The sequence below is a fragment of the Papaver somniferum genome, unplaced genomic scaffold, assembly GCF_003573695.1.
Source record: "Papaver somniferum cultivar HN1 unplaced genomic scaffold, ASM357369v1 unplaced-scaffold_22, whole genome shotgun sequence".
NCBI classification, from domain to species: Eukaryota; Viridiplantae; Streptophyta; class Magnoliopsida; order Ranunculales; family Papaveraceae; genus Papaver; species Papaver somniferum.
The window spans coordinates 2,460,505-2,532,593 of record NW_020632152.1 but is presented as its reverse complement, the minus strand read 5'-3'; the positions used below and the strand labels follow the sequence as shown (position 1 = coordinate 2,532,593).

At 36.4% G+C, this 72,089-nt stretch overlaps 2 protein-coding genes and 3 non-coding genes across 5 annotated transcripts; 3 read left to right on the top strand and 2 right to left on the bottom strand.

Annotated features, from left to right (window-relative positions):
* Positions 1-18,617: 18,617 nt before the first annotated feature.
* Positions 18,618-18,694, bottom strand: TRNAI-AAU. The gene has a single exon. It is a non-coding gene; the product is annotated as a tRNA-Ile (tRNA).
* A 9,737-nt stretch (positions 18,695-28,431) lies between these two features.
* Positions 28,432-29,163, bottom strand: LOC113340589 (basic 7S globulin-like). The gene has a single exon (XM_026585714.1). It carries the CDS (start codon positions 29,161-29,163, stop codon positions 28,432-28,434), a length of 732 nt encoding a protein of 243 aa, XP_026441499.1.
* Positions 29,164-38,756: 9,593 nt separating this feature from the next.
* Positions 38,757-38,828, top strand: TRNAM-CAU. The gene has a single exon. It is a non-coding gene; the product is annotated as a tRNA-Met (tRNA).
* Positions 38,829-48,391: 9,563 nt separating this feature from the next.
* TRNAM-CAU lies at positions 48,392-48,463 on the top strand. Its single transcript has one exon. It is a non-coding gene; the product is annotated as a tRNA-Met (tRNA).
* Positions 48,464-54,395: 5,932 nt separating this feature from the next.
* Positions 54,396-61,801, top strand: LOC113340483. Its single transcript, XM_026585626.1, has 2 exons — positions 54,396-55,196; positions 60,928-61,801. Exons 1-2 carry the CDS (start codon positions 54,446-54,448, stop codon positions 61,356-61,358), a joined length of 1,182 nt encoding a protein of 393 aa, XP_026441411.1. The 5' UTR covers positions 54,396-54,445; the 3' UTR covers positions 61,359-61,801.
* The last annotated feature ends 10,288 nt before the right edge of the window (positions 61,802-72,089 follow it).

Here is a 72,089-nt window from a genome sequence, read left to right as displayed (position 1 = left end):
AAACCCAATTTCATGAAGTTCTTCATAATCATGAACCAGATGGAAAATAAGAACAAGCCCTAAATAAAAGGGGAAATAACAAATATGGGCAAGCATATACGAAGGAAGAAATCATTACTATTTGTAATAACGAACAGGGCAATCATACACACACTTATATATATGTTCTTCATCACAAACACGTATAACAACCGTTCATCAAAAGATAATCAAGACACAGTAAAACCACCTACCTATAAACAAAAAATTAAGCAGAAAACCTCGACGAACAACAGTAGCAGCAGCAGCAGAAAACTTTGAGGAGCAACAGTAGCAGCAGCAGAAAACCTCGACAAACAACAGCAGCAGCAGCAGCAGCAGAAAACTTTGAGGAGCAACAGTAGCAACAGCAGGAGTTAATAACAAGGATACAAAAACAGAGAACAAATAATAAAAAAAAAAATATTAGGAAAGAGAAGGAATGAAATTTATGATTAGAGAATTTTTCACATTCCTTCTCATATATATATGCAAAAAGAAATAAAAACCGCCCCACTACCCAAGAAGAAGTTATTGCAAATAGTGGGGAATGTGCCCTAAAATCTAGGAAAATAATAAAGAGAAGATGAAGAGAGTAATACGTTTTTCCACTGTCCAAGAAGAAGTTATTACAAATAGTGGGGAATGTGCCCTAAAATCTGGGAAAATAATAAAGAGAAGATGAAGAGAGTAACATGTTTTTTCTTCCCACTTCGACTAACCGCCCAGTAGGAGGAAAAGGGGCAAATTCTAGGTACACACTTCATCTTATGTCACCTGCCCACAAAGACACACGTGGAGGACATGCGGCTAAGGGAATCAAGATGTGATATCACGCGTGGACAGCCAAGAGTCACTTTATCCTATCCCTAGAAAGATCTAAGATCTACAGCTGGGGATAGTCAGACTGACGCAGACAAGACAGGGGCAGAGGACAGCTGTCTACCGCGGACAGACATCTCAACTACCTGCATTAAATACCCTCAAACAGCATACGTGAGTTAGCCTGTGTAGGAAGCGTAGATAACACTGCGTATGCAGACAGAACACGCAGATGGAGCCGAGAACACGAAGACTTCTACGTGAGTGGCACAAGACACAAGAGGATAAGGTTATAACAGGCTTCAGAAGTGGACCCCACGTAACCTCCCTATAAATACCCCTCTCTCCCAAGTAAAGAGGAGGCCAAAAAAAAGATTGAGAGGAAAATAGGAGAGAGACGGACAGATAGAGAAAGTGTAAGTGAAGTTCCCCCTGCTACGCAGGCTATGTTGATCTCAAAGTCATTCGACTACTTCTATAAACTTCATACATATAATGAAAAACCCAAACCCGCAGATAGAGATCTGAGGGATGAAACATATAAGTTAATCGCTTCATCTATATTCATGCATTTATACTTTATATGTTCGATTCAATACTTATTGTATATCATGTTCGTACATTTTATACTTCATCTACTGTTAATCTTATTATATGAGCTGAGAGCAATGATTGTAGTTGATGAGACAGGGAAGAGTATTAGAACTCTGAGTCAAGGATTCGACATAACCAATTTATTCCCCTCAGACGCAGCTTATTTACTGTATTGTCATGAGTCTGCGCGCATTATTTGTGAATACTCGGATGACAATGATCTTTGTGTTCACAATAATATAGCTTTATATGTTGTGAATGAGAATACTGTTATACCCTATTATATACAGGAAATTTATAAAATTATGATATCATAAAAGAAAAAAATAGATATATCATGATCTACATCTAAGGCGAAAATGACCTGACTCGTCGATGAAGACAAGTAAAAAACAGTCATAACTATTGTAAGATATTCTCTTATTCATTTGTCCCAGTACTTGGATTCTTTGAACTTGATAAAAATTAAACATTCATTCTTTCAGCTATTGGAAATTGAACCATATACAGAAAATTAAACTTATACAGATGTTGAATTAGACATTTAGACTTCTCGGTTTCCTCTATGAAATTCACCTAAGGTTTCAATATGGATTCATTCAAGTTCACGGTAGAGACCACACCACACACTGTTTAAATTATAAAAATCATGCTTTCAATTGATTAAGTATGTTGACAATATACACAAAGCTTTCAATTGTTTAAAACCATTTGTCATAATAATTCAAATACATTAACACTTTGTGTATTAACTAACCAAATCAGACTCCAAAATTCAAAACCCATGATCACAAATTAGACTAGGGTTTACCAAAAAGGCCAACAACATAAACAGAGATAATAAGAATTAAAGAAATAGAATTACTAAAGATGAGAAGAAACAAGAATAATAGTTAACCAATCAATTTTCTTAAAGGAATAATACCATACATACCTAATATGTGGATTTTATGAACCTTAGAACAGTTTGTCGGTTCCTGTTTCGGTGTTTCCTTTTCACTTTCCTTTGGTTCTAGTTTGAGAACGTGGCCTTTAGGGGAGACAAATTCGGATCTAATGTCATTATTAAAAGTAAAAAAAAAAAATGAAAAGAATGTGTGCTCTTCCGACTTGTGGCCTCAAGCGAGGCTTGCTTTGCTTATACTAGAGGGCCATCCCTGGCGAAATTGATTGTAAAAGTCAAAAATGATAAAATTTTCTGCCAACAATGAGGTCCGGAATGCGCGACCAAGCCCATGCTTTAATAATTCCATTTTCACTAAAAAATTATGTCATGCATGAGAGTAAGATATAGAAAATGAGTTAATGGTCTGCATATGCTCAATTCCTAAATATCTTATTGTTGTCCATAAATACATGCATTATCAAATTTCATGGCATGCACCATCTAGGACTGGTACTGGAATTATTGGGTTGATACCATTCAGCCGATCAAACGGTTAGGATTGATTTAAACCTTTTTATCCTATATGAAATGGTATCATCTCCTAGCAATTTGGTATCATATCCTATATCAATTGTGACCTAGAGGACGTGGATCGCGTGGTCACAACAAAATTGAGACATAATTTGGGACAACTAAATTATCCCTAAAAACAAAACACGGTTGTTGCACAATGCAAACATATTGTGTGCCTTGGACTGTACAATATGTATGGCCTACTCCAGATCTCGTCGGACCCTCCTTTTATGTTGGGAGCATACTTACTTGACCAATTCTGACATCTTTACCTTAAGTGATGCCCTTTTTGTACGAAGTTTAGGACATCGGATAATTACTCAAGAAGAAATGCCAGAATTGGTGATAATCAATATATTAAAATTTTGGAGTTGGATCTAAGGTAAAAAAATCTTTTGAATCAAATTGAAATTTAAGTACAAATATTAATATGGTATTTATGGATCCACCTAAGGTAAAAGGTAATATCTCTTTTGAATAGAATTGAAATTTAATTACAAATATTATACTAGTATTTAACTGAAACTTAATTGCAAATACTGGTATTAATTGCAAATATTGTAGTAACTTAATTTATTTATACACTTCATTATAGCATTGTTAGAGAATTGCTCGGTCGATCTCGCATGCGTTGCTATCTTAAGCATGTTTGTCAAATTTAGTTGTCAAAACTATATGCCTTGATTTCTAGACTACTTACAGCTAAGTCTCGGTTTAGGACATATTAGTGTAGTTGAGCTCCAGATTCCATGGAGAATCTTACGAAGACGAAGAACTACTCAAAGAACTAGTAGAACTTCATCTGACTAAAAGGTATGTGGAGACTTGAACTTATATATCACTCAAAAGTCTATCTACTTTATCTCCTACTCTTGAGACAAAGTCGTATAAGTATGATAGTTTTCATACATACATATTTGCTATTTCGAGCTGAGTTTACTCACCTATCTTTTTCTTGAAATACGTGTTGGTAAGCTTTTGCTTTAACCACTTTTCATATTTATCCGTCACGAAAGTCATGATGACGTTTCAATCTTGAAAATAGCTTTGATGACGATAGTTGTGAATAACGACTTTTATAACATTATAGAAGAATGTTTCAATGATTGAAATGTAGAGTTGAGATTATGTAACCAACTATGGATATAAGCATATATAATGTGTTCGCACATTAGTGTATAAATCCGTGTGTCGTAAACCAATTATGTGCACTTGTGCATGCGGCATTGGTAAAGGAGACATGTTGGATACGCGTACCCGTACGTGTACTTGCGGAAGTTTTCTAACCGAAAATTTCTGCTGGAGTTTGTAAGTTTGCAAACCGGAAAACCAGTCACCTTAGGTATGCGTACCCGTACGCGTACTGTCGGAAGTTTCGAACCGAAAATTTCTACTGAGTTTCCCAACTCAATTCCGGTAGCTAAGGTACAATTACTCGTACGCGTACTCAAGCTGGTTATTTCTCAAATGGGTAGTTCATGGACTTAAAATAATAAGTCAATAAGGAATACAATCTTTGCAAACCGTGTCAATATTGTTCATTAATTGATTCAAATGAATCAAACCGATTTTGTTTCAATTGTGTCTATGTATAAAGACCTAAGCAATTGAACAACTCTTCAACTAGTTCTTTTGAAGTCATTTGAACTAGTTGTGAAGAAGATGAATACGGTTGATATGAAAGTACACATATGGCTAACCATTGGTTAACTTTATGAACAAACCAAATGTACACGTTTGGGTACGGTTACTCAAACCTAAATGAAATACATTTCATTTGTGTATGACAAGCTAAGTTTTGATCTAACGGTTGAAATATATTAGCTTGGAGAAATCAGGTTTTTCATCTAACGGTGAATATTGAATGCTTTGTTCCTAAGCTAACATAGATTGCAAACCCTGATTTGAAAACTATATAAAGGAGGACTCTAGCAACTAGGAAAACTAATCCCCACACCTCTAGTGTAATACTAGTTGGTTTAGATAGAGTTGATTCTCCTTTAACCGTAGGTTTATTCTCGAGACCTTGTCAGTTAACGATTGAAAGACTTCATTGGTATTGTGAAGCCGGACGAAACTACTACTCTTGTAGTTTAGCGATCTGATCTTGCCATTTTCTATCGTACGAGTTCAATTGAATAATTTGCTTGAGATTTATCTCCGATGGGGCAAGATAAAAAGAAAACACAAACACCTTCGTCTCATTGTTTGTGATTCCGCAACATCTTGTTTCTCTACCATACGATTAAGATTGTTGTGAGGTGATTGATATTTCTAGGCTGTTCTTCGGGAATATAAGTCCGGATTATCAATTGATTCATGTTCACCTTGACTTATCAAAAGACGGAACATATCTCTTAGGTCTATCTGTGGGAGACAAATTTTCCTATCATGGACTTTTCTGTGTGATACATATTTGTTTATTCAAGTCTTCGACTTTAGGTCGTAGCAACTCTTGTTTGTGGGTGAGATTAGCTTAAGGAATCAACTGTGTAGCATCCTGCTGGGATCAGAGATGTAAGGAGCGCAACTGTGCCTTGAATCAATGTGATATTGATTTGGGTACAACTACAATCCAAATCGAAGTTAGTTTGTAGTAGGCTAGTGTCTGTAGCGGCTTAATACAGTGTGGTGTTCAATATGGACTAGGTCTCCGGGTTTTTCTGCATTTGTGGTTTCCTCGTTAACAAAATTCTGGTGTCTGTGTTATTGCTATTCCGCATTATATTTTGTTACATAATTGAAATATCACAGGTTGTGCGTTGTATCGATCAATAGTGAAATCCAACCTTTGGTTGTTGATTGGAAATTGATTGATCCTTGGATATTGGTCTTTGGTACCATCCAAGTTTATTATACTTGTATTTTATATAGACTCGCAGATTTCTATTTGCTTGAGTAATCAAATCAAGAGATTGAGATATTAACTCCTCGATATACTTTTTATTAAGATTGAGTCCGACTGTCTAGTTGATTCTCTTAAAAGTATATTGGAGTTAGTTCATACATATTGTTAATCTAACCATTGGGTGAGGTTGTTAGACCCCCGCATTTTCAATTGGTATCAGAGCAGGCAAACACGTTTAAGACCTCAAAAAGTCTGTGTTTGTAGCGATCTGACTCTATGGACAGAAGTACTATCTCTGATGAACGCGTCACCAGAAATAAAAAATCTTTTTCTAATAGGTCTATTAAAGAAAAAGATCCCTCAGTCTGTTCTATAGATGAACCTAGGGTTCAAATGAAACAGACTAACACTGACATGTGTTATCCTAATGAATCTGACTGTATTATTCAAGAGGAATCAGCCAGAGAGAGTAAATTGATTCTAAATCTCGTTAGAATTCAAGCTGATAGATTCAAACAGTTGAAAAAACATGTCAATGTTCTTCTTGGTGTAGTAAAAGACTATGGCTCCAATGAAAAGGCTTCTTTTAAAGAAAAACCTGAAGTTCGATCAACTCGTATTCTACTTGAGGCAAAACTTGAAAAGGAGGCTTTAAAATTGAACATCTCTTAAGAAAACTCTTTATTCATGGATGTTCAGAAAAGCCTACTGTACCAACTACTTCTATTCAAACTGAAAGAGCTCCAGTTTCAGATGTAATCTCAGATCCTCTTCCCACTCAAAATAACGTGCAGAGGGTTCACACATCAGCTGGAAGAGAGATATCTCCTAACGATATTGATAGGTCCACAATCTCTAATCACTCCCGTGATCAGAAAGTATGTCTCTTTTATGACTCAAAAGGACATATAGTGCAAAAGAGGAAACACAAGTTTAAAAACAAATCGTTAGTTCAACTTCAACACACCCTAGATTTTATTCTTAAAGGTGTAATTGACATTCGTACGTCAAAACCAATTGGGTTCAGTACACATCATGTATTTCTTACCAAGAAGGTCAGTGCGATGAGTTCATAAAATGCACAAAAGCATAATAGACCTCTTGACAACACTAGTACAAAAATATCCTTTAGTCACAGTATAATACCGTGTCCATATGTCTATGGTCACGGTAATTCATTTTTGGAAAACCGTGACTAAAGCCTGCGAGGCCAAAAGTCCAGCATTTGGTCACGGTTAGTTCCGTGGCTACATGTCAAACCCACCGTGACCAAAACTTCAATAGTCACGGATTTCTATTCTACACCGTGACAAGTTGGCTCTTTAGTCACGGATGCTGAAGTACACCGTGACCAAAGTTTGATCAGTATTCACGGATTCCTTATTACCCCGTGACCAATATGCAATATTCACTGTCCAAACTATCTAAGATACTTGCACGCATAGGCACATCTTTATGCCTTACCAAAAACAAAATGGCGAAATAGTCAAATAATCTTAATTAAAATTCTTAAAATGGCATTGAATCTGACAATATCAACATTGTTTACATTTTATCTTGATATATGGATTGTACTTGAGTTGATAACAAGGACATATCAATATAACTAGAAAGTATAAAAACATGTAATCACTTTCGCATGGAAGAGTAAGAAGCCTCCAACAAAGTTCTGGGACTTGTTCACTGAAGATTCCTGTGAACACTCGCACTGCAAGAGCTCCTCCACACTTTGACTCTAGGATGTCGCTAGGCTGCAAAACATAAAAGTAAAACAAATTTATTCGTAAAGCTACAACACAAGATCTAACCCAACGCACATTGTGTTAGTGCTAGAGACATCTGAACACCATAAATATAAAATAGGCAAGGAAATAACAGAAAGATATCCTGAATATAAATTGCAAATCAAACAATTTATACATAACGTGCAAGTCTTTAGTCACAAGTCACAAAGTAAGACTTAGAAAGTATTTCCGGAGCTTTATGTTCCTCCAGTATTCCAAGTGCCACGACCTCCCATCTACAAAATGAAGTCAGGTGATTAACCTTGTGATCTGGCGAAAAACATTTGAAGATCAACATAGAAAAAAGGAATTATCTTGCAAGAAAATAGAGACCAGATTGCCTGGAAACTGTAAAAGTCTACAACACAAATCAAAACTAAACAAAACAAAACTAAACTTATGAGCAGAATCTGTTCATATCGACAAAAACAAGAACAAACTTGCTTTAAAAACAAAACGCTTAATTTTTTATTTTTCACATCTTTGTCGTCATTAGGCAGTGCAATTTTGTGTTTCTGGTTCACTGTAACTTCTAAGGTTCAAGTAAGGATTTTCCTAGTTCATGGCACACTTCCAATTCGCCAGTTACATGTGCTTGCTACATCAGAGAGAGAGAGAGAGAGAGTATAGTTTTGTTACTGAAAACAAAAAGATATAGTATCACCGGGAAACTGCTTTATTAGTTTAACAAGCAGGATAATATCTTCATTTCTCGCTTCACAAGCAGGGTAACAACTCATTCTTTTGGCTCCAACTGGGAATCTGTCAACTGATATACTACGTCACAAAATACAAATTTGTAAGGCTCAACTATGGGATACTAGTCTAACGTAAGAGAACTTGACATGCTTATATTGTCAAGGTTCATGTTCGCTTGATTTAGTGACATAACCAGCTAGTCGAGGTGTAAAGAAAGTCTAAAAGTTGATCCAGAACTGCACGTTCAATACATGGGATACTCAAGTCATGTATGCAAACTCTAACTTATTTTTTTGGGTTACCAAGGATGTCTTCTTCACCAACTAATTATGGTGATTTTACTAAAGGATTCCTTGAAAAAGGTTTTGGTTTTAAAACAAATGGAAGGAAGAAAAGAACTATTGTAGAAGATGGTACACCTAATGCCTCATCATATATTTCCTACACACATCAAGATGTTGAGAATGAGGATATGGTTTCTGCCGAAGTGGTTCATGACTTTCTTTTGAACTTGCGCTTAATTTCCGTATCTTTGTGAGGAGTGTGGTTGTGGAATTTCTCGGGGTTATCTTGTATCTTTATAAACTCCTTGATGAATGCCTTTAGCTTCGGCTATATGATTGCATCTAAACAAGTTGATATATGTACTTTTTGTTAGAGCATTGCTCGATCAACCTCGCATACATTGCTATCTTAAGCATGTTTGTCAATGTTAGTGATCAAAAATATGATTATTGACTTCTAGCCTACATAGCTAAGTCTCGTACTAGGATAGAAAAGTGTAGTTGAGCTCAAGGACTTCATGGCGATTCATCATACAACGACGAAGATCTATACAAGGAACCGTGGAACTTCATGAACAAAAATATTTGTGGAGACTTGAACTTATCTATCATTCAAAAGTCTATCTATTCTATCTCCTACTTCTTATGAGACAAAAGTCATATGCTATATAGACTAGATCATACACAGTTGGCATTTCGAGCTGAGCATTCATTGCTTATCTTTTATCTCGAAATCGTGTGTTGGTAAATTGTTTCGCTTTGATCAAGTTTATCTTCACCTAGTGACGAAAGTCATGAAAAGTTTCAATCATTTTGAGAATTGTTGTGACGTGAATCGGTCTGTGAATAACGACTACATAGCGTCCTCTGAGAATGTCTCAATGATTGAAATGAGAGTTTAGATTACATAACCATGTATTCCTTGAACTAAAGTTTTCGAACTTTGTTGATCAAGAGAAATCGGGAGGATTGTGGAATTGGCCTTCCAAGTCCGCGAACCCAGTCCACAGACTCAGTCCGCGAACTGTCGGAAGTTCTTGATCGAGAATTTCTGCTGGATTTTCCAAAACTCGTTTGTGTGCTAAGTCCGCGAACTGGCGGAAGTTTTCTTTCCGAGAATTTCTGCTGAGTTTGGAAAACTCAACCGATTAACTTAAGTCCGCGAACTTGTTTGTGAACTTAACAGGTTATGATCTAAAGATGTGCTCTGAACATGAAACATTAAATTACTAAGGAATGCTTTATGCAAACCTTGGCTATAATGTTCATGATCCGATTCAATCGAATCGAATCATCTTTGTTTCAATTATGTCTTGTGTAGTTACATAAGATCTCATAGCAATTGAAAAACTCTTTAACTAGTTCATTTGAGTCAATTGAACTAGTTATGGTGAAGAAGAACAAGGTTAATATGAAATGCTCATATGGTTAACATGTTGGGTTACTATGTTGAACCAACATACACGTACACGTTTGGCAAGGTTTTCACGAACCCAGTAAAACGTTTACCCAAGTGTGTGTGTGACAAGCTAAGTTTTCGATCTAATGTTTGAGAATATTAGCTTGAATCTAAATCAGGTTTTCATCTAACGGTGAATAAGGATTGCTTTGTAACTAAGGAAAAACCCTGATTTGAAGAATATATAAAGGAGACATCTAGCATTGGGCAAAACTAATCACCACACGTCTGTGTGATACTAGTGCGCTCGCTAGAGTCGATTCTTCTTTAACCTCTGGTTTTCTTCTCTAAAACCAGGTTAACGACTTAAAGACTTCATTGGGATAGTGAAGCCAGACCGATACTACTTTTATCATAGTTGTGTGATCTGATCTTGCATATTTTATCGTACGATTACAATCGATTGATTGGATTGAGATCGTGAGAGTTCTATGATAGGCAAGATAAAGAAGTCACAAACATCTTCGTCTCATTATTTGTGATTCCTCGACAAACCGCCTGTGTAGTCAGGAAGGATTGTAGAGAGGTGGTTTATTAATCTAGGTTGTTCTTCAGGAATATAAGACCGGATTATCAATTGGTTCCTGTTCACCTTGATTATATATCTTAAGACGTAAAAAAACCTAGGGTTTATCCGCGGCAGAAAGATTTATCCTTTGATAGACTTTTCTGTGTGAGACAGATCTGTTTATTATCAAGTCTGTGATTTTGGGTTGCAGCAACTCTTGGTTGTGGGTGAGATCAGCTAAGGGAATCAAGTGTGCAGTATTCTACTGGGATGAGAGGCATAGGAGTACAACTGTACCTTGGATCGGTGGGAGACTGATTGGGGTTCAACTATAGTCTAGTCCGAAGTTAGCTTGGAGTAGGCTAGTGTCTGTAGAGGCTTAATACAGTGTGTATCCAATCTGTACTAGGTACCGAGGTTTTTCTACATTTGAGGTTTCCTCGTTAGCAAAATTTCTGGTGTCTGTGTTATTTCTTTTCCGCATTATATTTTATATAATTGAAATAATAAAGGGAGTGCGTTCGTGATCATCAATTGGAAATCCAACCTTTGGTTGTTGATTGATATTGATTGATCCTTGGACATTGGTGTTTGGTACCGTCCAAGTATTCCTTGTGTTTGATTAGGAATCGCTGATTTCTATTAGCTTGAGTAATATCAAAAACAAGAGAGAGATATTACCTCCTTGAGATACTTTTATTTAGATTGAGTCTGACTGTCTAGTTGATTCTCTAGCAAAGTATTTCGGAGTTATTCCATACAGATTGCTAAGTGAAATATTGGGTGGTGTTGTTAGACCCCCGCTTTTTCACTTTTATTTGGTCTTGAAGCATCTCCGTGGAAATTTCATTACGATCCCACTAATTTTTGTACATTTGCCAATTTTATTGACAAAAAGGGAGAGAATTAATGTGTAGTTCATACCACAAATACATATGGTTTTCGGATCATTATGTAAGGGGGAGTAGTTTTCATGTTGAGATGAAAGTATTGACTAAGGGGGAGTGATACATATCACGATAGTATTGTTGTCGAAGTTGTGATATAATAACTTTGATACTGTGTAATAATACTATGACACTGTATAACAATGATCGACGGCTTTTGTTTTCTCATTATTATGGCTACGAAACTTCAAAAACTATGATGTTGAATTGAACATCTATGGAATCATGAAAGTACATGGAAAAGACGAAGTTTTCAAGTAATGTTGAAGCACCATGGAGATCAAGCATGTGGACGAGAAGCTTCAAAGTTTTATTTATTTTGTAATCCATATGTATTGATAGTTTTTCCGCTAAAATTGACAAAGGGGGAAATTGTTAGAGAATTGCTAGGTCGACCTCACATACATTGCTCGGTCGACCTCGCATGCATTGCTATCTCAAGCATGTTTTTCAAATTTAGTTTTCAAAACTATATGTCTTTATTTCTATAATACTTATAGCTAAGTCTCGGTTTAGGACAGATTAGTGTCGTTGAGCTCCAGACTCCATGGAGAATCTTACGAAGACGGAGAACTACTCAAGGAACCAGTGGAACTTCATCCGAATAAAAGGTATGTGGAGACTTGAACTTATTTATCACTCAAAAGTCTATCTATTCTATCTTCTACTCTTGAGAAAAAGTCGTATAAGTATGATAGTTTTCATACATACACATTTTCTATTTCGAGCCGAGTTTACTCGCCTATCTTATTCTCGAAATATGTGTTGGTAAGCTTTCACTTTAACCACTTTTCATCTTTAACCGTGACGAAAGTCATGATGACGTTTCAATCTTGAAAATAGCTTTGATGACGATAATTGTGAATACGACTGTTATAACATTATAGAAGAATGTTTCAATGATTGAAATGTAGAGTTGAGATTATGTAACCAACTATGGATATAAGCATATATAGTGTATTCGCACATTACTGTATAAATCCATGTGTTGGAAACCAATTGTGTGCACTTGTGCATGCGTCATTATTAAAGGAGACAGGTTAGGTACGCATACCCGTACGTGTACTCGCGGAAGTTTTCTAACCGAAAATTTCTGCTGGAGTTTGTAAGTTTGCAAACCGTAAAACGAGTCACCTTAGGTATGCGTACCCGTGCGCATAATGTCAGAAGTTTTCGAACCGAAATTTTTTTCTGAGTTTCCCAACTCAATTCCGGTAGGTAAGGTACACGACTCTTACGCGTACTCAAGGTGGTTATTTCTAAATCAGTAGTTCATGGAATTAAAACAATAAATCAATAAGGAATGCAATCTTTGCAAAACGTGGCTATATTGTTCATAAATTGATTCAAATGAATCAAACCGATTTTTTTCAATTGTGTCTATGTATAAAGACCTAAGAAATTGAAAAACTCTTCAACTAGTTCTTTTGAAGTCATTTGAACTAGTTGTGAAGAAGATGAATACGGTTGATATGAAAGTACACATATGGCTAAACATTGGTTAACTTTATGAAACTTAAATGTACACGTTTAGGTACGGTTACTCAAACCTAAATGAAATACATTTCATTCGTGTATGACAAGCTAAGTTTCGATCTAACGGTTGAAAGATATTAGCTTGGAGAAATCAGGTTTTTCATCTAACGGTGAATATTGAATGCTTTGTTACTAAGCAAACATAGATTGCAAACCCTGATTTGAAAACTATATAAAAGAGGACTCTAGCAACTGGGAAAACTAATCCCCACACCTCTTGTGTGATACTAGTTGGTTTATCTAGAGTCGATTCTCCTTTAACCGTAGGTTTATTCTCGAGACCCTGTTGGTTAACGACTGAAAGACTTCATTGGGATTGTGAAGCCAGACAAAAGTACCTCTCTTGTAGTTTAGCGATCTTATCTTGCCATTTTCTATCGTACGAGTTCAATTGAATAATTGTCTTGAGATTTATCTCCGATATGGCAAGATAAAAAGAAATCAAAAACATCTTCGTCTCATCGTTTGTGATTCCGCAACATCTTGTTTCGCTACCGTACGATTAATATTTTTTGAGGTGATGGATATTTCTAGGTTGTTCTTCGGGAATATTAGTACGTATTATCAATCGGTTCTTGGGAAGAAAACTCTTAGGTCTATCTGTGGGAGACAAATTTACCTATCATGGACTTTTCTGTGTGATACAGATTTGTTTATTCAAGTCTTCGACTTTGGGTTGTAGCAACTCTTGGTTGTGGGTGAGATCAACTAAGGGAATCAAGTGCGTAGTATCCTGCTGGGATCAGAGACGTAAGGTGCTCAATTGTACCTTGAATCAGTGTGATATTGATTAGGGTTCAACTACAGTTCAGACCAAAGTTAGTTTGTAGTAGGCTAGTGTCAGTAGCGTCTTAATACAGTGTGGTGTTCAATCTGGACTAGGTCCCGGGGTTTTTCTGTATTTGCGGTTTCCTTGTTAACAAAATTACGGTGTCCGTGTTATTTCTATTCCACATTATATTTTGTTATATAATTGAAATATAACAGGTTATGCGTTGTATCGATCAATAGTGAAATCCAACCTTTGGTTCTTGATTGGAAATTGGTTGATCCTTGGATATTGGTCTTTGGTACCATCCAAGTTTATTATCCTTGTATTTGATATAAACTCGCAGATTTCTATTTTCTTGAGTAATCAAATCAAGAGATTGAGATATTAACTCCTCGATATACTTTTTATTAAGATTGAGTCTGACTGTCTAGTTGATTCTCTTAAAAGTATATTGGAGTTAGTCCGTACAGATTGCTAATCAAAATATTGGGTGAGGTTGTTAGACCCCCAGAATGTTTTCTTTTCTTTTTTTGTATGTGCATAAAAATACATTGTTCAGTATGCGGTAATCGATGTGAATGTAAATTTTCTTGGAGTACAAGCAAAAATAAATATTTGGAAATCAGTTACGGAAACACCAACTAAAATGAGTATTTCCCAAATCTGGGTTTTATCCGGTGAAAACGAAGTGATAAATACCATTGAAGCCGGATGGATGGTAACTTATATGCCAAAAATTATATACAAGCAAATTTATATCTTCTTATTTGGCAACATTGAATTTTATCTTTGTTTTTGATTAGGTGAGCCAACACATACATGGAAACGACCATCCTAGATTCTTTATATACTGGGCGGTAAATATTATTACCTATTTATACGGAATGTCTTAATGACGAGAACATATTGAAAGGATGTATATTATTGTTTGACATTATTTTATCAAGAAGATCAAACCAATTGACTTATTTTCCTTTAGAATGACAGATACAAGAATTCGGGTTGCTTCAACCTCTTATGTGATGGTTTTGTACAAACAACATCAGATATCTGTCTTGCTGGAAGTTTCACTGAGGTATCCACTTTCAATGGCATCCAGAAAGATGCCATCTTCAGTATTCATAAGGTAAGAAAATACAACCAATTAAATTTTATATTCATTATCAACTTTGGTTTATTTATAATGTTGAATAATTTGGCAGGAACAAATTGGTGGACAATGGTGGGTCCAAATACAAGGTAATCCGGTCGGAGATTATCCAAGTTCCCTCTTCTCAGAATTATCAATGACATCAACAACAACAAAAAAGCTGGTAGAGAAATCACGAATCACAAGAGTAAATGACGACATACTTCGACACAAATGGGTAGCGGTCATTTCCCTTCAGAAGGTGGATTGAAAACATCGAGTTATTTTAATTGGGTTCAGGTAGTTTATGAAAGCAACGTGGCCAAGGATCTGGAAAATGTGGAGACAAGAGTTCCAAGTCCAGATTGCTATGTCTTGGAAATTGAAAATGACCACCATAATACAAATGGATATGTTTTTACTATGGAGGTCCCGATTATAATGATAAATGTCAATGATAAAATAGATTTTCAAAGAAAATTCTTATTTAAAAGAAAATATGTATATAATGGATGATGATTTAATAAGTTATATTGCAGTGGTCTATAACCGCTATTATCCGTAGGCTCTTATGCCTCAATTTCTAATTCATTTTTTTTCTTCCTTTTAATTAAGTTTGGATTTATACCGTATTATTCGGTTGAATCTGTTTTGTTATCCGTTTGTCAAGTAAAAGTATGTTCTTTTTTTTTGTTTTTTTAAGAACCCCTATAAAAATTATTTTACCATTATACATGAAGGCTAAAACTACTCCAAATATAATTATGGATATAATTTATCAACTGGGAAGCAACTTCATTATCCCATATCTTCGAACTCATAGATACGAGAAGCTCATCGATGCCTCCAACATCCCTCGTCATAAAAATACATCCCGGATAGAACCACGACAAAGTTCTTTGCCTTGCGTCCATGTGTGTTGAATTTAAAGGCTTCGTGCACCAACTGAGAGAGTGCATTAGTAATGGATTTAAAATTGGAAGAAAAGCATAATTGGGGAACTAATCATACGGTTATTAAATCAGTAAGCATGTTTTTGAAGTAATGTTTGAAATACCTTACAATTAATATATGTCAAGATGATAAAAAGAAACATAAACGTGTATATTGGGCTGGCTCAATAACAATTAACCGAAGTTAGTCATATGAACACTTTTGGCTTAGCCACATTCATCTAACAATTCTAGATCAAATATGATAAATAATCAAATGAATCTAATTGTGTTTCAAATAGATATGTTCAATTGTTCACTATCACATAAAATATTCATGAACAAATAGAAACGAAATCGGTTTGATTCGTGATTGTACAAAGTACTTATACAAGAATCAATTCATGAACATTAAGCCATGGTTTGCAAAGTTAACTCGCATTCCTTAAATCATAAATGTTTTATTCCATGAGTATGAGAACCATACATTACGAATTCTATAACTTAACTACTGTGTTTATAAACTAGGTACGTAAACAACAGATCTGGACCTTGGCCTAGTCAAGCCGTTCGCAAACCCAGTTCGCGAACAACCGTTCTGGACGCAACTTAGGTAAACCCGTTGGCATACTAGGTACGCAAAGAGTTTCGTACCTTCTCAGTTAAATCCGTTTGCACACTAGGTACGCAAACAAAAGTTCCCGACCTGAACCATCACAATACAGTTCGCATATTAGGTGTTGTATCCAGACATGGTTCATTTTTCTAAATTCTTATTTCAATCACTGAAACATCCTTAGAAGACGACAATGGTAATCTTACACATACCATTAGGTTCATGTAATTTTCAAGTGATCAATATGAAACTTCCCGAGCTAACATCAAATGACTATCTCACACAAATCATACAAGATGTTCAAGGTAATTTTCACATGATCATCTTTTGACTTAATATTTAGTTTCCAACAAATAAATTATTTCCAACTAAACTCATTGAGAACACGATGAACATAGCTAAAAGCTTCCAACACGTATTTCAATAAATAGATAAGCAAGATAAACTCGGATCGAAATATCAAATGTGTATAATGTAAAAGTCTATATAGCTTTACGACTTAGTCTCATTAGAAGATAGAAAATAGTATACTTCTGAGTGATAGATACGTTTTAGTCTCCACATACCTTTTGTTGATGAAGTTTCTCCAAGCTCCATAATAGATCTTCTTCTTCAATTGGTGAACGTCGTGAAGTCTAAAGCTCAACTATAATACATTTCATAGAGTTGTGCATAAATTGATGTAAAATCATACTACTTAAAACTGCAATTGAACGGGTCATAGCACAACTTGAGTCTTATTTGTTAATACACGTTCCAGCTATATTATAGATATTCATTTCAGTTAGGTTCAAGAATCGGAATACACTCAATACCTAACATGGAGCATGGTACACTAGTCTTGTGAGTCTGATGAAAATCGCTGAACTGAACTTATGAACAATAAATCAGAGTGGCGCAGCGGAAGCGTGGTGTGCCCATAACCCCACACGTCCCATCCGAACCTGGCTCATGTGCCCATAACCCCACAGGTCTCAGGATCGGAACATGGCTCTGATATGAGAGAGGCTTTGGTAAATTTGTTTAGTAGATGGGCTTTCGAAAAAAAAAATCGTTTTTTCTTCGGTGAACAATAGGTCTCTTAACGTCCATCGTAAAGTAGCTAGCTTGGCTCATAGTCTTACGGACCTGTGGTATCATGCGCCTCAGTGCACAATAAACAGACATTTTATAGAATCACGTAAAAATATGTATAGAGGGGTGATAGCACAACTCCAGCCAGGGGCGGAACCAGCCCCATGCAAGAGTTTGCACTTGCACCCCAACCCAGCTTGCTCTGAGCATAATTTGGCCATAATTTCCTACTAACAAGCTAAATTTTGCTTCTTTGTCCCATTTAAAACAAATGGTATCCTGTATATATTTCTGCACAGTATTTTTGCTTAAACATGGAACATGGTACACGAGTCTTGTGAGCCCTGACATACAAGTATGTTGATGAGATTCCTACGTACAAATATATTGCAAACTGAAAAGATAATAATGCGAGCATAAGACCTCCAAGGACCAACTAGACCACAAAGAGGACGGGGAGGGTCCTTCCTCCCCACGGGGGTGTCCTTGTGTCAGTAGTGCTAATAATGCTGTTCACCTAGGGAGATTGTGGTGGGGTTGCATTGAGCAGTTGGTTGTCCGATTTACTGGTACAAACCGTTTTCAACTTGGATCCTGGACTGCTCCTTCGTATACCCAGTGATTCCCTTTCAAGCTTCCCAATTTAATTCTATCATTATTTTCAGTACACTTATCATGTAGGCAACTTCCAATTTAACGTTTTTATGTTTACTATCAAGTCTATCTTTGGCTTTTGAAATCAATGAGTTCGAAACGAAATAAGTCCACAGAGACCCAGCACAAAGAGAGGTAGCCATAGCACTGTAGAGAGAGCAAGTTTACAGAGATGGCTGGAATGAGCTGCAGAGACAAGTTAACAACCACCATATATAGATCCAGCAATGTAAGCCACCATATATAGATCCAGCAATGTAAGCCACCTTCTGTGTGCCTCTTCCACTAATGCACCCCATGCATGTTAAGCTTTTCTTTTCTTTTCATCCTCCCCCTCTTCTTTCTTGAATGACAGACCTTCTTCCATATATCTCAAGTTACGATAGTGATTTCGGCAACAACAAAAGAGTCAAAAAGAAAGAAAAAACAACACTATAGTATTATAGTTATATTATAATAAAGTAAGAACGAAAAAAATACATTGGCCCGTGCAGGTCTCGAACCTGCTGCGACCTTCGCGTTATTAGCTCGACGCTCTAACCAACTGAGCTAATGGGCCTAATGTTTTCTAGATTTACCATTTTTCATACTGAGCAAACACAAGTGTCGTATGTGCCCTCACTTAATATTGGAATATAAGCTTCATACAACCATGCCATAGATTGAAGAAGTGCATTTTCGAAGAAGCACATACACACCCCATTGTTTAAAAACGGGTGACTGAAGGATGAAACTTGCAGTGCAGACGGTTTAATTAGTTGCCGCCGATAAAAAATTATCATAAAATGACCTACAAAAATATCCATATTTAGCTTATTCAAACTGCATCATTAAATTAGTAAAGGAACGAACCTCTCCAGACAACAACAAAGAGCCACTTCTGTGATTGAATTGTGAAACAATTAACTCAAGGATTGGGCAGTTGGGCTCAGGCGATTTCAGTCTGGGCCAGAGGCCTATTGCGAAGTGAAAACTATAGGGAGACCCATTTTCCCAGATTTTTCCATTGTCAAACCCACGGACAGAAAAGTTCAGGCGCGCACCCATTTTCCCGTTAAAAATTCGTAGCAGACCCATAATTTATGAAATTCTGCTTCTCAGTTTTTAAAAGGCCAAACTACCCTTTTCTCCGAGCGACGAACAGAGAGAAGCGAGAAGAAAACAATGGTGAACTCCGATTCTTGGTTTTTAACATTTGGATTTTTTCCTTTGTCAAATCTTTTCCCAAATCCTTTTCTGAATAATCTTCTCAATAAAACTAGGGTTTCTGTTTCAAAATCTGCGGTTTAAATCTGGGGATTTTGGGTTTCTGTTGTCTTTGATTATTCGAGATGTAAAAAGAAATTAAAATTTAAGTTGAAAAGGGTAAGAAGTGTGTTGCAGTATTTCGATATCAACTGAATTGGAAACTTTCATACCTTATTTGTCTCCATGTTTTTGATCTCAATCGAAAATTTATGATTAGATTTGAATTAAAGATGTTATTCACAATGTCTTATGCATAACATCAGTTTTGTTTAGATGCATAAAACATTATGCATTATTTTGTTTTAGCTGCATAATGTCTTATGCATTACTTTTTCACTTTTCTGGTTATGCATCAGTTTTGTTTAGATGCATAAGACATTATGCATTATTTTGTTTTACCTGCATAATGTCTTATCCATTACTTTTTCACTTTTCTGGTTATGCATCAGTTTTTTTAGATGCATAATACATTATGCATTATTTTTGTTTTAGCTGCATAATGTCTTATGCATTACTTTTTTTCACTTTTCTGGTTATGCATCAGTTTTTTTAGATGCATAAGCCATTATGCATTATTTTGTTTTAGCTGCATAATGTCTTATGCATTACTTTTTTTCACTTTTCTGGTTATGCATCAGTTTTTTTTAGATGCATAAGCCATTATGCATTATTTTGTTTTAGCTGCATAATTTCTTATGCATTACTTTTCTCACTTTTCTGGTTATGCATCAGTTTTTTTTAGATGCATAAGACATTATGCATTATTTTGTTTTAGCTGCATATTGTCTTATGCATTACTTTTTTCACTTTTCTGATTTATGGATTTTTATGCACGTGCATAATGTCTTCTGCATCATTTTGTTTAGTGCATAAGACATTATGCCATTATTATTTCTGCATAAAACATTATGCATTATTTTTGTTTTAGCTGCATAATGTCTTATGCATTATTTTTTTCATTTTTCTGGTTATGCATCAGTTTTGTTTAGATGCATAAGACATTATGCATTATTTCGTTTTAGCTGCATAATGTCTTATGCATTACTTTTTTTCACTTTTCTGGTTATGCATCAGTTTTTTTTTAGATGCATAAGACATTATGCATTATTTTGTTTTAGCTGCATAATGTCTTATGCATTACTTTTCTCACTTTTTCCTGTTATGCATCAGTTTTTTTAGATGCATAAGACATTATGCATTATTTTGTTTTAGCTGCATATTGTCTTATGCATTACTTTTTTCACTTTTCTGATTTATGGATTTTTATGCACGTGCATAATGTCTTCTGCATCATTTTGTTTAGTGCATAAGACAATATAAGGGAAAATTTAGCTGCATAACTTTTTTTTTGTTTCTTCTACTTGATTTTTTCTTCTTCGTCTGTTTCATCCATTTTTGTTGAAATGTATTATAGGGTTTAGTCAAAAATGATTTACTTCTTTGAATCATCGATTTTAAATGATTTATTTCTTTAAATGATGGAGAAAAAATCTTTGCAGATCCGTTACAGAGATTAATGGAGGAATAGGGAAAAAAACCGGCGGAGAAAAAAAAAAATTATGCCCAAAAACGATGAAGGGTAATAGAGTCTTTCAGTACGTTTTAAATATTTTTAAATAATTATGGGTGCGACTGTATCAGAAATTAATTGTGGGCTTGGCGGTAAGAATTTTTTTTTTTGGGGCCTGCGCCTAAATTCCCCTATTACGAATTGTGCATAACAAATCGACAAAAAGCGTATGCTTTGTCGGTCAGTCCATCTTGTAGAGCACTTTTTGTCAAAGAATTCCAAGTGCAACTATGCAGGTACTATTCGCATTACAATTGTTGACTCTTATGGGATGCAAAAACCAATATAAAGCCAAAGAACAACGGTCAGTTTAGCACAATGGTATTATATTTCTTAATTATAGCGAAATCCAAATACTGTGATCTTTCTTTTCATTTTAATATGGCGACATCCCTTTGCTACTCTAAAGATTTGATTAGATCTAATCCCCTTTATGAAAACTCAGTTTAGTTCTTGTGCGATTTTGAATGGACACTTCGTTTTTCGTTTCCAATTTTCCAGTTCTACTCCTCCTAATTTTTCACTTTCAACTCTTTTATTTCAATAAAATTCTTTTCCTCTATTTTTCCTCTCAAAACTTCTTTAGCCTTAAATAAAATTTATCTAAATCAGTGAAAAAAGAAAATTGGAAGAAAAAACAGAAACCAAATTTCCATTCGGCATATGCAGGGCGAAATTCAGTTTCCGTCTAATTAAGCTAAGAATGGTCATTACCCATAGAGGAGTATACCTTTATAAGCATTCAGCTTCAATTAAGTTGGAGCACAAAGAAATGCTCCACCTTATGCTTGGCCGTATGGAATAGGAGTGTCACACTCATGAGTACACAATCCTCGAGAAGTTACCTATAAATCGATGTAAATTTAGACAGCTTTGAAAGCCAAAATATATGAGACAAATATGGGACAGGAAGAAAGGAAGAGAAAAAATGACGTGGCGTACATCCACGGCTCCACACAAAAACACCCCTGCAAATCTATGGTCCCAGGGGAGCCACCTCTGGTCCCGTATATGTCCGAAGTCTATTGTCCCAGCTGTAGCCGCTCCCCTTTAAAACCATCACCCAGAGAAAAGTGGACCCTGCCCCTTGAGGATTTGGAAGGCGCCGGCGACGGAACCAGGAATTTGTGCCTGGGTGGGCTAAAAAGAAAAATCCCATACACCCATATTCTAATTGTCTCAAAATTTTATGCAGCGAGAAAGACGTTGCGTGCTGCTTTGCATTGAAGGTTTAGGAATAATTTTTACATTGCGCAGACAGTACATATATAGTAAAAGTTAATATTATTTTATGAAATTACGGCCGAAGGCCGCCGAAAAGTTTACGATGTTATTTTCTATATCTTTGTATGATTTAAAATCGAATCACAAAATTATGAACCGTTACATCATAACATTTTAACATCAAATTTTTTAATTGTTTTTAAAAAGGAATGAAAATAAAGAGAGGAGAGAAAAACTCTATGTTAACAAATTTTGATACTTGGGCTAATTTTTAGTTTCCACATGGCCAAGTAAACAACATAGGCTAAATAGATTAGATTGGAGAGGGGTTGGAGGTAATTTCCAACTTCCTTCCATCATCGTTGATTCTGACTAGAAATATGAAAATCTCAAGAAGTCATGTAAGAAATGGGCTAACTAGAATTCTTACCTGAGCTAATCAATGATTTTTCGATAACTAGGCTAGTGTAAACAAGTTTTTCCACATTTTGCCACCTCACCTCCGTCCCCGGAAGGGGCTGGCTTTTAAGTCTCACCTGTGAGATGGGATGGTTGTTTTAATTTTGTTTAAATTAGCCGTATGCGGCATGCGAAAAAAAAATCGTTTCATGTAGTTAGTTCACTTAATCAAAAAACAAAACAAAAAAAAAAAAAAAAGAAAAGGTTAGGCTCGAGAATGAAAACACACTCAGTGCCAAACATGGAACAAGGTATATGAAAAAATAATAATGCGAGCATAGGACCCCTAAAAGGACCAACTAGACCACAAGAGGACGGGGGAGAGTCCTTCCTCCACGGGCTACCCTTGCGTCAATATCTAATAAAAAATGATTGGTGCACCTCAAGCTATGTACCGCAGCTTGCACCGTGAGATTGTGTGAGAGAGAAAAAGATGGTGGATCCCACCATTAACCCCACTCTCCTGCAAATCTCTCTCAGGGCTTCCCTAGAACCGTTAGATTACTTTGCTGTGCAGATCACGGTACATGCTTACGGTACGTGTATCATTGCTCATATCTAATTACTTTTGGTTTGAGATCCCCAAAAGTGCTGATAATGCTGATCACCATGGAGGTTTGTGGTTTGAGCAAAGAATAGGATATGCTCTTGATTAACGCAAACAGAACCACTTGGCCATATGATCACTATCTCACTCATCAGAATACTAATTAACCAGATCATAATCTTATTAAACGGGTGGTGCTACTCACACTTCACAACATCTAAACCCTACATTTTTCGAATGGTGTATCTTTTTTTTCTAACTGTGGGTCCTGGATGAATAAATTGGACCAATATCTCTGCAACACCTAGCACTTGAGTGGTGATTAGTGTGGTGAAGAGTGCTTGAAATAGCATTTGCGTTATTAAACCTTATCATAAGAACTTATTCTTTGATTAAAAAAAAGGGACTATTCAGTAACACTATTAGCCATGCTAAACAATATGAGAAAAGGAGAGGGCGTCAATCTTACACACTCTTCCCAAACCCATTCCACGGCTAAAAAGAACCTCCGCTTTTTTTTTTCCATAAATGCACCGGGTGTGTATTCGTATACGTACCAGCCTAAATCAGGAAGTGGGAATTGAATAAATGCCCCTATTATTCATGTGACTTCACAAATGCCCCTAACGATTTTATACTTACTCTCCTGACTTTTAGAAGGATATCAAATTTCTTTCAATTCCATTATTACCCACTGTACTTTGTATTTTCGTTACTAACTCATTCGTCGAAGTCTCCTTCCCCTGCCCTAAAAACGCCAACGAGAATCATTCGAACCAAACACCACCACCATCATCTTCCGCCACCATCAACAACAACAACAACGATCTACCTCTTTATTATGAATTCCACCAAAAAAAAACATCTTTCTATTGAATCTCCCACTATTTTCCCCTGAAATCACAATCGTTATCATTGGATCTAAAAAACCTTAGACGAATCGATTAAACCAAACTTCACCACCAGCATCTCCATCGCCCACGATCAACAACGATTCATCACTTTCTTCCGCAAATCGCAATCGTTATTAATGGATCCAAATTCATTTTTTTGATTTTGATTTAGAAATGATTTTTAGGTTTTCAATTTTGTGAAGTTGAATGATTTATTCAAGAAATTGAACCATCGATTGCTTATATGCTGCAAATCATTCAACTCTTCTTGCTTATTATATGTTTCAATACTGGTTTCTTTCTCCGAATCATTTCAATTTAGGGAATTTTGTACTTTCTCTTGTTTTTGTCTAATCCTTTCTCAATATTTAACGTTTCACGGCTTACGAAAATGCTAGATACCACGCTCTTTTTGATCGCCACTTTCACGCGTTCTCATGTGGAAAGTCACGTGGCTAGTTTGGGATGAATTTTAATTACACGTTGGCATTTAGCAGTCAATGACTCAATAGTAGTTTGAGAAGTGAAAGAGAAACTTTGTTCCGTGTTCTTCTTAGATTTAGTCTCTTTTATCTTTCTTTTTGCCTCATAAAAACCAATTCATCAAAGAACAGAAAACATTATTGCTAATATCTCATACAAGAAATTAGTGGTTTTTCACTAATTTATAATCTCATTATGGATTTATGGTTAATCAGCTTTGAGTCCATGTTTTTTGAGAGAAGGCAAATTAGTTGGAGGTGTAGAAATATTTTAAGACTGATGAGCATCAATCTCTCAAAAAAGAAAAGACCATGGAAGGTTCTTCACCAAACATCTTATAATTTAAATTATCATCACCACTGAGAACATAAAAAAACCATTCAAAATGACAATATCAAACCCTATATATAAAAATTCAACAGATCCTAGAAGTTCCTCCTTTCAAAACCCACAGATCTTCAAAGAACCAGCTTTCATGATTTTATTAATCGATCGATTCGATGATTATAGATGATTATGATGATGATTATCTACAGAACAACCATCAATAAGATGAAGAACGTATACTACTCGTAGATCTTCTGTCTCAGTTTTGTTATAATTTTCAACCAATTTTTCTAGATTATTTAAACCCCAGATCTTGAAATTGATTATTTGAGATTCAGAGAGAAATAATTGCAGGATTTGGTGAAAGCAGAAATTTTTATTATTTGTTTCTCTCTTAGAAGTAATACGTGGAATAAGTATATATATATCACCAGGCCACATCACCGCACCAATTCAGCGTGCGTGAAAGCAGCGAGTAAAGCGCGACCGGTTCCCAGTAACATGCATGGAAGAAATGGGAAAGCCGGATACACCGACACTAATCATATTACACCCGTTGCACGGAGGTTTAGTGTGGATGATAGTGTTGTACTAGACAATGTAAGTGTAGTTTCTTTAACTCCCATTAACCTTGAACTGCTAACGATGAATACAGACGTGTAATTTAAATAATGATTTTTTGTTTTGGTTTTTAAACGAATATTAGTAGATTGTATATGCTCAAGGGTACCTTTACAAGCACCAATACAAAACTTTTGCTTGGCAAATTTTGGTTGTAACAAAATATTGGAAATGTTGTGTTTATTCTCTGAATCAAGTTGGCATATGCTATCCGTAATCTGTTAGTGATAATATGCCATAAACTATCTTATCAGTCTTTGCTGAATAATTTACAAGATACGTCGACCGGAATAAGTCATTGATAAGCTAAATCTCTAAACTAGAATCGGGCTAGGCTACTAGTCCATAATGTATGATTTGTAGCACAATGATAATGGCACTCCTTACAACTTCCCAACTTTAAGGAGTCAACACCAAATATTTGTGTATCAACAATAGAAATTGATCTTAATTTAGGGAGTCAACAACCAATGTTTATGTATCAACAATAGAAATGGTAGTCAACAACCAATATTTGTGTATCAACAGTAGAAATTGATCTTATTGTAAGGAGTTGTTGAGATTATTATTAGTCCCACATGATTGGGATATTTAAGATCCTACGGTTTATAATCTATTAGGGCCTCTCCACTCATTGCCAATTGGTTTTGAGTTGGATGCCCGCAGACTTTAATAGGAGTCAACAACAAATATTTGTGTATCAATAATAGGAATTGACCTTAGTTTACGGAGTCAACAACCAAATTTGACAATATTTTTGAACTTTTGATTTTTTGGATCAACTTCCGTTGTTGACACCTAATATTGGTGGCGACGACGACGGTGGCGACAACAACAACAATGGTGGTGGTGTATTATTAGTGGTTGTATTTAGTAAGCGGCGGTGGTGGTGGAGTGGTGGTGGCGGTGGTGCTGTTGGTGACGGATAAATGGTGTTGCTGGTGGATGGGAAATAATAGAAAATTTTATTTTTTAATAGATAAAATTTTTAAATGAAAAATAATATTGTAAGTGAGGATATTAAGATAATCTATTTTTTAATGAATATGATATTTAAATGATAGGGATATATTTATATCGTTGTATAAGGGTATATTTATTAATGTCAAAACTAAGGGTATTTAAAAAATTTACCCAACCAGGAATAGGTGATGCAAAGCCTAACTACCTGGAAGAGTTGGAGGTGCGTAAATCTCATACTTGAGGGGCTAGAGAGTCAAGTCCCCGCTTCAGAGGTTCATTTTTTTATATATATATTTTTTTCGCATATAGGCTGATCAACAAATGGGATCTGTTATTGGATACGATGCAAATCAACTTGGTCATTATTTTAAGTACGTAAGTGGGATATTCAAAGGGTGGAGCATTTCTTAGTTGATTCAATGAGCATTTTTTAGTTGGATGGACATTCCGCTATGCACAAACATTCTAAGCCATTATGTTACTGTTTGGTACCATGACTAAAAATGCTATGTAATGGGCCTGATTGCTATTTGAACCATCATTTGGATCTCCTTCAAGTCTGCCATTCAGCCAATCAACTTCGTATACAGGATAATCGAATTTGGCGTCCGGTCAATGGACAAAGTTAACCAATGGTCAATGGTCAGAGATCGATCAAACATTAAAGTCAACGGCCGGTCAATCGTCGTTTAACTATCGAATCCATGTCGCCAGTCACGTTTTCATTCACACTGCCAGCCAGTTTACAACCGCGCTGCTATCCATATCAGTCATGTTGCCAATCATGCTGTCAGCCAGCCTCCATCCATATTGTCAGCCAGTCTCCAGTCATGCTTCCAATCAAGACAACCTGCCAGTCTAAGCAGTCAACTTCAAAAAATCAACCCTGCCAGTCAAAGTCAAGATTGTTGGTCAAACTCCCTAGCCCATGTCAATTTGTCCGGTTTCCATCGATATCCAGTGCAAAAATCCTGGAAGAAGATTTTGGAAGTTTGTAAATGACTTGCTGGAGGGAAATTCTAGAATATTCCAGATAACTTGCTAGCTAAGCTATTTCCGCACGAAATTTATTTCGAAATTGTGGTTTAACCCATGTATTCAACTGTATAAATAGAGGGAAATCCCAACCCTAAAGGGACAGCCCCCGATACACGAAAATTCACCAGCAAATCCTTAAAGGGATCAGAAAACCATTGTAATCCATACATCAATAAAATATCTCTCCCTATGGGGATTCGACTTACTGAACCACGTAAAATTCATGTCCCTCATCTTCATGCTTGTTTCGTGTTATTAACCCTAATTTACATCATCGTCACAAATCAATCGTGTTCTGTGTCTGGAAATATCTCCGGATACAAACAGTTACCAATTTGGTCATTTTTCTATTATTCTCTGACGATTTCACACTTTCAAAGGAACAATTTCTATGCACATGGACGATTTATTGAAGTTTGAAGGGAGCCATTAAACTTTTGGTTCCCCATCTTATCTTATTAATATAAAGAAAAGAGGTAATTGTTTGGTGAAACCTTTTCACATGGCAATAATACTCCCATTAACTAAACTTTTAGTTAATATTTGTATATTTACAGGAATGCCATTGTTTTAAAAATAGATCAAAAAAATTAAAAGTTGGATATCTTTAAAAATACACATCGGATTTTTGCAAAATTACTATATTTGGAAAGCTCTTTAAATTATCCACGTAATGAGTACAAACAAAGATATTAAATTTTTATTTTAAGATTTTTTTTTCCATTATTATCAAATTTGGTGTTTTTAAAAGAATCCAATTCAAGCACGTCGCAATGTGAGCTTACTAGTGAAGTAAGAAAGGAATGACATTATTAGTTATTACAAGCAAAAAGAAGAAACAAGAAAGCAAAACAATTAAGATAGATCGAAATAAAGAAAGAAACAGAAAGCATAGACTACTCAGCAGGGTTCTAAATGAGGGTTCAGAACGAGGATTCATGAAGATTTGGTTCCACGAATCCTAATCTCGACCTTGAAATATCGAACTCCAGGAAAGATATCTGACGTGCACCAATAACGATAGAAGTCGTGGGATTTGAACCTCCATCAAGAACTCCCACACAGTCGACGCCTTCATTAACTCTGACCAGATCAAACAAAGAAATGTTCCATACACTCTTTGGAAAGATGAGAGCCACACTTGCTCCAGATAAGTAATCACCGGAAAAAGCCGACACACGAGGCAGGGTGGATGAGTTGTAACACGCGGTAAAAGGGGAAACCGGAGCAACTCTCGAAATGTTCACTGGATGATCCATCCATATGCCATTCTGAATGTTCCATTTGCCAGCCCATTCAAAATGAGTCTGAATAAAGGCCTTGTAGATTGATGTCTCCAAAGTAGTATAGGGAATTAGAATGTCGACTTTCGTTCCTCCAATGCCAGTTTTCTTGTTGATGGACAACAACTTTTTGTTTATTGGTACAGTAAAACCATGTACTTTGATCGATCTTAAATCGACGAAATATTCATCCCTTCTTTTGGGGTTAATCAAGAGTGGGGTGTAAGTTAAATCTCTAACCATGAAATCATTCTGAACCCAGTTGATATAACTGTAAGGTCCACCACCAAAATATATCTTAGACACGCCGGGATTTTCACCCCCGTTTTCGAGTAATTCCAAAGCAAATATGCGGGAGAAATGAATCGACATGAAACTGCAAACTGTGGAACTAGGGAAAGAGAAGATGAACGCCCGAGACCGGCCACACCTTTAGCAAGCCCATTTAACATACTCCCAGCAGTTGCACAACCGAATGCAAACCGCCGAGGTGAAGCAAACTCTTTCGCCTGGAAGTAACCATTAGATGTAATAGTCACAAGATCTGAAATGAGCTCACCTTTTCTGACAGAATGAGTTACCGGGTTAATTGTGAAAATGCTACACGCATTGTTAGCAGTACCATTGCACAGTTCACTTGCACTGACTGCTGGTTTATTTGCTAAAGAACATTGGGGTGACGCACAATTGACTGGATGGTACGATGATGAATTATAGTCTCCTTTATCACAACGAAGCCAAGGTAATTTTCCTCCGAGATCAAGAACTAATTTTACGTCAGCTCGAGGATTTCCTTGGTTGATTTTTATCATATATTGGAAGGTCGATGGATCTCTCTCAAGATGGAAGATTATATTTGTAGGTTTATAAGAAGAAGGTAACTGAGCACCGGAGAAAAAAGGAAAGACAAACAGAAGAAGAAGAATAAAAAAAACGAATAATCGAAGAAGAAGAAGAAGAAGAAGAAGAAGAAGATGATGAAGCCATGGTATTCAGAAAATGATGCAAAAGCTAACTAGGCATGGGTGGTATCTATAGAGTGTCGGTAAGTCAACTTACAAATCCTGTGCCAGCACATAATGCTAAGCAAACACCACTTGGCCATATGAACGCTATGCCACTTACAATATTAATTAACCAGATCACAATCTTACATCATTTGCAAAGACGATAAGTTCGAATGAATCTCCAACGTACGGCTAATTAAACAAAGAATAGATGGGTTCTTGGTCGATGGAAATTGGAAACAACACTTAATTGATCATATGAAGACTGCATATATACAAATTAATGTCAGGTTCCTCGTGAGGTAGCATTCAATGACTGGGAACATCAACTTCACTTGGAGAATCAACTCTTGCTATCACAGAGCCGCACAAAGTTGCCTATTTCTATTTTTCTACTGCTACATAGTTTCAGGGCATGGATAACTTTGTTTTCTTTACGCTCGATGTAGACTTTCTCCCAACACAGGCCCTGCTCTCAGCAGTCTCTTAAACAACTCTCAGGCATATTTCCATACACTACTTACAGGATCGATCTCAAAATTGAGCTAGTTTTTGCCAAGGAAGACAATAAAGATAGTAGTGGGAATGTTGTAAATACCCTCCAACAACTGAGCTAAAAAAAAATAAATACAAAATGTGAAGTGTACACATAATTTGGATGAAAATAATAGCAAATAAGATAAACAAAATTACAGATTGAACGACTTAAACAAATCTTATACAAAAGAAACCAACTGACTCGAGCTTTAAAAAATCCTGAACATGCTAAGAAATCTTGATAACTTGAACATAAATAAAAAGAGCATCAAAAAACACATATAAATAAAGTAATAAATAAATACATAACACAACAGTCAGAACAATTAAAATAATCTTCGTTATTTTTGATCCTATAATTTTTCTAATCACTTTTACCACTTTACTCCAAAAATTTTCTTCATTACCATCGGATTTCGATTCGAAGGTGTTAATATTGATCTTCACATCTTCTGGTTCCTCATCATAATTCGCTGTGGAAATTTCTTGCTTCCCATCTTCAATTGCATTGAAATATTTTATTCTTCTTTTACTGATAATGATAATGTCATTATTAGTAAGAAAAAATTTAGATCCGTAATTGAGATTATTAGATAATGAGCATTGTTGGTATCCAAACGAGAGTAGGTTTGGGTGATTGATTTTTGTTGTTGTTGTTGTTGGGAAATGAAGAGAAGAGAGTGAAGAAGAAGAAGATCTGATTGGCACTCTAAGAACTGCCATTTTGTTCTTTATTGAATAAGAAAGGAGAAGATAGAATGGTTAGAGGAAATTCTTTGCAGTGTTTAGGAACGGGATACAATTATTGAGGGTGAACTTCCACGGCTAATTAAATAAAGAATAATCTCGGGTTGTTGCAAACAGCATGTGATTAACATTATAAACACTGTATATATCAATTAACATCAGTACTTTCCTCGTGGGTGAGGTAGCATTTAGAGACCGGGAGCACGATGCTTACTAAGGAGAATTAACTCTTGCTATTAGTATGCAAATACCCAGGGAATTTCCCGTTAAGATTCCGAAGTCAGGTTAGCAACCAGATTTTAGAATGATTTCCAGAAGCTAAAAGGTTACCCTTTGGTGATGCAATTTTTTTTTTTACTTCTTATTTCTGCAAACGATTTCTCCAAAAAAAAACAGAAACACTTATACCTTGTAGCTGCCAAACAGGCAATTAAGTTAGCAATTTGTGGTAATTTTGTTCTCAATTTCGACGACCCAGCTCAAGAACAAAATGAACATATCAACACCGCTGATAAAATATTACTCATCGGCCAACCCTCCCATCAAGCACCTCGTAATAGATAAAATCATGTGCAACAAGCCAAAGTTTGAAACAAGACATACCAAACTCTTTCGGTGAACGCCATTCGACGATTTGGCTGCGCACTGAGTTCAAATGCCTAATCAAGCAAAACCATAAATACATTCTAGTATGGCTACAGACTACAGTCTTTCGAAAGATTAAGCATGCAACTAAATATATGTCAAGTGCTTATGTACAAGCCGTACTCGAAGCACAATGCACGCAATTAGGGAGATCCAAAGATAAACTGGCTTATGCCATTGCAAAAAAAGTGCAGCAAACACCAATGTTGTCGTATTTTTGATCATATAAATCGAAGATTATCCCCGGTTTTATCCATGTAAATTACTGACAAATATTTTTCTATCAAAGAAAACAATTTCTAGTCTGGATGAAAATAACGTAATCAAAATAACAAATTGAACCAACCTTTAACAAAGGGGAACAGATATTCGTTTACAAACGAAGCCAAAAAAAAAAAGTACGTAAATATCACGAACAAATAAAGTAAGCACATTAATGGAATAAGCACATCATACCTAAAAACTGTCAGGATTTTCTTAGGGAATCACTGACAACCGCGGAATAACGGATCTTGAAATATTATGATGAATAATAAGTAAACCAAGCACAAGCAACTATAATAATACGAGAAAGATAAATCAACTCACAAGACACAAGATTTATAGTGGTTCGACCAATACGTACAACTTGTATATATTGTCTACGTCCACTTTGAGCCGCACCAACTCAAATCCACTATGAAGAAAAACGATTACAGCATCGTGTGAATCCCAGCAAACCCTTGGTTACACCGCAACAATTAACCGAGTCGATAACCTTGTCTCATGTTCCTCACCAATATGCTCTCACAACGAAACCCTAGCTTTAGACCTAAAAGCTATACAAGAAATCTCTCACCGATATCCTAATCATTTTCTACACAATGTACAAATTCTACAAGGCCTAACTACCTATTTATATAGGTTACAAACTTGGCCACCAAGAATTCCAGCCGTTTTAGGAAACCCCTTTCACAAAACAGTCACGACTAACTTAGGAAATAATTAGTCTTCAATTAACTAACAATCTCCCACTTTGAAAACTCATTTATTGTCTTCAATTTTCCCTTGCTTCAACTTTGGATTGACGGTGCTAATACAACTTTCTTGTTAGTGCGGCTCCTTTCCCAGATCGTCATTCTGAGAGACCAACTAAAGCCTTGCACAGCTTTAGCTTGTCTGATGTAACTCCCTTGGTAAACATATCCGCCGGATTCTTTGAACCAAGAATCTTCTCGAGCTTCAACTCTCCTTCTTTTAAGAGATCCCGAATGAAATGGTAACGTATATCTATATGCTTCGTCCTAACATGATATGCTGAGTTCTTGGCTAGATGTATAGCACTTTGACTGTCACTATACAAAACACTATCATTTTGTTCCTTTCCCAACTCAGCTAATAAACCTTGTAACCAAATCATCTCCTTGATCGCTTCTGTTACTGCTACTTACTCAGCTTCCGTAGTAGACAATGTTACCAACTTCTGTAACCGTTAGTTCCAACTCACTGCAGCTGACCCCATAGTATAAACATAACCCGTCGTACTTCGCCTTTTATCTACATCACCTGCGAAGTATGCATCCACATAACCCCTCAAATAGAACCACCTCTTCCATAAAAAAATGGTACGTTTGTGTTACCTCTCAAATACCTGAGAATCCACTTCACAGCTTCCCAATGTTGTTTTTCTGGGTTGCTTGCATATCTACTCACTACTCCCACTGCATGTGCAATATCCTATCTCGTGCACACCATAGCATACATTAGACGCCCAATAGCCGAAGAATATGCTACGTTAGACATGTACTCCTTTTCTTCATCTGTCTTCGCACACTGCATACCTGAAAGACGAATTTGACTTCCAAGTGGAGAACTAACTGGTTTAGCATTCTCCATATTGAATCTTTTCAACACTCGTTCAATATATTCAGCCTGACTAAGCATAAGTACACCCTTAGCTCTGTCTCTTATGATCCTCATACCAAGAATCTTCTTTGCTTCACCAATATCTTTCATAGCAAACTCACTTTCTAATTGTTTCTTCACATTCTCAACTTCTTGTAGAGATGTTCCGACAACCAACATATCATCCACATACAGTAATAATATGATGTAGTCATAACTGCACCTTTTGAAGTAACAACACTGATATGCATTACACTGTGAATAACCACCTCTATGCATGAAGTTATCAAACTTTTTGTACCACTGTCTCGGGGCTTGTTTTAAACCATACAAACTCTTCTTTAGCTTGCACACCATCTCTTCCTTGCCTTTTACTATGAATCCTTCTGGCTGCTTCATGTAAATCTCTTCATATAGGTCACCATGAAGAAAAGTTGTCTTTACATCCAACTGTTCAAGGTAGAGATCTTCAGAAGCCACTAGACTTAACACTACTCGAATAGTAGTCATCTTCACAACTGGAGAAAATATCTCGTTATAATCAACACTAGGTTTTTGCTGGAAACCTTTCACAACCAACCTCGCCTTGTAGGGAATATCTTCATTTGCTTCAGACTTCATCCGATAAATCCAGTTATTATGCAACGCCTTCTTACCTCTTGGTAATTTTACAAACACCCAAGTGCCATTCTCCTCAAGTGAATTCATCTCATCTTCCATAGAAATTTGCCACTTTCCTGAATCATCAACCGCTAGTGCTTCTTTAATATCTTCAGGTTCGCCTCCATCCATAAGTAATAGATAATTCAAAGCATACCTTGGGTTTGGTTTAGGAGTTCTTGACGATCTTCGTACTTCTTGTGAAACTGTAGGAATAACTCCCATTGTAGTAGAAGTCTCTTCAACTTGTACTTCTATGACATCAGCAACATCATGCTCTTCTTGTTCCACACTCTTCCAGAAACATCATCAATATCGATATACAACTCCTTATCGACGTTGCTTGACCTGACATATTCAACTTGTGTTGTATTCCTGTCCTTGTACAGCTCATTCTCATTAAAAGTGACATCTCTACTTCTAATAACTTTGTGACCCTTATAGTCTCAAATTTTATACCCAAAAGCGTCAATTCCATAACCAAGGAATATACACTTCTTTGCTTGAGCACCTATCTTAGACCTCTCACCGGGACTAAGATGAACATAACCAACACAACCAAAAACTTTCAAATAGGAAAGATTTACCTTTTTGCCAGTCCAAACCTCCTCTGGTATCTTCATATCTAATGGACTACTAGGTGTCCTGTTAATTAGATAAGCAGTCGCCTCTGTTGCATGTGCCCATAAGGTCTCGGGCAAACCAGAATGCAACCTCATGCACCTTGCACGTGCATTCAACGTACAATTCGTACGTTCTGCTACTCCATTCTCATGTGGTATCCTTGGAACTGTCCTCTCCAAACTAATTCCATTCGTAGCACATAACTGTAAGAATTCCGTCTTGTCATACTCACCACCGTTGTCTGACCCTAAACACTTCAACTTCAGACCAGTTTTTGTTTCAACCAAAGCTTTCCACTTCTTAAACACTTCATACACCTCGAACTTATTCTTCATGAAGTAAAGCCACACCTTCCTTGAGTGATCATCAATAAAGGTGACATAATACTGGAACCCGCTGTGAGATGCAACATCAATTGGTCCCCATACATCCGTGTGAACCAAATCAAGTTTTGCACTTCTCAAGTCTCTTCCTCCTCTGCCGAAACTAACCCGTTTTTGTTTTCCATGAACATCACAAAAACTCATATCAACATACTTCACCTTAGGTAGATATCCTACCGAACATAGAATCTTCATGTTCTTCTCACTCATGTGCCCTAATCTTATATGCCATAAGTTAGTGTCTTCACCACTACTAGCCACTGCTAAAGTAGTTCCATCTGAAGTACGGTATAGAGTACCAACTCTAACTCCTCGAGCTAACACCATAGCCCCTTTCCTTACTTTCCAATTGTGTTTTGTTAACACAATTTCACAGTCATCATCGCAAACTTGGCCCACAGACACCAAGTTCTTCTTCAAATTTGGAAAGTGTCGTACATCCTTCAATTTCCATGTCGAACCATTGACTTTCAAGATCACATCACCCAAACTGATGATGTCGCATGCTTCACCGTCACCCAAGAATACTTGGCCATAATATCCTCCTTTATAAGAGACCATAATACTCTTATCACATGTCGCATGGAAAGAAGCTCCCGAGTCTATAATCCAAGACTCATCTTGCTTGTCCTCAGAGAGTAGTAGAAAACCTTTCGTAATCACCTTCTTGTTATCAACAAGGACCTTCACTGGTTCCGCAGCTGCAACTACGTTGACCTCTTCTTGATTACCTTTGTTTCCACCATTATTAGCACCTTTGTTTTCCGGACAATCACGCTTGAAGTGTCCTACTTTCTTACACGCCCAACAATCAATAACACCTCTAGGCCGGGATTGATATCTCCCCCTAGATTTCCTTCTAGACATCCATCTAGATTTGTTGTTGTTGTTCCGATTTGAACTCCTGCCTCTATCTTCATCATGCATATTTAAGGCCGAGCTTGAAGAACTAGAAACATAACCTTGTTCCATTCTTCTCTCCTCTTCAGCGATCAACCTTTGATGCACATCATCAAGCTTCAACTTCTCGCTCCCTGCAGAATTTCTAATGGTTGTCCTTGCAGTCTCCCAACTCTTTGGTAATGACGACAACAACCGTAAAGCTTGAACTTCATCATCAAAAGTAATACTAACTTTTGAAAGCTGAGAAATAATCGATTTAAACTTCCCAAGATGTGTTGAAATCGCTTCGCCTTCTTGCATCTTCAGATTAAATAATTGTTCACACAACATAATCTTCCCCGAGGCTAATGACTTTTGATACAACTTTTCAAGTTTATCCATAAGATTCTTCGTACTAGTTTCCTCTTGTGCGTTATTGTAGACTTCCTCCGTTAGGCATCTACGGATCACGGCTACACACTTGCGATCAAGAGTATTCCATTCATCGTCTTTGCGTGCTCCCTTTTTCGCAACTCCACCCAAAGGATCAGCAATGTCTTTCTCATATAGGTAGTCTTCCATCTGAGACTTCCAAAACGCAAAGTTCCTCCCATTAAAAACTTTAACCCTAGCTACCGTACTTTCGTTATTATCACCCATAACTCCCATTCCAATCGTACTACGATAAACCCTAAAGCTCTAACCCGAGCTCTGAAACCAGTTGTCAGGATTTTCTTAGGGAATCACTGACAACCGCGGAATAACGGATCTTGAGATATTATGATGAATAATAAGTAAACCAAGCACAAGCAACTATAATAATACGAGAAATATAAATCAACTCACAAGACACAAGATTTATAGTGGTTCGACCAATACATACAACTTGTATATATATTGTCTATGTCCACTTTGAGACGCACCAACTCAAATCCACTATGAAGAAAAACGATTACAGCGTCGTGTGAATCCCAGCAAACCCTTGGTTACACCGCAACAATTACCCGAGACGATCACCTTGTCTCCTGTTCCTCACCAATATGCTCTCACAACGAAACCCTAGCTTTAGACCTAAAAGCTATACAAGAAATCTCTCACCGATCTCTTAATCGTTTTCTACACAATGTACAAATTCTACAAGGCCTAACTACCTATCTATATAGGTTACAAACTTGGTTACCAAGAATTCCAGCCGTTTTAGGAAACCCCTTTCCCAAAACAGTCACGGCTAACTTAGGAAATAATTAGTCTTCAATTAACTACCAAAAACTCCGAATATCATGTACATAAGCAAAACGTAAAACAAAAAAATAAGTAAAGAACCAACAAAATAAAATAATATCAATCTGGTGAGAGTACCTCCAATAATCCTTGTAACTTTTGATCCTTTGATTTTTCTAAACACTTTCACCACTTTACTCCACAAATTTCCTTCATCTTCTCCTTCATCTTCATAATTTGTTCTGGAGTTATCTTCTTTTCCATCTTCAACGGCATTGAAATTTATTCTTCTTATTTTGATAGTAACGATTATGCCATTATTTTTAAGGATTGATAACTGAGATTAGCTATTGAACCCTGTTTGTGTCCAAATGGGTGGAGGTTTGGGTGATTAACACGTGTCTTAATTTTTGTTGTTGTGGTGAAAGTTGGAAGATGAAGAGAAGATTGTACTGCTAATTGAAGAGCTGCCATTTGCTTCTTAATTCAGAGTTTTAGGTTTAGGGTTCTTGCTTGAAAAAACATGCAGTGCTGAGTTAAGTAATGTTCACCGGCTTAAACCCAGAAAGACGATTTATTGGGTCTTGAAAAGCTTCTGGGCCGGTGGAAGCATGTGGGTCGGCAGAAAGCATAGGAAAGTTGGAAATCGCTTGGCAGCGAATTCCCCCTTCTGCTTGCGGATGACTGAATGCGTTCGTGAGTTTTTTCTTTTGCATGTAATCTTATGCATTTGAGTGTGCTCGAGTTATACTAACCGAGAAAAGGAATCACACTCAAAATCCTACGGACATAGATATTTGGCAGAGAGGAAACCTTATAAAAGAGATAGGGAATCAGGCATACAGACTAAGGTAAGAGAGATTATTGCACTATAAGTATGAACTCCAAGTTTTCCATATTTCTCAGCTCCATAAGCTTGTCCACATAGAGTTTCTAGTCCACTTGCCATTCCTACCTGGTTTAATTTGGCAACAGAACAGAAACTTTAAACTGTCAGAGGTTTCATATACAATCCAGAGTGATTATTAATTTGTTTTTCTTTAGTTTTTGAAATCACCGAATGCGAACCGCCAAATAAGTAATGACCAGAAAATAGAGAAAAAATTTCTTACAAGACTGAAACCGGTAACAGCACAAAGAGAGGTAGATATAGCAGTGCTAGGAGGATGGTTCCATATAAAATAAAGTAATGAAGCATGCATATTCTTTACTCTAGGAAATCAAGGGAATAATGTTGTTGTAAAAAAGTTTTGTAACTCCTTAACGAAACTCTTCAAAGCATTCAGTTGGTAAGTTGGTATACCACAGGAGTCCTGAGACATGGGAGTTGGAAGCACTACCTCCATCTATTTAATTAGTGAAAAATGAACAACAAATCAGAGTGGCGCAGCGGAAGCGTGGTGGGCCCATAACCCACAGGTCCCAGGATCGAAACCTGGCTCTGATAAGAGAAAAGGCTTTCGTCATTATTTTTTTTATTCTATTTTTTACGGTTGCCACTTTTTTCATTGAGGTCCTCTTTACTCCCTTCACTCTTAAGTTAGGCATTTTTGTGCTAGTTCAGCCATTTGTTGCATCTGTTGGTGGCCATGTACATTACTAACTCGTTCATTATCATTCAGTACCAAACTAGTTAGAAATTGTAAACAACCTGGCCATAGAAAATACTGCTTTACCTGTCAGCAATTCCACAAGATCGGACGCGGAAGCTGTAAACATCGGTTTTCTCTTCAATTGCAATTATTCTGGACCGAAAGTATTCAAAAGTACCTTGAACTACCATGCTTAACTAAGCTTTATCGTTAATATTCAACCTCGAACCGCTGGAATCTGAAACTTTTGCTTTATATTCACCGTCTAGACCAAGTACATTACTTGTCGTCTCTATGGATTATGGGTACAGAAGCTTCTGCGTTCTAGTAGGCTAATGATCCTGCAACTTGTGAGGCCATTCTTAAACGATTTTCCCATGAAAGAGTTGCAGAACCAGTTCCGTATAAATGCTGGTGAAAGGTCCCATTATTAGTAAAGTAAGCTCTCCAGACAACAAACTATATTTTTCATTTTTGTGATTGCATTTGGGAAGTTGGGCTCAGAAAGCACAACGGTCAGTCATGTTAAGCAAACAATGGCCTCTCGCTCGCGTCCATCGTACAATAGCTAGATTGGCTCAGAGTCTTATGGACTAGTGGTATCACGCGCCTCAGTGCACAATAAACACATATTTTATAGTTATGCAAAAGTATATATATGTAGAATCTAGATGGTTAGAAGTGCATGCTCATTATATTGTTAAGCAATAGAATGGGTGATAACATAATTTCAGTCAGCGGCAGAGCCACCCAAACGCATGGGCACGCAATTGCATCCTAGCCCAGTTGGCTCCAGAGGGTGGGCACGCAATTGCATCCTAGCCCAGTTGGCTCCAGAGTGTTTTGTGCACAATCCCAATTTAAAGTCTGTTAACAGGCTTAATTTTACTTCTTTGCCCCTTGAAGAAAATATCCTGATTCAAAATTTTGCACCCCATACTAGGTCCGCCAGTGCCTAACATATAAGCATGTTGATGAGATTCCTTGATCTTTAAAGCTATGTGGCTTGAGTTCTGTATCTAAGCTCTACTGGTCCTTGATTTTTAAAGCTCTTTGTACTTTGTACAGCTTCCTTTTTTAATATAAAATCCTATTCCCAAAAAAAATAAAAACGAAATGTTGATGAGATTCCAACGTACATTTATGTTGATAACTGAAAAGATGATAACGGTAAAGCATAGGACCTTTCCAAGGAGTCAAGGACCAACTAGACCACAAAGAGGACGTGGGAGAGTCCTTCCTCCACGGGGGTACCCTTATGTCGATATCTTATTTCTTTTGTTTTAAGATCACGAAAAGTGCTAATAATGCTCTTCACCTTGGAGGTTTGTGGTGACGTCGGTTGTATTGAGCAGTTGGTGTCCGATTCAGTCAAAAGCTGAAATTGATGTTGAGATGTTCAAGACCGAAAGAGAGGACATACAGTGGCCACAAGGCATAGGAGTGGCAACCACCACCAAAACCAAATCCGTTGTGTCCTACCATATTATCCTATCTAATGCTAATGTCATATGCATTACAGGTACAAGTCATTTCCAACTTGCTTCTTGCACTGCTCCTTCCTATAGCGAGTCAGTGATTCCCTTTCAAGCTTCCCAATCTTTATCATTATTTTCAGTACTCTATCATACACGCAACTCTTCCAAATTTAATGTTTTTATGTTCACTATCATACAACAATATGATTAAACCAATACTAAAGTTGTTTATCCTATTGTCGTGTACTTGTTCTTGCAAATTAAAATATAAATATCGTTTACTTATCCTTAAGATTAAATAAAGGTTTATGTTTTTTTTTTAATTGTTGAATGATTCAAAACACTCCTAATCTTTTATAGGCATATATCTTCACGAATAAAATCGCTTTCTGATTGGTGAAGAAGAATGTGGTGCTCAAGAATTTTGAGCTCTCTAGTATCATCGCCCTATAACTATAACCATTGTGTTACAGTGATGCCGCGGTTAATTTATCGGAAAGTGTGTCATTTGTCCAAAAAAATTTAAAACGTGGTTCAAATGGACGAGTAAAAATTAGTATGCGTGAAATGGACAAAAAAAATAGCAAGAATGAAATTGGATTCATCCTGGTTTAAAATAGCGAGGATGAAACTGGATACATCATGATGTAAATTATAAAAAAAAAAATTGGAAAATGGGTAGGATGAAACTGGTTACATCCTGGCTATTTTTATATTTTTGTTCATTTAAGCAATATCAAAATCTAGATGTCTTTTTCACCCAGAAATTGTTGATGTTGGTCTTTTTAACCTATTTTGTGTTAATTTATTGTTAACATCAACTTAGTTGTTCCAAATGCATTTAGTTTTTTTTTTCTTTCTAGCCAATTCAGATAACCACGCCTAGTTATCGAATAAAAGAAAATGACATTCATGACACAAAAAGTAAAAAGAAACAAGAAGTCACACCTGGGTTTGTTTGTCTATATACTCATGAGCTAGTGTATTATGATGCTCTTTAAATAATAATTCACTTACAACGTATGCACTTGATTTTGTCCTTGTCTTTACCAATAACCATTAAAACAATTAAGCTTTTAATCTTTTGGATTGAAGGAGATAGGTAGACCTGTTATATGACTCCTAAATGAAACCTTTTTGTACGGCCCCTGGCATGATAATTGGATTCCTGTTTTCCATAGCTACAACTACACTCGCACTACAATTGGCTCTAAATGGGATACAAAAGCCACCAACATTACTTGGTTACCAAAGTACTTTCATTTTCTTAATGCCCCCTACCTACTTTTCGATCCCAACTAAGTACCTAATGTTTTAAAATAGCACCAGCAACACACTTCTTGGAAGACTGATTGCTTCGTCGACCCCGTTCCTGCAATTGATTTTCTTCTTGGAATTCCACCAGCAACCATCGACGAAACCTAAAGCACTAGTGCTTCACTTCATATTCTCATCGACTATCCTCCACCAATATCAACTACTCGTACAAATCACCACTGCAACAATTATTTCAGCTATCAAGAACACTTGATATCAGAAGCACCGTTTTTAGTCGAACCCCATTGTAGATATTAGCAAACACCACCAGTTGCAACTAATTTCAGCCATCCAATCAAAATCCCCAATTTTAGAAACCTCAAATAAATTCTACACAAACTCTAAATTCAAAGTTGCATTCAAAGAAAAATTAACCTATTAGATGTCAGATACCACGAAAATTGCAGCTGCCTGAAGAAATTACATGATTTCAGAAGATTTCACAACTCTGAAGTAGAAAAGAAAAAGGCAACACATCAACAGACTCTGATATTGGAGTTGTTCTTCCTTCAATTACACATAATCATCTCTAACAACACATCAACAGACTAAATCGATCACTATTTCACTCGATCATCTTTTTTTCATTCTCTAGGTTCTCGATTTCTCTCTGCCAAATTCTCAAAACCTAATGTTGCTCTCGAGTTCTCTTCTGTACACAAAAGAAAACCAAAGTTTGTAAGCTATCACTCGACCGTCGGATCCCAATCTGGTCTTATGCAAGGCGACGTGTCACTAATCTAAAGGTTAGAGCAAAAAAATCAATCATTCGCATGTGTAAGTCTACACATGTGGGATATCCACCACTTAACGGTTTTTTTCTTTCGATAGATACCTTAATTTTTTTGCGTCGTGGGATAGATTCCCAAAGGATTAGTGAAATGGGACATATTTCCAAGTTTCCCAAAGGATTATCAAGAAAAACTAGATTTTGTGCCCGTGCTACGCCCGGGCGGATTCGCAAACTTGGTTCACCAATTGAATCTACGACTACAAATGGAATGACATAGTTATGCACCAACTACAAATACAATGCATCACTGCCTCTTTCTTTGAGCCATATTTTTGATTTGGTAAAACTCGGCTTTGCCTCGCCTCTCCCAGTCCCAATATGATTTGATACAAATATAATGCATCACTGCCTCTTTATTTGAACCATATTTTTGATTTGGTAAAGCTCGGCTTCGCTTCGCCCTGTCCCGATATGATTTGGTAAAGCTGGGCTTCGACTCGCCTCTCCCAATCCCGATATGATTTGGTAAAGCTCGGCATCGCCTTCGCCTCCCCCCTACCGATTTGATTTGGTAAAGCTCGACTTCGCCTCGTCCCGATTTAATCCCGATGCATTTTTGATTTGGTGTCGCGAAGTTTCTGCATAAAATTGGGATGCCTGAATTCGACTTCACTAACAGTCATCGTTACAATAAGCCATCTGACTCAAACCCTTAGTTCATTACACAAAACAACTTAATGTTCCAAGCATGAAAACATGTACGTCCTTATTTGACAAATTAAGTAAATACCATAATTACTTTTTAAATTTTAAATTATCATTATGAACTTAATTACATTATTATCTTTGTTTAGCCAATTCATATGAAATGTTTTTAAACTCAGCTACATGTTAGTCCTTTTACACACTAATATCTAAACCATCAAGAGCTAAGATTTATTTTTCTTCGCAGCAGAACCAGCCTGCGGAAGTCTTTCGGTTTTTCAAGTAGACGTACCATCAGCCTGTTGAAGTCGTTCGGTTTTCTAAATAGGAGGCGTGTCCAAACTTTTATCCAGGAGGTGTATCATGGCAAACACTATTGTCATGTATAATACCATGATGGTTTCTTTTCCACTAAATTAGTATGTGAACTGTAATATTTTCTAACAGTGAGAACTACAAGTCGAGATATAATAAAAATAAATTTACTAATTACATATGATATACAGAATCCCAATACCTACAACCGGCGATATGGAAAAAAAAGGTGGATCAAATTAATCAACTAAAACAAAACTAATGATTTACAGAAGTATCCATAAATTGATCAATGTTTTTCCACTCTTTCAGTAACGAAAACATTAGCTTTTCTCTTATCAGCCTACTTAATTTAGTAGTTTAAAATACAAGCAACAAACAACCTAGCTAAAAATCCATCGGTAACTATCTGATGATCTATCCTTCCACAACATGATAAACCAAGCAGGTAAACCATGTAAACAACATAGGTAAAGGGAAGGTACTGTGACCAACTTATATAACAAATGGTATCCATATTAAGTTATTATATAATTTTTGAATCCCCTAATTCAAAAATTGTCTAAGCATTGTGATGTCTACAGGTGTAATTTGTGAGTATCACTGGATCGGTTAATGGAATTCCATAACAACAGTAAATTAATTATAATATGGAATATCTTTGTAAACCAAGTGCAGAACATGTTTGTAAACCTGGTGAGGACACTTTGAGGTTGTGGAGCTGCTTCTTCTCCCTCTTCTTTGAATTCCTTTTATTTATCTTGTGCAACCACGTTGCAAGATTTTCATCATTTTCAGCTTTCTCATCTTTTCCTAAATCAGTTCCACAATCTGCAATTTCCCCATTAATTAGAATTGTGACATTGAAGCGAATTGTATCAATATTTGCTAAATTAGTCTTGTCGTTCTGTAAGTAAGAAAAAAGAAAATTGGTATATTAATATGTGGCTCCAAAAAGATTATAGAACACCAAAATGTTAATCCAATATTGGTTGCCAAGTAGTAATGCAGACTAAGGCCCACGCAAGATTATATGTCGAGAGATTAAATCTTAGTGGTGATCGTTTGTATGCATGCTTAAGAGTCCACCGAAAGAAAGACAGTCAATAATCGAAGAACAAATCATTAAGGTTTTAATTTCCTAGTTCATAATGTAGGATTTTGTTGGGAAGGATTTCATAATTTTGATGTTTTAATTGGTGCCCTTGACCATCCTACATGTTTTTCTTCTTTAAATTACTCGAGACACGTATATTGCATCAATCAATACACTCCTATTAAAAATTAAAATAAGGAAATTTCAACACTTTGTTAGTTTTGACGGTAGCTTAATAATCACTATAATTTCATCCACCACCAAAAGACAAACTAAATTGATCGCAAACTAAGGCACCCGAACAAATTAAGCAAGAATACAGAGAGCTCTCATACTGGGAAGTGAACTCATTGAACAACAACTTTTAGAACGATTTAATTTATCCTTAGAAAAATAATGGGCTATCTAATATCAGGGTAATGTGAATGCTTCAAAAAAAATCATGGTAATGTAAAAGCTTTCAACTTTATATATATACTAACGTCAATACTGACCATTTTACACAGCTAAACATCACCTTGCAGCTGATTATATAATTATCTATATCCCAGTCCCACGCAACTCCAGTAAACTTTACCCCACCAAATTCAGCACCTTTTGTGAAAATGTTTTCCCACCAAATGTACTCTCTGAGTAACATGTGGCCTGCAATTGGACACAAAATGCATTAGATAAGTATACTAACTCCATAAACTTCTGCCATTGTAATGAAGGTCAGAGAGTATAATATGGAGTAACAAAAACCAGATTCTTGATGTTGATGTTTTGTATAAACCTTGTTAATAAATAAAAGTAGACACATACCTATAGCACCAGATCAACATGTTTAAATTATGAGTAGTCCATCTTGCGACTTGCAAGTAAAAATTGAGAGAGCGTTGATCACCTTATCAGCTGTTATTTTTCCTCCGGCAAGTAGACCTATGTGATTTGCTGGCATACGCAGTATAAACCATGACTATCTAAGGAGAATATCATAATTCTACAGTTACCACATCTAACTCAAATACAACATATACCACCCCTTCTACCAAGGTCAAAAACGACTGAAATTTCAAAATGCTTATATTACACAGCCAAAACTCCACCCAAAGGTTTTTCATTTCAGCTGCCACTTCCGTTAACATGAAAATTATGGTTCGGATAAAACCATGGATGATATAGTTATATATTTGTGTTGAGCCGCTTAACCTCCATAACCACATCCATCACAGACACTGCCATCATATATATTAACAACCAATCATCACAATTTTTGTGTCGACAAATTTACCGAACAAAGTTTCATTATTAACCTCAATACACAGCTGCATTAGTTGTTGCTTACAAATATATCTATCCCCTAGTTTTCTAGGTATAATCTTGATTCTATGAATTAGGAACTAATTATTACTAACAGAGGTATATAATTTTATCGAACAATTGTGAAATGAAATGAGAACTTCTATTGCTTTTGCACCCTAATACCAAACTCATGAGAATGAAGAGGAAAAATCCATGCTATATACCTCATTGGTTCACGAAGGAATATTATCCATTAAGTGCATATATACCAATCCATACACCTCTTTGGGTTTACGGTATCTAGCTTTCTAAGTCTTTTGAAGCATTTTCTTGATCACCTTTTGTCGCGAATCAGTGCATAACTTCTTGTGTTTTTCCAAGGCATAATATAACTAGGGAAACAAAGATCGTTATGCGCTACCGCTGAATAAGCAATGTCTACACATGCAAGTGTTAATATGTATAATGTGAATTTTTTTCAAACCTTCTGGACAGTCTCTAAGACATATTAAGCTGCAAGCCTGCTTGTCTGGCCTGTTTATCATGGAATCAAAACAATTCTTAGAGATAAAACCACATAATCACAAAATTTACAGATAAATAAAGAGTAAAGAGAAGCATACTTCAAACTTGTGACTCTAGTAGGAGTAAGGATGAAGAGTGATGTCTTCATTTCTATAACACCACCTGACTCACAAACTGCACCTTATTGTATTAAAGGGGTTTTAAACAAAGGTGCAGAATGCTGCGCATCCAAAGTAGTTTTAGTGATAATAAACATTTAGCTGAGTACACAAAAGATATCCCTTATTTACACACTGGTTGTAATGACTACCTATTTACAACATGTCGAGTCATAAGATAATTTGTGAGTACATACATCATCACCCAAGAAGATTTTTTTTTTTCTATCATGTGTAAAAAGAAAAAACAAAAAACAAAACTTTAGGGTTTTTAGAGATCAGGAACCATCCTTACCAAGACATTGACTGAGCAGAACAATTCAAAAAACAAAAAATCAACAAACCCTTTGCTGCAATATTAATAACATACCACTAAAAATTGAAGAATCCTAATAGTTATTAAACTTTGCATCAGAACACTTTTTTGGAGTCCAAGTCATTTGATTAAGGTGACATTTGTGCTTCCTCCCCTACTTCTTCTGTACTTACCATTCACCTTTGAACAGAACCATGAACAAAAAAAAAGGAACAAACATCATGAGCGATTTTAAACCTTGGGAAACCGTCAGCGTGTAACATCAAAAATTATAGAATCACCAATATCAAACCGTTCAAAAGAAGAACCCTAAAATCAACAGAGATGGATATACTTTCCTTCAATGGAAATAAATATCACTAATAACGTCAAACCGTAAAAAGGAAGAACCATAATAGTAGGAAGAGAGAAGGAAAAATCTCACCTGCAACCTTCACTACCGCCATTAATGGAACCTTAAACCTGTCTAAAAAAGGAGAACCCTAAATCAACACAGAAGAATTATGGTTGGTTTTAGGTTTCTTTTTAGGTTTCCGCACATATAATGTGTTCTTTAGTAAAAGAAAACCGAATGAAGATTTGTTCTCTATAGAAGAAAACCTAGGTTTGTTCCTAGGGTTTCTTTTTTGTTTTGTTTTTTTGTGTTTTTGGTTATTGGGATGATAAATATAAAAAATCATATCTATGAGAGGCAAGTTGCTTTTCTTTTCTTTCTATCATCATCTCTACGAAGAAAGCATATTCTAGGGTTTGTTTTTTTTTTTTATGTTTTATGAGCGAAACAGAAAAGGATTTGGTATGGGTTTTTTTGGTTTTATGTTTTGCGCCCGAAATTTATGTGGAAATTCCTCTTTTTTCTCTCCTTTGAGGAAAAGTGAAAATACACAATTCGTATTACTTAGAGAGATCTAAGCCTGGCACTAAAATGAGTCATCATCACTTGTTTGAAACTACACATCTTGGATAAAGGGGTGATGGATTTAAGATACTCGTGTGCCAACTTCACAATCAGTTTTTTTTTTTTTTTCATGATCGATCAAAAAGAAATTTTATTAAGAAGCACACAAGCCGCACACAAGAGAATACACCCAAAAAATGGGGAAAACTACCCTAACCAAAGCAAAGTTCCATGGATACACAAGAAACGACATAAGTCTCTTAAAAAATCTTAGAAACTAAACAACCATTGTTACTTGCAAACTAAAACAAGAGGGCAAGCTACATTTAAGTAAGGTTTTCATGAACCTCTTCCATGGTTAATTGCATTCTATGATACATGATTTCCGCAGAGAAACGTATATCATCAATTTATTATAACTTCTCACCGAGGCTCTTCAAAGCATTCAGTTAGTATATCACAAGAGCCCTGAGACATGGGAGTAGTCTGTCCGAGTGTAGGAAGCCGTTCACAACATCTACTGGCGAATTCTGTTCACAGTCGAATGAACCCATCCCCGTTCAAATTTCTATCACTGAAACTATGACCAACAAATCAGAGTGGCGCAGCGGAAGCGTGGTGGGCCCATAACCCACAGGTCCCAGGATCGAAACCTGGCTCTGATAATAAGAGAAAAGGCTTCCGTCATTATTTTTTTTCGTCAAATTTTGTACAAAATGAATGCTTCTTGTATTCATTAAATCCTCATCTAAAGCATAACTTGAAGACATCGTTGCTACTTCTGTCATTCAGGTCCAAACTTGAATGAAGAATTGTAAACAACCTGTTGGTTTTCATGGTAGAAACTAGAAAGGATACAGCTAGCCAGATTTCTATCTTCTTCAGGCCTGGCCAAAGAAACTACTGCTTTACCACCTGTCAGCAATTTTAACAAGAAGAATGCCGAGGCTATAAACATAGTTTTTCTCAGTTAATTGCATGTCTTCTGGATGGAAAGTAAATCTGAGACTTTTGCTTTGTATTCACCGTCTAGAAGAAGTACGTACATTACTTGTCATCTCAGTGTATTATGGGTATACAAGCTTCTTCGTGCAAGTAGGCAAATAATCCTGCAACTTTTGAGGCTGTTCTTAAACGTTTCGCCCACAAAAAGAGTAGCAGAACCAGTTCCGTGCGTGTAAATGCTGGTGAAAGCAATATTTCTTCATTAACTAGTAAAGGAACTTCGCTCTCCAGACAACAACCAAAGAGCTAAACCACATTTTTGTGAAACAATCATTTCAAGCATTGGGCTCAGGCGATTTTACTCTGGGCCATAGGCCTAATAAATCGACAAAAACCATATACTTTGTCGGTCTGTCCAACTTGTAAAGCACTTTTGTCAAGGAATTCTATGCAAGAACTATTCAGCTTACAATTTTTTACTCTTATGGGATGCAAAAGCCAATAAAGCGAAAGTACAACGGTCAGTTGTGTTAGGTGAAAAATGGCCTCTCGCTCGCGTCTTATGGACTAGTGGTATCACGCGCCTCACTCCACAATAAACACACATTTTATAATCACGCAAAAAAATATGCATAGAACCCGGACGGTTAGAAATGCATGATCATTACACTGTTAAGCAATTGAATGGTGATAGCACAACCCCTGTCAAGGGCGGAGCCGGCCCAATGCAAGGGTGTGTACTTACATCCCTAACCCAGCTAGCTCCAAAGTCTATTAAGAAAAAGAAACCTGTTTTGAGGCATACTGAATTTTTTTGAGACATACTTATTAATTATCCCTACTATGGTGGTTTTATAAGGGGTGTCTAAAGGTAGTGCAATTACCTATATATCCTTAAACAATCTAATTACTAGAGAGCCCTTATTCTCAAAAACCTAAAATCAAAAATCAAAATAACCTTTAAACTTAAACATCTTGGACTCCAGTTCAATCAATCAATCAAAAGAAACACAAATCGAAGTGAGCGATTTTGGAATGCGAAATCCAAATCTCAATTGCTCTTATACGTATTTTAGAATGCATTTGTAACAAACCACATCTTTTTTTTGATTGATTTTATTTTGTTTGATCGATAAAATATGATTTCAAAGATGAAATTAGGGTTTTCAGAAGATCAGTTCGGCTGATCTTGGAATATCAGTTTTGAGCCGAACCTGGTATATGATTTAGAGAAACACTATGTTCTTCTAATGCGATTTTGCTAGATTTAGTTCGAATCAACCGAACCTAAATTCGTCAGTTACATAGTGAAGTTCGGTTGATATCTTGTCAGTCGAACCTATGTTTTTTGAAAATACACCTAGGTTCGGCTAACAACAATTTAGTTCGAATCAGCCGAACCTAAATTCATGAGTTACAGAGTAAAGTTCGGCTGATAACTTGTCAGCCAAACCTCTTTGTTTTGAAAATATACCTAGGTTCGGCTGACAAGTTGTTAGCCGAACCTAGATATATTTTCGAAACACATAGGTTCGGCTGACAAGTTATCAGCCGAACTGTTCATCTGCTCATTAGAACTGGGTTTTAAAATTCAATTTTTTTGATAGATTCAACTTATAAAAAAGACATTAAACCTCGTATAGAAATCTACCCCTGATTTGAATCACACATTTTGGTCACTTCTTATCACTAAAATCCCAAAATCCAAGTTTCTTTTTCACTTCTTCTTCTTCTTCCTCTCAAAAATTCTAACTCTCTCACAAAAATTTGATTGCTTTACTAATTTAACACTAATAATTTAATTTTTAATCAATCTTTAAAATTCCTAATTAATCAAACCTAATCATAATCATTAATACTAATTATGTAAGGGTAGTTATGCCATTATCAAAAATGATGGATAAGGGGTGATGTTGTTTTTTATTTAGTGACCCTATTTTGACATTGTTTAGTATGCCTCAAAAAAATCTAATATGCCTCAAAACAGATTTCTACAGAAAAATTGTATCCCGTGCAAATTTTTGCACCCCATCTTAACTCGGCCCTGTAAACATGGAACGTGGTACATGAGTCTTGTGAGTCCTGACATACGAGTATATTGATGAGAATCCCACGTACATATATATGTTGCAAACTGAGAAGAGTCAAAAGACAATAATGCGAGCATATGACCTCTCCAAGGACCAACTAGATCACAAAGAGGACATGGGAGAGTCCTTCCTCCACGGGGGTACCCTTATGTCGATATCTAGTTTCTTTTGGTTCGAGATCACAAAAAGTGCTAATAATGCTCTTCACCTTGGAGGTTTGTGGTGACGTTGCATCGAGCAGTTGGTGTCGGATCCAGTCAAAAGCTGAAATTGATGTTGAGAGGTACTTCAAAGACCGAAAGAAAGGACACAGAGTGGCCACAAGGCATAGGACGGCCACCACCACCAAAACCAAATCCATTGTGGAACCCCTGTGTCCTACCTATTATCCTATCTAATGCTCATGTCATATGCATTACAGGTACAAGTCATTTTCAACTCGGTTCCCGCACTGCTCCTTCCTATAGCGAGTCGGTGATTCCCTTTCAAGCTTCCCAATCTTTATCATTATTTTCAGTACTCTCTTATCGTGTAGGCAACTCTCAATTTAATGTTTTTTAGCTTGCTATCAAGTTCATCATACAATACTATATGCAAGTGAGATTACAACAATAATGCTCTACTAAAATTGTTTATCCTATTGTCGTTTACTTGTTCTTGCAAATTAAAAAGAAATATCGTTTACTTATCCTCACAAATAAATTAATCATCTATTTTGGACATTTTTTTTTGGCAAATTCGTACGAAATGATTTATTTTTTGATGGACGGAAGAATTCGACGTTGAAGAATTTCAAACTTACACCATGTTTATTTGCATCTGACTCGTGATTTGGATCTGAGTCAATCCCTGACTTGTCGCGAGTCAGATGTCGGAACATTTGTTTTCAATTTTAAGTCAGATCTGACTCGATCTTTGATTCACACTTTGCCCCTGACTCGTACTCGTTCGAGTCAGGTGACAAAACAATCCTGATTTATGGGACCAAACCACTAATTCACATATTTTTGAGTCAGTTAAGTCAAATCTTACTCAAAACAATCATATTGAGTCAGATCTGACTCAAGTTAGGTGATTTCAATCATATCCAGACGACTCAGATGAGTCGGGAGTAAACAAACATGGTGTTACTATTATCACCAAAGGACTTTTTTTTTAATGCCATAAATTAATGGTCCCTAGACTACATCCAAACTCCTTAAATCAGATTGGATTTCAACAATTACAGGGTTCGAACCCCTATCTTCGTTGTGAGAGGGAGCATGCCAACCACAAGACCAATTGATGATTCACCACCAAATGACTTTATTTCCTTTGCATCTCAGGTGACTTGTGTTTTTTCTATCTTTCTTTTTTCCTTTTTTGCACGGTTACAATTAACTTAAGTAAAAATGAGGAGCCTATTCAGATGACCACGCCTGATTATCTTATTAATTAAGAAGGCAACATTCATGATACAAAAACTAAAAAGATACAAGAAGTCACACCTGGGTCCGTTTGTCCATACTCATGAGCTAGTGTATTATGATACTCTTAATAACTTCTTACGTATGCACTTGATTTTGATTTTATGTCTTTACCAATAAACCATTAAAACAATTAAGCCTTTTATCTCTTGGGTCGCAGGAAACCAGACGAACCACGAACATGTTATATGACTCCGGAATATAACTGTTTGTATGACCCCTATTACGCGTTTGAATGTACACTCAGAAGTTGTTTTTTAATTTCTAGAAGTCAGAATTTTAGAAGTCAGTTTGGCAATAATATTTCAGAACGACTTCTAAAAGCAGAAGTCAGTTTGGCCATACTAACACATTTGGATATAATTCTGCTTCTAACTTAAGTAGAAGTCAGAAGCAGAAGTCAGAATTCCAGATATTTTGCTTCACAAAAAATCGACTTTTCTGCCTTTAGAAGTCGTTCTGAAATTCCACATCCAAGCTGACTTCTTGTTTTTTGACTTTTAAAAATCAAAAATCTACTTGTGAATGTGTATCCAAACACGCTAGAAGCAAAATTGTTTTGCTTCTAATTTCTGCTTGTGATTTTACTTATAGAAAAGCAGAAATTAAAAGCAGATTTGTATGCAACCATGCTATATATTAGTATGATAACTGGATTCCTCGATTTTATAGATGTAACTATACTCGCATTACAATTGGCTCTAAAGGGGATACAAAAGCCACCAACATTTCTTGGTCACCAAAGTGCTTTCATCTTCTTAATGCCTGTTCAATCCCAACTAAGTACCTAATTCTTTCCAAACCAAATTAAGAAAGTTATTAAAGGAAAATAAAAATGCGTATTTACGTTACGTGGCTTGCACAGAGACAACCAATTGTCATCCTTTTATGATCCAAGCTGCATCAAAACCAGAGTGGTCCACATCATCAATTATGTACCGTCGACCATGATTCATCCCTCAATATTTAATGGCATAACACCTTCAGCCCTACTAAGTGCTCTCCGCTCCCTCGCGTGCCTATCGACCTCACATTTTGTCCCTTGCTGGTTGACCTTTTTGGTCAATATTTTAACCACTAAATGCACCATAATTTTTCCTAGAGATGCACAGAGATTACCAAATTATCTTTGATGGTCCAGGATATCCAAACCTCTTCAAACACCCGACTAATCCAAAATTAAAATTATGGACCTCTTCAACCTGATCAGATTAAATGACCATAAAAATCGAATTTTAGGACTCATAGTTAGCGAGGTCAGACAGATATTTATAATATGTGAGATGAGTGTCAGTCTTATTAGTAGACACGCCCTTAGAAATTGTTTTTTGATATTTGAGAAGCAAAAAAAGCCAGAAATTAATTTGGGGTACAATTTTAAAATGTGTTGCAGAAACAAAAAAATCGATTTTCTATGAAACACAATATTTTTGCTTCTGATTTCTACTTCTGAAAAGCAGAATTCTTGGTATCAAAGCGCGCTATCAATGTTGTTTGGATATTACTTAAAGAAATTATTTTTCAACTTTCTAGAAACAGAAAATCAAAAATAGTTTGGGAATACAATTTCAAATGACTTTACGGTTGGAAAAGAAAGAAGAAAAAAAAACTTTTTATAAAATTGCTGACTTCTTGGAGTGACTTTGGCTTCTGATATAAACCTCTTTTAACTATAAGACGGACGGAGGGCTGACCAAAGTGAAATTATTTTATAATGATAAAGTACGAAATTAAATTGCAAATTAAACATTATCATTATCCATCCGAAATTCAAAGTCTATTCCAGTAGTAAATACCGGATTGACTAGAGAATGTCTGCTAAGAGTAGAACATAGATTTTACGCCGGTCTGTCAGGGCCTCCCACAACTTGCACTACCACAAACAAAACAATTTTATCCATCATCATCCCAATATTCCAATCAAAACAATTTTATCCATCCATCTAATTCGCTTTCTCCATTTAAAAAAATGTTATTTTTAGAACCTTTCTTTTTCTTGTAAAACAATTATTATACTTTTTAATCAAGAAATCCAAGTAAACCCGCCACAATAAAAACCCCAACATTCAGTACCCAAATAAAGAAGAAGAAAAAAAAAACCGCAAAGAAAAAAAAAATCACAAACAGAAGAGAAAAAAGGAAAGAGATGGAAAGCTGCCGGAACCTAACAACAAATAATGCCGTCGGTCTATGTCTACTCCCCTCTGAACTCATCCAAGATATACTATTCCGATTAGCTCTACCAGAAATCCTACGTATGAAATCCGTTTCAAAAACACTCACTTCAGTGATCTCCAGCACCGATTTTCATCGTGATTACAACACTCAATCAGACCCCGATACATGGGTTTTCGTCTATACCAAACGATCGCTTCGTGATTCAATACTCCATGGTTTCACAGACCGATCTGATTCTTGGTTTAAGATTCGAGTATCAGAGTTCTTGTCTCCGGTTGTTCCTCCCGGTGAAGATCTCTCCTTTCTTACGGCTTCAGGTGACTTCTTTCTCTTTTCTTCTAATTACTGCCGGCAACTGATCGCCATTAATCTGAAGCTAAAAACAGTTAAGAAAATTCCGCCAAGTCCGCTAGGTCCACGTGATACATCGTCGTGGAGACGATCAGGTTTAAAACTCATTGCTGGACCAAACGGATCAAACCGGTTCAGATTCTTATTCGCTGAGTTTTATGAGAATCGGCCCGTTTTGTTTGAATACCTGTCGGAATCTGACAACTGGCGATCAATCGAAGCTGTGGAGAACGAGTTGAATCGGCCTGATCGGGGGAGGAAGAGCGTGTACTTGAGCCTAGTACACCGGAGGAGTGATAGTGTCGTGCTTGCGGTTGGACAAGAAGAAAACGATCAGCCGCCCGTGATCCTACGGCCAAGATTCGATGGTAGAGGGTTGGAAGAAAGATTGGCGGTTGGATTTAGTACGGCGGATTCTTGTACATTGAACGTGTTTGGTGACGATTACATGGCAATTGTGAGATCAGCAAATGTTGATGATCAGCAAGTTAGGGGGTTTGGGTGTATAGAACTTTGGGGTCTAAGTGGTGGGGGTGGAGCGTGGGAGTTGATATCAAAAGTGCCGCAAGCTTTGGTGAATAGAGTGAGGAAGCCTTATAGTGTCATTATGGGGTGCTTGGAGGCCAGAGATGGGATAATAAGGGTCATTTTGATGTCTAATTTTAAGGGTCTGTGGGACATTATTTGGTTTTCTTTTGATTCGGTGAAGGGTGAATGGAAATGGGTACCTATTCCTGAGACAAGAATGGAAGGGTTGAACATTGCCGGGATTACTCTTTCCACTGGTCTTAAGCTGTGATCGAGGCGGAACACGACCCGACCGGCCGTCCGGATATGCAATCCTAATTGTTGCTGCAAGTGAATGGTAACTGATCATATTTTTATGTCTTGCTAAATGGTCCTTAAATTTTTAGATGAAAATGTGTACTTTTAAGTTTTTGTGCATATTAGATTGTTTGCTATGTACAGCTAAATAATACTCGGAAGGACTTCGTAGTGTTAGTCTTATGGATAGGACCCGCTGCCTTAATCAAATGTATAAACAATTGTGACTCCAAAACTCATTCTTGAAAATGCCCAAATATTTACATATTTAAATTCTCGATTAATAATGACAGAATCACCGCATGAAGTGTGATCGAAATAGATTTAGTATATGTCAGTATGTTGTAGTTGAACAAATGACATTTACATTTCACAAATGATGTACATTTACATTTTTGAATAAAAGGTATCAAAAAAGAGAGATTAAATGCAGCAAGTTTTCCAAAACAAAAAGATTTATTATTATTTTTTTTAAATTCCAAACACCGGTAATATATTCGTAACTTAAAGTTAAGTACATAACTTAGGAGTGACAGAGTTGTTGATCATCCCTGACTGATATTTTGTCCGGGATGTTATCAAAATAAACAAAAGATTGTCTGTCAGTTCTAGAGATATTAGCTATTACATGAGCTGCATTTTTTGTTGTTCTTTTGACATGGTTCACTGAAAGATAAGTAGCAAAAGATAACATATGCTTTATTTCATGTACAAGTCCTTGGTTCATTCACTGAACAGAAGGGTTGGCCATCTTGATAGAGTTAATTACATTTAGAGAATCACTTTCTAAGATCACTTTGTTGACGCCACAATCTCTAGCCCATAGGATAGCTTCTTTCATGGCTGGACATTCAACCTGCTCTGGATCTATTCTTCCATTGAAGTATTTGCCTCTGATGCCCCTGCAGTGCCCTGTTGAATCACGTAGAAGCAAACCAATTCCAAATGAATGAGTATTATGATTAAAAAAAACATCCAAATTAATTTTTAATTGATTAGGCTGTGGTGGAGACCAAGTTTCTTGAGTCTTATGTTTCGGGTTCTGAATTACTGAAACACACTGCTTCACCATATTATTAATTGAATGCACTGTATAAAGCAAATTTTGATTATTGTTCTCAAAAAAATTTGCACATCTATTTTTCCATAGTGCCCACGTTGTAGCCATTAGCGTCAGGATCCAGATTTCTCTTTTTTGTTGATTTAATGTAGAGCTAGAGTCATTCTGAAACCAAGTAGCTATCCAGCCACCAACTTGTATTTGTTTTATTTGAAGTACTTCAACATTTATGTTCATGGCTAACCAAACCGATCTAGAGTGGTCACATTCAACAAGTAGATGTTGTAAAGTTTTTGTATCTTGAGAACATCTGGGACAGGACGTATTTATAGATGGGTTATAAGAATTCAATTTTTCTTTTGTTGGGACTATTCCTCTTAGGCACTTCTAGATGAATAATTTGACTTTATGAGGTGCGTCTGCTTTTCAAATCTTCTTCCAATTAATTAGTGCTACAACTCTATTGTTTTGGTTACTCTGTGTTAGAGCTTCGTATGTAGTTTTTACTGAGAATTCACCTATTCTACTTGGTTCCCATATGAGCCTACCTGTCTTATGTTCTAAAAAAAAGTAAAAGGTAAAAAGTTATTGTAAAAAGAAAAGAACTTTATTTATTGTTAGAGCATTGCTCGGTTGAACCCACCAAGCGCTGGTATGTCAAGTTTGGTTGTCATATTTTAGTGAATCAAAACTCATGTTAAGAGTCGCTTGATTATGTACTAGAGTTAAACTTCGTATAGGTTAGCTTGAAAGCATTAGGATATGAGACATTAAAAGTATTGCGAAGTCCTGAAGATGTGAAGAAGCGAGGAGATACAACAACTACAATCATCCTTCCACTTGAGGTTAGTGATATTTGACTTGAACTGTTTCATTCCCTAACGTATCTTTCAAGTCGTGCATATTGAAAACATAACTGCGAAGCATGTTGAACTCTAGATAGACATAGTATTAAGGATTACAATACGAGGTTTATTGCTTAACCATTAAACTTTGTAGATAAGACATCGCCATAATCATTTGAATGCTATTGTGATTATGTATGGGTATAAGGTGTTTATTGAAGATTAAAGAAGATTTCAAGACAAAGAAGATATTGAAGATCTGACTTGGGTTTTATAATCTTTGGTGTGCACAATACTTGTTTGGGAAAAGAGGATCCAATTAATAATCAGTTTATCCTTGTGGTAGATTGGATTGATTAATTGAGTAGATCGACATCAACACGATTCCTTGGGATTAAAGGTGTTGTTGGCTTAATCTTAACCGATTACCTTAGGGTGATTGAACATAAGATAAATCTAGACCCGACAAAGGAGTTTATGTTGAGATAGACGGAAGAGACTTTGTTTGACTCATATCACTTGGTTGAAGAGAGTTGATACCAAACAGATTTCTTGTTCCTTTACTGTTTGGAATACGAACCAAAGGGATTGTTCCAAGTACGTGACTTATTTATAAGTTGGAGACGTGGGAATACTGACGGAACTAGGTATACTATAGAGTTAGGTACTTGGTCTCAACTATACGAAGTAAGTGTATTTTGTGTAGTGATAGACGCATTTATGTGTCTAATTTATCTCAATTATATATATTGTTAGTGCTCGATATTGTACTTATTTGGATATTTTATTTATTTGTAGGTGTTTTTAGAAGAATAAAGTTTTGCGGCGAAATTGGCTGAAAATGCGGCGTTTGGACCTCCGTTGATAGAGTACCGGAAGCGCCCCAGAAGTGTACCGGAAGTACCCCAGAAATACCCCGGAGGAACCCCGAAAAAAGTGCGGAAAATGCCCCAGAGGACACTTGCTATACGGACCCTTGATTTTGGATAAGGGGTAACCTAATTAATAAGGGGTGACCCATTTCCAGGCAGCTGCTAAAGGGACACCAGAACTGGATAGGGGGAGATCACATTTCTTCACGTTTTCAAATTAATGTTTTGGCGGGAAACTTCATGCATGTTTACTGGCAGAGTTGGATTCGATTAATGGACGGTTTCTAAAGAGATTCAACCCCTAAAATCAGTTGGGCTGGATGTGAATGGACTAAACAGAGATGGTACATGTGTTTTTATCGATCAGATTGGGCTGGAATAGCCGGGAGAAGAAATCAGAGTCCAAATAGGACACGCATGGTTCTGTTTACGTTTCAAAGATTTTTTGAGGAGATTCTGGGAGAGTTTTACGCTAAAGAAAACTCTACTTGGTCATGTTAAAGTCTTGGGAGAGTTTTGGGGCAACAGAATAGATCATAAACGCGTACAGGGAGATCAGAGAGAGATATTCTCTCAACAGCGCAGAGAAGAAAAAAGAAAAGAAAAAGTCGGATTCAGTAGAGATTTTTGGGGATTAAAAGACTATATAAGAGTTGGTTCAAGTCATAGAAGGGTTAGAAACCTTGAGGAGAGAGTTTAAAGTCGATGAGAGCCTAGGAGAAGCAATTATAGAGGAGACAACGCTGCTGCTGCTGCTGCCATTAAAGCTTCTGAAGAACACGAAGAACAGACTCGCAGAGTCAGTCGTTCTTCAGCAGACTTATTTTCGTACCACTGTCGTTGTTTCACAGCAGTAGATAGTTATCGTTTACAGCAGTCTTAAATTACCATACTCTTTTGTAACAGTGGCGCTGTAACACCACTACAGCGTTGCAAATTCCTTTTTCATCTTATATTCATCAATAAGAACACCTATTTTAGCCATGAATTTATCTTGTGAGTGTGTTTTTGGGATGAGGAGCTAAACCCATTAGCCAAGGCGACGGAGGAAGCCATTGGTCCTTATTTATGGTATAATTATAACTTTATTATTTATTTGCAATATTATTACATGATTATTTGCATGGAATTTTAATTGAAAAATTGATTTTTATTGAATAATTGTGATTCATTTTGATGGAGCATGCTTAGTTTAAGACTCTTGATGTTTCATGCTTGGTGTTTACATTTATTACTTCAAAAATCTACAAAAGGCATAATATTAGAATCACTCTAAAAGAAAAATTGCATGAATATTAATTATTAGAATTTATCAAATAATGGGTCAATGGTGGAATCCAAGTCTTGGTGTTTTTCTCTAAAGGTTTGAACTATTTTATTTATTTGTGTGTTTAATTTAAATCTAAAAAAAATTGTTTTCTTCACAAGTCTGAAAAGACCCCTTTTTACCACTACTACTACAATCACTATTTGATAAACCATCAAATTTTTGGCGCCGCCGACGCGGACCTGTGTTTAGTTAGCATTTTTTTTAGATTTTTATTATTCTTTGTTCTTCTTTACGTTTTTGGTTTTTTTCGTTTCCTTGCAGATTTTTGAAGATTGGAGCGAAAGACAATTTTGCCAAAGCTTGTGGTGATTTACTTAAAGTTTGGGAGCGAAAAGCAAAGCTAAAGGAGCGAAAGAAGAAGAATTTTATTTATTATTTTGATAAAAAGAGAGAAAAAAAAAGAGAGACATTTTTTTTTGTAATTTTTTTTATTAGACTTTCTTTTCTTTTGTATTTTTTTTTATGGACTTTGGACATTAATTTTGGGACATTTTATTTTTATTTTTTAAACCCTACGGAAGGGTATCCTTAAATATAAACTGTTTGCAGGGAAGGACGACGATTACGATATCGTCTCGGCCCCTCGGGTTCGCACACGGCATATGAGGCGTGGCCCGAGTCGACTTCAGCGGTTCTTCGCCCGTCTGGTACGGGAGGTAAAATTCTAAACACCCGCGAATCTCCTGCAAGCGGGTTACTGGACTCCTTAAGGTGAATATATGCTGAGGACTTGAATATGGACTGTTTTTAAATTCCTAGTAAAGGGCAAGGATTGGACCATATAAGATAGGGGTTCGGATTTCATCACCGCTCCCTTCTTGCCCGTCTTAGGAAAACGAAACCTAAAGCGAACCTAAGCCTAAAATTTGGACTAGAAAGAGACCTATAGGGTATCGAGCTTAACAGGACAATCATTCGAAAAATATTGGTTACTCTTTTAAGCACACCTTGAAGTTCTTGACGGTTACTGCGAGTTGAATGCGTGACTGCGCCGCATTGGATCGGTGAGGTTTTGGGTATCAAAGCTCCACTGAGCTTCCCTCGCCTCGATTCAACTTGCTTTAACTCGGATTGAGCCTAGTACACCGAGGAGTGATAGTGTCGTGCTTGCGGTTGGACAAGAAGAAAACGATCAGCCGCCAGTGATCCTACGGCCAAGATTCGATGGTAGAGGGTTGGAAGAAAGATTGGCGGTTGGATTTAGTACGGCGGATTCTTGTACATTGAACGTGTTTGGTGACGATTACATGGCAATTGTGAGATCAGCAAATGTTGATGATCAGCAAGTTAGGGGGTTTGGGTGTATAGAACTTTGGGGTCTAAGTGGTGGGGGTGGAGCGTGGGAGTTGATATCAAAAGTGCCGCAAGCTTTGGTGAATAGAGTGAGGAAGCCTTATAGTGTCATTATGGGGTGCTTGGAGGCCAGAGATGGGATAATAAGGGTCATTTTGATGTCTAATTTTAAGGGTCTGTGGGACATTATTTGGTTTTCTTTTGATTCGGTGAAGGGTGAATGGAAATGGGTACCTATTCCTGAGACAAGAATGGAAGGGTTGAACATTGCCGGGATTACTCTTTCCACTGGTCTTAAGCTGTGATCGAGGCGGAACACGACCCGACCGGCCGTCCGGATATGCAATCCTAATTGTTGCTGCAAGTGAATGGTAACTGATCATATTTTTATGTCTTGCTAAATGGTCCTTCAATTTTTAGATGAAAATGTGTACTTTTAAGTTTTTGTGCATATTAGATTGTTTGCTATGTACAGCTAAATAATACTCGGAAGGACTTCGTAGTGTTAGTCTTATGGATAGGACCCGCTGCCTTAATCAAATGTATAAACAATTGTGACTCCAAAACTCATTCTTGAAAATGCCCAAATATTTACATATTTAAATTCTCGATTAATAATGACAGAATCACCGCATGAAGTGTGATCGAAATAGATTTAGTATATGTCAGTATGTTGTAGTTGAACAAATGACATTTACATTTCACAAATGATGTACATTTACATTTTTGAATAAAAGGTATCAAAAAAGAGAGATTAAATGCAGCAAGTTTTCCAAAACAAAAAGATTTATTATTATTTTTTTTAAATTCCAAACACCGGTAATATATTCGTAACTTAAAGTTAAGTACATAACTTAGGAGTGACAGAGTTGTTGATCATCCCTGACTGATATTTTGTCCGGGATGTTATCAAAATAAACAAAAGATTGTCTGTCAGTTCTAGAGATATTAGCTATTACATGAGCTGCATTTTTTGTTGTTCTTTTGACATGGTTCACTGAAAGATAAGTAGCAAAAGATAACATATGCTTTATTTCATGTACAAGTCCTTGGTTCATTCACTGAACAGAAGGGTTGGCCATCTTGATAGAGTTAATTACATTTAGAGAATCACTTTCTAAGATCACTTTGTTGACGCCACAATCTCTAGCCCATAGGATAGCTTCTTTCATGGCTGGACATTCAACCTGCTCTGGATCTATTCTTCCATTGAAGTATTTGCCTCTGATGCCCCTGCAGTGCCCTGTTGAATCACGTAGAAGCAAACCAATTCCAATGAATGATGAGTATTATGATAAAAAAAAACATCCAAATTAATTTTTAATTGATTAGGCTGTGGTGGAGACCAAGTTTCTTGAGTCTTATGTTTCGGGTTCTGAATTACTGAAACACACTGCTTCACCATATTATTAATTGAATGCACTGTATAAAGCAAATTTTGATTATTGTTCTCAAAAAAATTTGCACATCTATTTTTCCATAGTGCCCACGTTGTAGCCATTAGCGTCAGGATCCAGATTTCTCTTTTTTGTTGATTTAATGTAGAGCTAGAGTCATTCTGAAACCAAGTAGCTATCCAGCCACCAACTTGTATTTGTTTTATTTGAAGTACTTCAACATTTATGTTCATGGCTAACCAAACCGATCTAGAGTGGTCACATTCAACAAGTAGATGTTGTAAAGTTTTTGTATCTTGAGAACATCTGGGACAGGACGTATTTATAGATGGGTTATAAGAATTCAATTTTTCTTTTGTTGGGACTATTCCTCTTAGGCACTTCTAGATGAATAATTTGACTTTATGAGGTGCGTCTGCTTTTCAAATCTTCTTCCAATTAATTAGTGCTACAACTCTATTGTTTTGGTTACTCTGTGTTAGAGCTTCGTATGTAGTTTTTACTGAGAATTCACCTATTCTACTTGGTTCCCATATGAGCCTACCTGTCTTATGTTCTAAAAAAAAGTAAAAGGTAAAAAGTTATTGTAAAAAGAAAAGAACTTTATTTATTGTTAGAGCATTGCTCGGTTGAACCCACCAAGCGCTGGTATGTCAAGTTTGGTTGTCATATTTTAGTGAATCAAAACTCATGTTAAGAGTCGCTTGATTATGTACTAGAGTTAAACTTCGTATAGGTTAGCTTGAAAGCATTAGGATATGAGACATTAAAAGTATTGCGAAGTCCTGAAGATGTGAAGAAGCGAGGAGATACAACAACTACAATCATCCTTCCACTTGAGGTTAGTGATATTTGACTTGAACTGTTTCATTCCCTAACGTATCTTTCAAGTCGTGCATATTGAAAACATAACTGCGAAGCATGTTGAACTCTAGATAGACATAGTATTAAGGATTACAATACGAGGTTTATTGCTTAACCATTAAACTTTGTAGATAAGACATCGCCATAATCATTTGAATGCTATTGTGATTATGTATGGGTATAAGGTGTTTATTGAAGATTAAAGAAGATTTCAAGACAAAGAAGATATTGAAGATCTGACTTGGGTTTTATAATCTTTGGTGTGCACAATACTTGTTTGGGAAAAGAGGATCCAATTAATAATCAGTTTATCCTTGTGGTAGATTGGATTGATTAATTGAGTAGATCGACATCAACACGATTCCTTGGGATTAAAGGTGTTGTTGGCTTAATCTTAACCGACTACCTTAGGGTGATTGAACATAAGATAAATCTAGACCCGACAAAGGAGTTTATGTTGAGATAGACGGAAGAGAACTTTGTTTGACTCATATCACTTGGTTGAAGAGAGTTGATACCAAACAGATTTCTTGTTCCTTTACTGTTTGGAATACGAACCAAAGGGATTGTTCCAAGTACGTGACTTATTTATAAGTTGGAGACGTGGGAATACTGACGGAACTAGGTATACTATAGAGTTAGGTACTTGGTCTCAACTATACGAAGTAAGTGTATTTTGTGTAGTGATAGACGCATTTATGTGTCTAATTTATCTCAATTATATATATTGTTAGTGCTCGATATTGTACTTATTTGGATATTTTATTTATTTGTAGGTGTTTTTAGAAGAATAAAGTTTTGCGGCGAAATTGGCTGAAAATGCGGCGTTTGGACCTCCGTTGATAGAGTACCGGAAGCGCCCCAGAAGTGTACCGGAAGTACCCCAGAAATACCCCGGAGGAACCCCGAAAAAAGTGCGGAAAATGCCCCAGAGGACACTTGCTATACGGACCCTTGATTTTGGATAAGGGGTAACCTAATTAATAAGGGGTGACCCATTTCCAGGCAGCTGCTAAAGGGACACCAGAACTGGATAGGGGGAGATCACATTTCTTCACGTTTTCAAATTAATGTTTTGGCGGGAAACTTCATGCATGTTTACTGGCAGAGTTGGATTCGATTAATGGACGGTTTCTAAAGAGATTCAACCCCTAAAATCAGTTGGGCTGGATGTGAATGGACTAAACAGAGATGGTACATGTGTTTTTATCGATCAGATTGGGCTGGAATAGCCGGGGAAGAAACAGGAAGAAATCGAGTCCAAATAGGACACGCATGGTTCTGTTTACGTTTCAAAGATTTTTTGAGGAGATTCTGGGAGAGTTTTACGCTAAAGAAAACTCTACTTGGTCATGTTAAAGTCTTGGGAGAGTTTTGGGGCAACAGAATAGATCATAAACGCGTACAGGGAGATCAGAGAGAGATATTCTCTCAACAGCGCAGAGAAGAAAAAAGAAAAGAAAAAGTCGGATTCCAGTAGAGATTTTTGGGGATTAAAAGACTATATAAGAGTTGGTTCAAGTCATAGAAGGGTTAGAAACCTTGAGAGAGAGAGTTTAAAGTCGATGAGAGCCTAGGAGAAGCAATATAGAGGAGACCCAACGCTGCTGCTGCTGATTGCCATTAAAGCTTGAAGAACACGAAGAACAGACTCGCAGAGTCAGTCGTTCTTCAGCAGATTATTTTCGTACCACTGTCGTTGTTTCACAGCAGTAGATAGTTATCGTTTACAGCAGTCTTAAATTACCATACTCTTTTGTAACAGTGGCGCTGTAACACCACTACAGCGTTGCAAATTCCTTTTTCATCTTATATTCATCAATAAGAACACCTATTTTAGCCATGAATTTATCTTGTGAGTGTGTTTTTGGGATGAGGAGCTAAACCCATTAGCCAAGGCGACGGAGGAAGCCATTGGTCCTTATTTATGGTATAATTATAACTTTATTATTTATTTGCAATATTATTACATGATTATTTGCATGGAATTTTAATTGAAAAATTGATTTTTATTGAATAATTGTGATTCATTTTGATGGAGCATGCTTAGTTTAAGACTCTTGATGTTTCATGCTTGGTGTTTACATTTATTACTTCAAAAATCTACAAAAGGCATAATATTAGAATCACTCTAAAAGAAAAATTGCATGAATATTAATTATTAGAATTTATCAAATAATGGGTCAATGGTGGAATCCAAGTCTTGGTGTTTTTCTCTAAAGGTTTGAACTATTTTATTTATTTGTGTGTTTAATTTAAATCTAAAAAAAATTGTTTTCTTCACAAGTCTGAAAAGACCCCTTTTTACCACTACTACTACAATCACTTTTGATAAACCATCAAATTTTGGCGCCGCCGACGCGGACCTGTGTTTAGTTAGCATTTTTTTTTAGATTTTTATTATTTTTATTATTTTTGTTCTTCTTTACGTTTTTGGTTTTTTTTGTTTCCTTGCAGATTTTTGAAGATTGGAGCGAAAGACAATTTTGCCAAAGCTTGTGGTGATTTACTTAAAGTTTGGGAGCGAAAAGCAAAGCTAAAGGAGCGAAAGAAGAAGAATTTTATTTATTTATTTTGATAAAAAGAGAGAAAAAAAAAAGAGAGACATTTTTTTTTGTAATTTTTTTTATTAGACTTTCTTTTCTTTTGTATTTTTTTTTATGGACTTTGGACATTAATTTTGGGACATTTTATTTTTATTTTTTAAACCCTACGGAAGGGTATCCTTAAATATAAACTGTTTGCAGGGAAGGACGACGATTACGATATCGTCTCGGCCCCTCGGGTTCGCACACGGCATATGAGGCGTGGCCCGAGTCGACTTCAGCGGTTCTTCGCCCGTCTGGTACGGGAGGTAAAATTCTAAACACCCGCGAATCTCCTGCAAGCGGGTTACTGGACTCCTTAAGGTGAATATATGCTGAGGACTTGAATATGGACTGTTTTTAAATTCCTAGTAAAGGGCAAGGATTGGACCATATAAGATAGGGGTTCGGATTTCATCACCGCTCCCTTCTTGCCCGTCTTAGGAAAACGAAACCTAAAGCGAACCTAAGCCTAAAATTTGGACTAGAAAGAGACCTATAGGGTATCGAGCTTAACAGGACAATCATTCGAAAAATATTGGTTACTCTTTTAAGCACACCTTGAAGTTCTTGACGGTTACTGCGAGTTGAATGCGTGACTGCGCCGCATTGGATCGGTGAGGTTTTGGGTATCAAAGCTCCACTGAGCTTCCCTCGCCTCGATTCAACTTGCTTTAACTCGGATTGAGCCTAGTACACCGAGGAGTGATAGTGTCGTGCTTGCGGTTGGACAAGAAGAAAACGATCAGCCGCCAGTGATCCTACGGCCAAGATTCGATGGTAGAGGGTTGGAAGAAAGATTGGCGGTTGGATTTAGTACGGCGGATTCTTGTACATTGAACGTGTTTGGTGACGATTACATGGCAATTGTGAGATCAGCAAATGTTGATGATCAGCAAGTTAGGGGGTTTGGGTGTATAGAACTTTGGGGTCTAAGTGGTGGGGGTGGAGCGTGGGAGTTGATATCAAAAGTGCCGCAAGCTTTGGTGAATAGAGTGAGGAAGCCTTATAGTGTCATTATGGGGTGCTTGGAGGCCAGAGATGGGATAATAAGGGTCATTTTGATGTCTAATTTTAAGGGTCTGTGGGACATTATTTGGTTTTCTTTTGATTCGGTGAAGGGTGAATGGAAATGGGTACCTATTCCTGAGACAAGAATGGAAGGGTTGAACATTGCCGGGATTACTCTTTCCACTGGTCTTAAGCTGTGATCGAGGCGGAACACGACCCGACCGGCCGTCCGGATATGCAATCCTAATTGTTGCTGCAAGTGAATGGTAACTGATCATATTTTTATGTCTTGCTAAATGGTCCTTCAATTTTTAGATGAAAATGTGTACTTTTAAGTTTTTGTGCATATTAGATTGTTTGCTATGTACAGCTAAATAATACTCGGAAGGACTTCGTAGTGTTAGTCTTATGGATAGGACCCGCTGCCTTAATCAAATGTATAAACAATTGTGACTCCAAAACTCATTCTTGAAAATGCCCAAATATTTACATATTTAAATTCTCGATTAATAATGACAGAATCACCGCATGAAGTGTGATCGAAATAGATTTAGTATATGTCAGTATGTTGTAGTTGAACAAATGACATTTACATTTCACAAATGATGTACATTTACATTTTTGAATAAAAGGTATCAAAAAAGAGAGATTAAATGCAGCAAGTTTTCCAAAACAAAAAGATTTATTATTATTTTTTTTAAATTCCAAACACCGGTAATATATTCGTAACTTAAAGTTAAGTACATAACTTAGGAGTGACAGAGTTGTTGATCATCCCTGACTGATATTTTGTCCGGGATGTTATCAAAATAAACAAAAGATTGTCTGTCAGTTCTAGAGATATTAGCTATTACATGAGCTGCATTTTTTGTTGTTCTTTTGACATGGTTCACTGAAAGATAAGTAGCAAAAGATAACATATGCTTTATTTCATGTACAAGTCCTTGGTTCATTCACTGAACAGAAGGGTTGGCCATCTTGATAGAGTTAATTACATTTAGAGAATCACTTTCTAAGATCACTTTGTTGACGCCACAATCTCTAGCCCATAGGATAGTTTCTTTCATGGCTGGACATTCAACCTGCTCTGGATCTATTCTTCCATTGAAGTATTTGCCTCTGATGCCCCTGCAGTGCCCTGTTGAATCACGTAGAAGCAAACCAATTCCAAATGAATGAGTATTATGATAAAAAAAAACATCCAAATTAATTTTTAATTGATTAGGCTGTGGTGGAGACCAAGTTTCTTGAGTCTTATGTTTCGGGTTCTGAATTACTGAAACACACTGCTTCACCATATTATTAATTGAATGCACTGTATAAAGCAAATTTTGATTATTGTTCTCAAAAAAATTTGCACATCTATTTTTCCATAGTGCCCACGTTGTAGCCATTAGCGTCAGGATCCAGATTTCTCTTTTTTGTTGATTTAATGTAGAGCTAGAGTCATTCTGAAACCAAGTAGCTATCCAGCCACCAACTTGTATTTGTTTTATTTGAAGTACTTCAACATTTATGTTCATGGCTAACCAAACCGATCTAGAGTGGTCACATTCAACAAGTAGATGTTGTAAAGTTTTTGTATCTTGAGAACATCTGGGACAGGACGTATTTATAGATGGGTTATAAGAATTCAATTTTTCTTTTGTTGGGACTATTCCTCTTAGGCACTTCTAGATGAATAATTTGACTTTATGAGGTGCGTCTGCTTTTCAAATCTTCTTCCAATTAATTAGTGCTACAACTCTATTGTTTTGGTTACTCTGTGTTAGAGCTTCGTATGTAGTTTTTACTGAGAATTCACCTATTCTACTTGGTTCCCATATGAGCCTACCTGTCTTATGTTCTAAAAAAAAGTAAAAGGTAAAAAGTTATTGTAAAAAGAAAAGAACTTTATTTATTGTTAGAGCATTGCTCGGTTGAACCCACCAAGCGCTGGTATGTCAAGTTTGGTTGTCATATTTTAGTGAATCAAAACTCATGTTAAGAGTCGCTTGATTATGTACTAGAGTTAAACTTCGTATAGGTTAGCTTGAAAGCATTAGGATATGAGACATTAAAAGTATTGCGAAGTCCTGAAGATGTGAAGAAGCGAGGAGATACAACAACTACAATCATCCTTCCACTTGAGGTTAGTGATATTTGACTTGAACTGTTTCATTCCCTAACGTATCTTTCAAGTCGTGCATATTGAAAACATAACTGCGAAGCATGTTGAACTCTAGATAGACATAGTATTAAGGATTACAATACGAGGTTTATTGCTTAACCATTAAACTTTGTAGATAAGACATCGCCATAATCATTTGAATGCTATTGTGATTATGTATGGGTATAAGGTGTTTATTGAAGATTAAAGAAGATTTCAAGACAAAGAAGATATTGAAGATCTGACTTGGGTTTTATAATCTTTGGTGTGCACAATACTTGTTTGGGAAAAGAGGATCCAATTAATAATCAGTTTATCCTTGTGGTAGATTGGATTGATTAATTGAGTAGATCGACATCAACACGATTCCTTGGGATTAAAGGTGTTGTTGGCTTAATCTTAACCGACTACCTTAGGGTGATTGAACATAAGATAGATCTAGACCCGACAAAGGAGTTTATGTTGAGATAGACGGAAGAGACTTTGTTTGACTCATATCACTTGGTTGAAGAGAGTTGATACCAAACAGATTTCTTGTTCCTTTACTGTTTGGAATACGAACCAAAGGGATTGTTCCAAGTACGTGACTTATTTATAAGTTGGAGACGTGGGAATACTGACGGAACTAGGTATACTATAGAGTTAGGTACTTGGTCTCAACTATACGAAGTAAGTGTATTTTGTGTAGCGGCTTAATCCTGAGAGTATTCAATCCTGGACAAGGTCCCGGGGTTTTTCCGCATTTGCGGTTTCCTCGTTAACAAAATCTTGCTGTGTCATTTACTTTTATTTTCCGCATTATAATTGTTTTATTATAATTAAAGTAAATCACACTAAGTGTGAACCGATTAGTTGTATTGTCTCAATCTCGTATCTATAGACAATCACATTCGGGGAAAGGACTTATAGGTAGGAAAAGTTTTGGTTTGAGGTATATTTGGGTACCCTCGCCTTTTCATTTATCAATCAATGTAATTGGAGAAATAAACTTATGTGTTTGTGTTGTAGTAAAAATTATGAATAGTAAAAAAAAACAATTATTATCATCAATGTAATTGAAGAAAGAAACTTATAGTGTTATGTTTGGGGAAGGATCCATTTACACTTTAATTCCCACACTATCTCACATTTTGAAACCATATTTTATAAATAAAAACCAAACGGTATTGAATTTTAAGCTAAGATTCTTGAGACATGTTCTCTTGCAGAACTCTGTATCCCTACTAAAAATAAGCCCGTTCCGAAATGTATAACACCTTCACCTACTGATCTTAATTTCAATGGTTTAAATTTGTTAATTATCAATGGCTCATTTTCAAAGTAGTATAATAAAACTTCGATAAAATATTATCTAAGCGAAGTTATTGATTTATCACAGATTAATTTAACGAAATTCTACTATAGATGTTGGCGTTATACATTTCTCAATACGCTCATTTTTGGTGAGAACATAGAGTTTTGTTAGAGAAATATATCCCTAAAATATTGTCTTCAAATTGGTAATGGTTTGGTTTTTATCCATAAAAACGACGTCTAGTATGTAAGATAGCGTGAGAACAAAAATGTAAGGGAATGCTCCCTCGTTATGTTTTATGTTTACTGTAATGGAGTAAATTTTATGTTTATTGTAATAAGAGTTATAGTTAATAATGTGAGTATAAAAGTGTGACGGGATCCTCCCTCGTTATGTTTTATGTTTACAGTAATGAATTAAATTTTATGTTTACTGTAATAAGAGTTATGGTTAATAATTCTGATGTCTAGAATACCTGTAGTAAATTTTAGAAATGGTGATAAAATAGGCTAAATTAGACAATCTCATGGTAATATTACCCTATCTATCGATTTCTTCTCACTCCACCATGTCTACTATATCTTTTTCTCGTATGATTTTCTTCAGGGATTTCAGTCATTCCCCACTTCCTCCTCCTCTTTCTTCTTGGTTGATTTTCCTTAACCCGATGATATTTTGTGCCCTAAACTTAAATGAAATCCCAACTGAAATTGATTTCCTAATTATCGGCGGCGCAAAGATTCAAGAATGTCCAATTTCTCGCAGAAGATTTTAGAATTGGCGAGTAACTTGGATTGGTTTTAGTAAGTGTTATAATTTTTCTTCTTCTTCATTCAAATTGTCATGGATGCATAAATAAGATAGGTGTTTGATTTCTTTCTTTTAATTGGTTTCCCCTTAATTGATTATACTAGTGTGTATATATCGAAGCAAATTCCAACCAAATGGGTTAAGTTAGTCTCAGTCAATTGGTAAGAGAAGGAGTATAAATGGATGTATCAAACCTCTGAAAAGAGGTGCTTGGTTGCGTACCGGTAGCTGGTCAAGAAATCTTGGATAAATTTCATTATGAAAGAACCGTATAAGCTTTGTCGTCATTGTTTTGTCATTAACCATAAGGATGACAAATCTGAGTATATTGATTTCAAATTGAGCATCAAAGAATGATATTTGAAGAGTTTGAGTTGTGGTGTAAAGAACAAAACGAAGCATTGGGGTTGTCCCCCGAGGGTGATGGTGAGAATTATGTTGAGGGAGGGGGGAGCCATGAATTTTGTTAAAGAGGATGGAAAATTGGCTATGGGGTGCCAAAAAGAATATTTAGGGGTAAAAAAATAGGCTTACATATAGAAACTTTTTTTCCTTATGGGGCCTAAAATAGGCTTTGAACCCAGTTGGGAAGGGTGCATATGTAGACCCTTGCAATGAGATGATCCTCCCCTGGCTGAGGGTGATAATACTACTGAACCCATCCAGAAAAATGGGATGGATAACCCAAATATGGATCACAACCCGAGGAAGACTAAAAGAATGAGAAATGAATATAATTCCCAAATTGCAAAATCTAGCAAAATTTTCCAGATTCCTAACAACTGAAACAAGAAGATTTTAACAGGAAGTTGCAACCTAAATACAGAGGTTATTGACGGTTTTTAAATTGTAAAGACCCTCAAGCTCGTCAACACTATAAGACTAGTCAAGTGATGGATTAGCCGATAATAACTCGATTAGTTTAA

Excerpts from the sequence above, each read along its gene's own strand:
- LOC113340589 (XM_026585714.1), bottom strand. The coding sequence starts at position 29,163 with ATGTCGATTCATTTCTCCCGCATATTTGCTTTGGAATTACTCGAAAAC.
- LOC113340483 (XM_026585626.1), top strand. The coding sequence starts at position 54,446 with ATGGAAAGCTGCCGGAACCTAACAACAAATAATGCCGTCGGTCTATGT. Across the intron at positions 55,197-60,927 it reads CCTACGGCCAAGATTCGATG|GTAGAGGGTTGGAAGAAAGA; the intron begins GTAGAGGGTTGG and ends CAAGATTCGATG.